At 42.5% G+C, this 71,842-nt stretch overlaps 4 protein-coding genes across 5 annotated transcripts; 2 read left to right on the forward strand and 2 right to left on the reverse strand.

The window, feature by feature from the left end:
- Positions 1–2,446: 2,446 nt before the first annotated feature.
- Positions 2,447–7,011, forward strand: LOC309577978 (histamine H3 receptor-like; the record flags this gene model as incomplete). Its single annotated transcript, XM_082290293.1, has 3 exons — positions 2,447–2,672; positions 2,741–2,907; positions 5,123–7,011. The coding sequence occupies 3 exons, from the start codon at positions 2,447–2,449 to the stop codon at positions 6,008–6,010; spliced, it is 1,281 nt and encodes a 426-aa protein (XP_082146419.1). The 3' UTR covers positions 6,011–7,011.
- Positions 7,012–8,453: 1,442 nt separating this feature from the next.
- Positions 8,454–33,759, reverse strand: VPS35 (VPS35 retromer complex component). 2 transcript variants are annotated; one of them, XM_082290254.1, is made up of 17 exons: positions 33,727–33,759; positions 26,754–26,852; positions 25,313–25,409; positions 24,701–24,824; positions 23,102–23,284; positions 22,571–22,784; positions 21,744–21,827; positions 21,194–21,303; positions 18,079–18,175; positions 17,839–17,987; positions 17,133–17,340; positions 16,347–16,502; positions 14,524–14,646; positions 12,850–13,029; positions 11,475–11,714; positions 10,634–10,777; positions 8,454–9,356 (listed from the first exon to the last, which is right to left on the reverse strand). In XM_082290254.1, exons 1-17 carry the CDS (start codon positions 33,727–33,729, stop codon positions 9,177–9,179), a joined length of 2,391 nt encoding a protein of 796 aa, XP_082146380.1. In that variant the 5' UTR covers positions 33,730–33,759; the 3' UTR covers positions 8,454–9,176. The 2 variants fall into 2 exon arrangements, with proteins under 2 accessions (XP_082146380.1, XP_082146381.1); XM_082290255.1 differs by lacking the exon at positions 33,727–33,759 and adding an exon at positions 29,386–29,549.
- Positions 33,760–33,929: 170 nt separating this feature from the next.
- ORC6 (origin recognition complex subunit 6) lies at positions 33,930–39,807 on the forward strand (the record flags this gene model as incomplete). Its single annotated transcript, XM_082289970.1, has 7 exons — positions 33,930–33,994; positions 34,424–34,553; positions 35,338–35,501; positions 36,595–36,684; positions 37,485–37,597; positions 38,865–38,936; positions 39,322–39,807. 7 exons carry the CDS (start codon positions 33,930–33,932, stop codon positions 39,486–39,488), a joined length of 801 nt encoding a protein of 266 aa, XP_082146096.1. The 3' UTR covers positions 39,489–39,807.
- Positions 39,808–41,062: 1,255 nt separating this feature from the next.
- On the reverse strand, positions 41,063–59,843 carry MYLK3 (myosin light chain kinase 3; the record flags this gene model as incomplete). The annotated part of the gene is made up of 14 exons (XM_082290023.1): positions 41,063–41,944; positions 42,892–43,024; positions 44,768–44,920; positions 45,966–46,094; positions 47,435–47,505; positions 48,239–48,380; positions 49,007–49,116; positions 49,402–49,495; positions 50,557–50,662; positions 51,879–52,438; positions 54,499–54,937; positions 56,136–56,226; positions 57,186–57,251; positions 59,331–59,843. The coding sequence occupies 14 exons, from the start codon at positions 59,841–59,843 to the stop codon at positions 41,873–41,875; spliced, it is 2,679 nt and encodes an 892-aa protein (XP_082146149.1). The 3' UTR covers positions 41,063–41,872.
- Positions 59,844–71,842: the final 11,999 nt, after the last annotated feature.

Consider the following 71,842-nt stretch of genomic DNA (forward strand, 5'->3'; position numbering starts at 1 on the left):
CTGTCATTACTCTGGATATATTCACCCACATATGCTCGAGTCATGGGAAATGGCATTATTCAGACAGCTCTCAGAAATTACTGAAGGATGTCTTTGGAAGTGAAAACACTTATCAAGAAATCACAGGAAACAAAAGTTAAAATTTCAGAACACATCAGTATTGATATGACTTGGAAAAGAACACTACATTTTTCATTATTTTCTTGGGCTATTGTCATTTCTCTTTACTGACTCTAATAATTTGTTTCTTGCTCTGAGGATTAGAGAAAGATAACAAAATATGTTTTCAGAAAAAGACAGTAGCTCAAAGGACATTAATAAAATGCTTTTTCAGAGTAAAAGAAAATGCTTGAAGTCTGGATTTTATAACCTGCTGTTCTGAGAGTGCTACCCACCTAATGCACACTTGGTCTCTGGACAGCACTAGCACAGTCTTCAGCAAGAAGTCTCCAAAATGCAGAGTTATGGACTGATGGTTCATGTTCTTAGGAACAGAGTTTTGTTAAGACATCACCCTTGCCAAAGCAGCAATAATAAATAAGCATTAAAAGGCAATAAAGGTAATTATGGGACTTACTGAGAATCTCAAAATCTGCAAGGAGGTAAAACATTACGAAAGCTACTTCACATAAAGAACACAAGTTTACATGCTGCAAACTCACTGAGCTACTGTAAAATTACTTTACATTAGAGGAGTTAAAGAGTATAGCAGTTATTCATGAAAGAATAAATTCTCCCATGTTTTCCTGGTGCTTGAGATATTTATTTTTTCTCTTTTGAGTCTCTTGGCTGACTCTTTATCTTTTATATACCACAACACAATCAGAGAGCAATAAATATCACAAACTTGATCTTGTCCAAACTGAAGTGAATGGAAAACTGCCCAACTGAGCTCAAACGGTAGAGAAAATGAGTCCCCAAACTAGAGGTTAATAAAAATAACTGTGGTAACAAGCTTCATTGCTCCTTTCACTTTTGTTTTGCATGGCTTTACTTATTTGTTTTAGGGAGATAATGATGTGGGGGCATGTAAAAAGAGTATTTTGCTCACACATGTTAGATATGCAGATGCCGTTTCTGTCTATGGACTGGCCGTATCATAAGCAGTGTAAATTGCAAAATATCCTCAGTGGAGTTCCTGATTTCCAGGGATTAACTGGCCTGGAATTTTACTTCTAGCATTGAAAAAGACTTGATCCACTGTTACCCTGAGAACACATGCTCCAACCCAGACAAATAATAGAGAAGTTATTCAGCTGCTCTTGTCTTACCTGATGCCCATTGGAATAGTTCTCTTCAGAAAGCTGCTGTAATTGCTTCTAAATTTATTTCAAACTGCTGATTTATGCAAATCTTTTATAAAAGAGGAGTTTACCACATGAGAAACACTGGCTGAATTAAGGGAAGATTATGCGTTGGTACTGAGCAAGTTCTGTTGTCTTTTAGTGATAAAGGGGCCCTACCGAAGGCAGCAAATCCCAAAGTGCTTACAGCCTCCACGGAACTCTCATGGAAAGGGAGGCAAAGCCCATCCCTCAATGGCCACGTATTTTAGGGCAGATGAAGATCCAGCGGGTCAAATCAGGAGAGTAGAGGTAAAGCTGTATTTCCTCTTCTGAATTACCCTTCAAGTAAACAAACCTCAGCAGTATGAGCAGCTCTTTCAAGGGTCACTGTGTCCCCCTCGTGCTCCCCAGGCCGCCTAAAGCCATCTTTCCAGCGGCTGAGGGAGGCCCTGGCCCTTTCCTGGCCGCTCCTGGGTTCAGTTTTTGGAACACACCTGCCTTCTGTAGTAAAACTGGCTGACATCACTGCTACAATGCACTTTAAACATTGTCCAAGTCCCTTTTTAAAAGAGACGTCTCAGAAATACCTCATTCCAGCAAATTTTGTGAAAACGAGTCGCCAGGCAGAGCACTGAGCCCTTGTTAGCGCTGCCACGGAGGGGAAGGCTGAGGCAGCCGGAGGCAGAGCTCAGCAGAGGCAGAGGATGGATCCCCTGAGGGCGAGAGGGCAGAGACCATCTGAGAGCCCCGCGGGCCATGGGGACGAGCTGAGGTACGGCGTAGGAAATGAGTCACAGGAAAAAGGCCGGCAACCGCGGCTTCCCCGGCAGCAGCTGCGAACGGACTGCGGAGAGACCGGGAGAGACGCTGGGAGCGTCACGGCCAGGCTGGGGAGGGGCGGGCGGCGGGCACGGCCCGAGCCCCAGAGCCCCGGGCTTCAGCCGCGGGCAAGAGTTCAGTGGCGCAGTCCCCTCCCCCAGCGGCGCCACCGGACTCCGGAAAGTTTTGCAGACCCGGCGCCGTCTCCAGCAGCAGCTGGCTCGGGCTGGGCTGGGCAGAACCGCCCGGCCCTCGCTCCGCCCGGTGGGCCTGAGCGGGGCGGGGCGGTGCTACAGCCGAGAGCCAGGTCCGGGTAGCAGCGCGGGCTCTCCGCCGGCACCATGGGCAGGGACGGGCTGTGGCTCAACCTGTCCGGCAGCGCCTGTGCGGCGGGCGGGCCCTTCCCCGCCGGCACCGCCGCGCTGCTGGCCGCGCTCATGGGGCTGCTGGTGCTGGCCACGGTGCTGGGCAATGCTCTGGTCATTCTGGCGTTCGTGGTGGACCGGAGTCTCCGCACGCAGGGAAACTTCTTCTTCCTGAACCTGGCCGTCGCCGACCTGCTAGTGGGTGAGTGCCGGGGCGCCGCGGGAAGGGGGCTGCGCTCCGCCCGTGTCACCGCCGAGCTCTGTCCGCAGGCGGCTTCTGCATCCCCCTCTACATCCCCTACGTGCTGACGGGCGAGTGGAGGCTCGGCAGGGGCTTGTGTAAGCTGTGGCTGGTGATGGACTACCTGGTGTGCACCGCCTCCGTCTTCAACATCGTCCTGATCAGCTTCGACAGGTTCATCTGCGTCACCAGAGCGGTAAGGGCTGAACAAGGGGTGCCAGCGGGGGCCGTAGAGGCTCCAGGGGATGCCCTTCCAGGCAGGGTGGTTTGCTTAGGTCGCCTGGCTTTCAACGGCCTTGACCCTCTCTCAAACAGCACAGGAGACAGGGGTGATCGAGGAGCTCCCCTCAGTCCTGAAAATAGTTCTGGGAGTGATCGGCTTTGCCAGAAAATGCATTTCCTTCTCACTTTTACACTAGGAAAGGTACTCTACTTTAGAAACAGGCAGAGGCTGTGTCTGCAGAGGGAACAAGGTGTACTTATTTCCTCCTCGAATAAGCTTTAAAAGTATTACCCAGCTGAACCAGATCTGCTCCCTCAGGACACGGCCGTGCCCCTGTTGGCAGCTGATACCCCACGGCAGCCGAGCCACAGCCCAGCCGTGGCACAAGGCGGAGACCTCCTTGCAGTGGGTATCAGACTGTCAGGGGAATTCCATGTGTACAGCCGTGTATGGGTCAAACGTGGCAGATTATAAATTAACATCTTTCACAGGATGCAAATGCTATTTCGATGTAAGAGACACAGAAATAGCTCAAGCCATGCCTGCAGCATGCCAGTTTTTAAGAAAGGAAGATTAGACTTTGCACTTCATTTTCACCTAGACCATAAGGCCTAAAAGTATTTTGGATGATGTCAAAATAACATATTTTACCTGTTAATAGGTTTCACACTTCTACACACACTTCCTGATTATGTTCCACCCACATTTTCTTAAAATGCACATTTAGTTTTCGTTGCTCATTGTATATCACAAACAGTACAAAGAGGCTGGAGAATCAATTCAGCAGTTTATATGCACCTTGGTGTTTTACCAACTTCTTTCCGAAGAGGGAGAAATGAACAGATTAATTCTTAAACAGTCAACACTCAGAATTCCTTTATTGTCTAGGTTCTGAATTAGCCATGAATTTTTCTTTCATAAACCAGTCTCTCATGACTATGCACATAGTATAAATATATAAACTAGATGGTTTCAGAAACAGAAATGGAAACTGGTCATAATAAATGAAAAAAATCATCCACTTTAAAATACTTCAAATTAATCCCTCATGTAAAAATCCCTCCCCAAGCAAGAGTACAGAAAATGACTGTTGGGTTAGGGCAATATGAGAACATATGAACAGGAATATCTGAAGTTCCAAATTATTCTCCATCTCAATGAATATGGTAACTTCCTCCAAGACTGCTCCTGAAATAACTTGTATTTTTGTTAAGGACTCCAAAATCAGACCCAATTCAGACACACTCAGGTTTCCTCAGCTTTGTGGCTCCTCTACCAGAACAGCACTGGCTGTGGAGATCAAGGCCCACAGATGGGGGCAGTAAACATGAATCCTGTACAGAATTTCAGGCTGAGGATTTCATATTCCAAACACTGTGTGACAACACTGTGGAGATGTGAAGGGTGAATTCCAAGCCACTGCTTGAGTCCAGTACCCCAGAACAGAGAAGCAGAAGATCATGACTAAGATTCTGATGAATGCTGTTGCTCATATGGCTTACTGACTCAGTATTACTGACACACTTACTGTTTTTGCACCTTAGCTTCTCTATTTTCCAAATAGTGGAAATCAGTTATTCTTCTGTAAAGTACTTTGCAGACCACAACTCCATCTATACACCTTAACTGCAAATAGCAATACTGCAAGTACTTCATGAAAGAATGAAATTAAGTATATCAAACAGAAAAAGATGTTGTATATTAAAATTTTTTGGTGTGATTTTCGCATTAAGAAAAAAAGTCTCTCTACAAAGTAGAAAGCAAAAAGCTTGCATGATGTTCTGTGAATTCAAACCGTTTTACGTATTTCAAATGATTTAAAAAGTCCAAATAAAGGGTCACTTTTCCAACCATCCTGTAAACAGGTATCACAGGTAATGCAATTAAATATGACGAAACTGGTGACAACCAATTCTAGGAAGAGCAGTGGTTATTTGCTTTGAAGGAGACTTGGTTTGCTAGCTTTTAAGATCTGAGCACCATTCTCAGAACTTACTCAGTCACCTTGATAAGGTTTCTTGGAAGGCATATTTCAGAAATAACTTTTCTGTGCTACCAGTAAGCTTGGTACAACCCTCATCCCAAAACCAGTCTCTCACCAACCCTCACAAGTGACTGAGGGCCATGTTCCAAAGCAGCCACATAACTTTTTGAGATGTGTGTAATGTATGTGACTTCTGTCCCTCAGGTCAGCTACAGGGCTCAGCAAGGGATGACCAGAAATGCAGGACTGAAGATGATGACTGTATGGATTGCTGCTTTTCTCCTCTATGGGCCAGCCATTCTCAGCTGGGAGTACATTGCACAAAAGAGCATCCTCCCTGAGAGAGAATGTCATGCAGAATTCTTCTACAACTGGTATTTCCTAATGATTGCCTCTACTATTGAATTCTTTACACCTTTCATCACTGTTACGTACTTTAACTTAAGCATTTACCTCAACATCAGGAAACGCACATTGCTCAGAAATGAAAACCTCTCACCTGCTCAAGAGGACTGTGAAATGCATTTCCAGGGGGGAAAAAGGGAACACCCTATATTTTTTGTAAAGCCAGCTAACAGAGACAAACACGAGAAGAGAGAAAGCAGCCTTCTTCCCCCAAGAAATGCTCCAAGGCTTCAGGCCACAGCTGAGCTTGGCAATCAGCCATCAAATCTGAATGTCAGTCATGACCTTCCACCCCTCCAGGTGGATGTAAATACCAGGCATCCCACGAAAAGCTTCTTCAAAGCAACAGAAAGCCTTTGCCACCCCAGCAGGAAAGTGGACACTGCTAACACTATGGCAAACAGATTTAGACTTTCCCGGGATAGAAGAGTAGCAAAGTCTTTAGCTGTTATTGTCTGTGTGTTTGGGTTGTGCTGGGCTCCATACACACTCCTGATGATCATCAGGGCAGCCTGCCATGGGCACTGTGTGCACTATTCCCTCTATGAGATCTCATTCTGGCTTCTGTGGGTGAACTCGGCCATTAACCCTATTCTCTACCCACTGTGTCACATGAGCTTTAGGAAAGCCTTCATAAAACTCCTGTGTCCACAAAAGGCCAAAATTCATCCTGACATTTTGATGTGAAGAGTAGGCAGGCTGAAAAGTAGTACATTTTGTATTTTGGTGGGAGCACCAAAAAGCAAGTATTGCAATACCTGCAAATGTTTATGGAATACTGGTAAGTAGGCACAAATGTAGATATTTATGAATATGTAAAAATGCAATCATCCACATAGCTGGAAAAGTCACAGCAATTAAAAGAAAGGTCATTTCTTAAAGCTCTTTGGGAAAAATAACACCAACAGTATATTTTCTGGTAATGGGGCACTAGTGTTGAAGTGCTAAAAACAAAACAACTTTCATTGCTAATAATTAGACTTCAGGCTCTGTCACTTTTAATAACTGTAAATATTACTGGGATTTCATAAAGCATTAATCTTGGATCTGCTACATCTTATCCCAAACCCACTCTAAGACACCAAGAGTCTCAGTTGTTAAGTCTAGGATGCTTTCCCCTCCCCACTTAGTGGCAAGCCAGACAAGACATGACCAATGAAAAAAAGTAAATACAGGAAAAGCATGAGACAGGAGGCAGCACAACAGTGATGTTACCAGAAAAGCTAAGCAGCTGTAGCAGGTAAGGGAGAACTGATTTGAGTGAAAAAGGTGATGGAGACAAAAGAGAGTGGAATATTTAGTTGAAAAAAAGTCCAGGAACAGAAGTATAAAAGGGTTTTGAGCTTTGTAATAGGAGATACAAGAACTGGTAACTTATCCACTGCAAGAGTTTCACTAGGCATTAGCACTGACTTCCTGCCCCCCACCAGGATCCTGCAAGGGCAGGAATCTACTGAAGTCAAAACTCTACTCCTTACAGGGCTGAAGGTATTACTCAGTGTTTTGCTGTACAGATAGAGTAAGCCTAAGTAGTGTATGAGACCCATGACAGAGCTTTAGGTAAACTTCCAGGAATTTTTAAAACATTTACAGTTGGACTTTTACTACTTCTGGCTAGATTTAAAAAAAAAAAAAAAAAAAAGTGTTGTTTTCCCCTGCCCCACCCATTGAATCTTTCCATCCAGAAAGTCGTTAGTGGTCAAGAAAGTATCACTTGAAGTGTTTAGCTATTTCCCAGGTTATGCATCATAACTGGCATGACTCAAAGTCTGTTACAATTTACAGCCTTGCTACTGCCCAGGAGTGTTTCTGCTATTGTGCTGTCCACAGGAGCAGCTCACACAAACTGATCCTGAGTTTGGAGTCTATTTGTCCCACAAGGTGTCACATTGAGCATCACTAATGATACAAGTTTGTTCCACCATCACTAGCACTAACTACATAACCTAACAGACGCTTTCCTTTGCTGACAAGTGATAGTTACTGTACAGCTCTACTTGTCTATTGCCACAGTCAAAATGCATGGTAATACAATTGATCTTAAAGTTTACAGGCAGTATTTTGAAATTGTTTACTTTGTAAACTTTCAATAAAAGTAATTAAGAGCTGTGGAAGAGTCTTAACTGTGTAGCCCTAACAAGTGGGAGAGGGGGAAAAAGCACCAGTCTACAACATTTGGGTGACTGCAGTTGAAACTGCAAAACTTATTTCAAAGACACTTCCTAAGTTACAAGGACTGACACTGAGGACTAAACAAACATGGTTAGCAAATACTGTAAACCAGGAAGGCAGATCCCTACACTATGAATGTATCCACATGAACATCATCATCACATTCTCCTATGGATGTGCTATAACAAAACAGCTTAACAGTTCTACAAGGAACAGCATCAACAGATACAGAGGAACGTTAAGATTTTTGAATTAGCATTAATTATATCCCTGGGGAAGTAAAGCCTTTAAATTATCTCCCCATTCATTCCTCCTCCCCTCCAAACCAGACTATTCATTAGTATATTCATGATCTAATTGTTGTCTGCTCTGCAATTGTTTCCTAGGATTGTATTTGCCTTTTTCAGAAAACAGGTAGCACTAAATTACTGAACAATCCCACCAAAGTCAAATTTACTATCCAATCAAGCCAGGACACATTTTCAGAAAACAGTGGTCACTCAAAGAGTAATGGAATTCAATCAGTTATCTTTAGAACACCACATTCAGTAAAGGCAAACCAGACAGGTCAAAACTTTCAGCAACTGGCATTAACCCATGGACTGGACCAGTTTCACAGGAGCTGCCACTGGCCATGCTCTACTGCTCAGTTTCCTACAGCATTGTCATTTCATTGGCACTCAACTCTCTGGCACACAATCCAGTAGGATTCTTCCTCACTCCAGGTACATCATAAAAGCATTCTGAAATGGGAGCACACATCACCTCAGCATCATGTGGAGAAGCACTGGGTTTGTATCACAAACTCCTACATTAGAAATGCCAGCAGCCACCCAGCTCGGCGGGGTTAACTATGCCTTGATTTTCTGTCCCTACAAAAGAAAAGTTCTTTCACTTTTATCAGAAGGTTCAACATTAGCTTTGGGTTCAACAGTGGGCTCTGAAGAGACATGAAACAACAGGTGTTAATAGCAACTTTATTGTTTCACTGGTGCAAAATCATGATACTGAATAAACTTGTGTAATGCATTTTCCCCTAAATTTACAGTAACGAAGGTTATACATATCTATATAGATTGCAATTTCTCTATTTTTTTTTATACTATTTGGAACAAAATTATCTTGATAAATATGCCCTGTGCACAGTACTGGCCCTCACTGAATGTCACAGAGCCTTAATATGCAAAATATAACTTCTGTTTTTGAACATGGTACTTTAAAACTCTCCAAACATGCATTAATATATTCTAGTTTTAGGGAAAAATATTACACTTAGTCTTAACTTGCATTAAAAGAAAAGCACAAGCAGAATTTGACATACAGTAATCCCAAAAATCTGATGCTCTGTAAGGATCAGACACAGTTTCAGCTGACAGTCACTGCCAGTTTAGAGCTCTAGTGCTACAGAAGCAACAGTGAACAGACAGGAGAGAAATCAGAACTGAAGAGCCCTACCATGTCACATGGATTTCAAAGAAAGTCTCAGCCATGCTAACTGATGAAACCTGTAGTTGCTGGTCCACCCTTTCAAATTTGTTAAGAGTACCCAACACAAGTGTTTGAAGTGCCAGACTGAACACATTGTTAACTTAACTTGACATTTCTGAAAGGCACAACCTAGGAACCTATCTTAAAAAAACCATATGGTATGTAAATGAAAACAGGTACAGTGAGTGTCTTTCTAAAGAACAAGACCTTCATAAATTGGCCCCTCAGATTCCGGTGATTCCCTCCTCAGACGCAAGTGCTCCAGTGTGTTGTGAAAGTGTTTGTTAATTTGTTCTGTTTCTTCAGTAGACTCAAGGTTTGGGAGATCTTCTCTGATCTTCTGTATAAGCTGATTCAAAACCTGAATTGTCACCTACGGAACATAAAACCAAAGTCATCAACACCACCTGTGTTGCACTAACAAGTGCATAGACGTTAGTTTTATCTGACTTGTCTTTGAGCTATTTGTATTTGGACAGTCCTTCAAAATGCTGATAAGACTGTATGCAGACAAACTGCTGGGAACTGCCTCCTCTGGTTCCTCACAGGACCCTTCCAATTTCAGAGTTCTGTGGAAATTCACCCTCCCCAGAAAATGTGAAAAACTTGTCATTAGCCTGATAGCTTTGTAACTCTTACAACAGCATTTCTCTCCAGTGTATTCAATACAAATTTTAAAAGCTTCAAACAAATGGCATACACAATCAGATTGTATCTGTATTATCACAATCAGTATATGCACTGTAAGATAACTGTTTCTTACAGAAGTCAGTCAGGATGGTAATATCAGATTTAAAGTTCCTCTTAGAGAACAAGTCATGGCTGCCTACAGGCTGAAATTCAGCACTACACAGAACACCATGGCACAAAATGCACTGCAGACCACCAGAGTATCCAGAGAGTATTTTTACATCTGCCAAGTGCTTTGAAATTCAAAGCTTTATTTTCATCTCCATCAGATACAGCATCTCCTATAGTGAGAAGCCAGTTGAGTTGTTGGAAAGTCAGAAAATCCCTCAAATTTCCTTAGGAATTCTCTCAGAACTACAGGGTATTCTTTCATGTCTGCTCTCAATCAATGACATCAAAGGAGACACTGATCTCTACTTGACTAAGCAGGTTTTTCAAACTGTGTAACTTTCCTAGTTACCTGCTAACAGAAAATGGATCAGGTAACTATCTCAGATTATACACATGCAATTTAAGCTGAATACATGTGGTGTCATACCTATTTTGTGAAATTAAAGCTTACACCAACCTGACATAGTCAGCAGTGACCATGAACACCTGTAAAGAATTTTCTTTCCCTTATGTACACATTAAGTTAGGTACCTCTAAAGTTAGATTCTTACTACTTTCTCATCTGAGTTCCAGTACATTTTAATCTAAAATTATTTCAGGTATACAAGTCTCACAATATTTAAGTTCATAACTAAACTGCAAGCATTTTTTCCCCGTGTAAGAAGAGCAAAATTTAATCCAACAGCTTTACTAGCACATCAAGACTTGACTCCTCTGTTATCACAAGAACTTGTCATCTCACGAGAGACTACAGGGCAAGTTGAAGAGAATTTGTGGCATAGGTGTGAATGAAGAGTTTAAAGAAATGGTCCTTAAAAAAGATGCAACAGAGAATGGATTTCCACTCACCGCCTCATTCTCTTTTTCATAAAAATAGATGTATCTATTCAGAATTTCTATGAAAAGCTGGACTTGCAGAGAAGGGTCCATGCACTGATTTGCTATCTTCAGAGCCTTCTTTAGGCATTCCATCACTCTTTTTCCTCCATGAAGCTAGAAGAAAAAACCCCAAAGTCACAAGAAATAAAAGAACCATAGGGAGCTCCAGTATCTCTTCCATTGGCACACACAGAGCATTTCCTGGGGTCTGCCACAGAAACACAAAACTACACAAACTGCAAAGAGCAAGCTGTCACTGAAAGCCCACCCTGCCTGACTGCCACCAATATTCGATTTTGTTAAATGACACAGTAACTCAAACAGTTGTTGAAAGCCTTCAATTATGAGATCAATCAACTCAATTTTGTAACGTACTATAATGCATACTTGTTTCAAGCACTGCTCTTTAAAATGACAACAGCTTATGTGACAAGCCCTGAAAAACACACAGGATTTTTTGACCTTTACTTCAACAACTTGTATATTTAATTTGGAAGTTTAGTAGTTCACATGCAAACTACACTAATGTAATAAATATAAGCAAAGTGCAGCCCAGTCAACTAGCCTTTAACTAGCTGACATCCAAAAGCTTGCCTGGTACTTCCATCCTTAAGTTAGAGTTTTCTCCACTTTTTTATTTATGCAGTTTACACTGCAGTGAGTTTTACAAGTTTCACAAGTTTTCAAGTTATTAGAATAAATTCCAAGCAAATCTACTTCACTGATGTATCTACTTTAGAAGTGTCTAAAGAAGAAAGGCAGAACTGTAACTGAGGCAGGATGTGTCCTACTGTTGTCACTTTGTTCTTACCTCCTCTCCATTCTTGTCAGTGTTTCGGCCAGACCAGAACAGATGGGCACAAGTGCTCACAGCTCTGCACTGGTCTGGCTTCTTCAGGAGTTTGGAGGCTGCCAGTGCACACTGAGTCCTCAAAGGCTCGTGGTTCTCCTCACTGAAGCACTTCATCCTCTCAAATGTCCCAATTATCAAGGTGATTGCAGCCAGCTGTGCTTTTGAGTCACTGATTTCATCTTCATACAGAGAGAAGGCCTAGATAATAGAGAGAGCAAGACTCAATCAGAACACATCAGAAAAACAAAAAAATCACACCTGCTACTGACACAGCAGAAAACCATCCCATTTTACATTTGTTAAAGGCTTCAGGCAGGAAAAAAGATCTTTCATTTAGAGTGTCAAAATCAAGTTAAACCCACAGACCAGAAATAAGTCTTAAAAGAAATAATATTCAAGTGGTCATAGCAAACAAGTGTGATCCCACATATAATCTGAAGATTGGATTCTTCCTCATTTCAAGCACCTGTTCAAACACAGAACTTCAGCAGCAGAAATAGTCCTTGAAGAAGATTTTGTTCTTTGAAACACAAAGCAGCAGAGCAGAAGTTGGTGAGTAGGCAAGAAAAGCACTTGCACTGCTGCTACATGGATGAAGAATCTTCAGAGAATAGAAAAATCTTGAACCATATCTCTAATGGAAAGTACATAATTGCCATGCTGCTCTCATCATCAGAACTGTGCTACAACAGGACCTGATACAACACAGTGAGAACACTGAGCTTATCAGCAACTCTGTTTAAAAACATGCATTTAGTAGCAGTACTAGAGGAAAGGTTAGGACAAAGCTTACAACATGGATAAAATGAAATACATTGGTTCTTTATCTGATGGGTAGGAGGAAAAGGTTGTTGCAACAAGTAAGGCTTAAGACCAAGTTACAAATTCAAGTAGATTTTCAGAGTGGTTTATAATAACAAGGATTCTAATTGGGAAAGCCCAGCATAGCAGTTGTGAACACTGCAAATTTTAAAAAACTTCTGAAGAGTGCTTGTGGTCAGGGCAATACCAGCTGGATATCAGGTGCTGGAGACAGAAGCAGTGAAAGAGCATTTTATGCTGAGAAAACTACACTCCTCCAGTGAGCCAACTACACGAGCAGGAGGCAGCATTGCAACATACCACATGTTGTCAGACTGAGTATTCAGATCAGTTGCAATGGAGCTTAATTCCACAGCAGCCTGGGAAGCAAGAATGAAATGAGGAGTTTCTACCTAGTGCTGTCCATCACTTCTGGTGTTTTAATCACACCAGATGGTTCAGTGTTCAGCAAACCTACCCAGGTCAACTTAAAGGCAGCACAGGACACCAACTCTAACAGCTGAACACTCACCTGGGACATGAACTCATAGGCCACAGTTTCATGATTCTCAAAGCCAATCTCTCCTGCAGCCAGTGCTCCCTGCAGGAAGAGTCGGAGAGGCAGCTCTGCCAGTTCTGCTTTGATCAGAGCACTGATGGTCTGATGAGCAAATGAAAAGATCTTCTGGCACTTCTTTTCCCATTTGTCATCCTAGACAAGAAAAACAAGTAAGAGCTTGAACAAAAGTATTGCTACAAGGAAAAGGGAATCTGAACTGTACTAAGATCTGTTAAGTGCTCCAGTCTGTTGCCCTCTGATGCCACTGCAGTACCCAGCAGCACAGTGTTGGCTTCAGTGGGTCTGCACAAAGTATTTATTTGACTTACAAAAATTTCACATCCATTTCTCCTACCAGCTCATAGGAGCCTTCCTCAGAAGCCTACACTGAATTGCAGTTAGGACAGCTGTGCTTAGCACATAACTAAGCAAAAGCCTAATGAGCCAAGGGGAGAAAAATTCTGTTCAGTTTAGAGCAATCAGAAGTGGAAGAGAATTTTAAAACCTTCATTTTGAAGAGTATTTTAACAAACAGCATTTAAACTTATTTCCCCACAATAATGGAAATATATATTTAAGGTAACTATCAGAAAGCATTAAAGAGCCAAAATGGATCAGTCATTATTTTAATATACACTTTTACTACTACTGTGTAAGTTCAAAGCAAGTGCTTTTCTTTTGTAGGTTTAGAAACATTAAAATAATGTAGCAACAATTTAGAAATCGATGAATTTCAATAGCCAGATTTAAATCACTTTCATGCCATCAGTTCTGGTCTCCAGTAAAGGCACATAATCAGTCACCTCAATGAATAAACAAAACTAGCTGATTTCTGCTTCATCACTTCTCAAGTGCTATAGTAATTGTCCTGGGGTGATGTTATGAAGCCGCTTTATTCCTTAACCGCCCGCTTAATGCCCAAGGATGCTGTGCCTTTAAGATGGACCCGGGGGGCGGGGCTGGAGCCACGGGGCAAGTGCGGGTCGGTTCAATGGCTCAGCCCAAGGCTCGGGGCTCCGGGGGCTCGGGAGGGAGTGTGCCGGGAGCGCTCTGCTGCTTTTTGGGTTTCTTCTGTGTTCCACTAGCTGGAAAAAGGTTCTGTTGGTTTTTTCCTTGGTCTTTTCCTTTCCCTCCCCCCTTGCCTCACTGCCTCCCTTCCTTCCTCGTGGGTCTGGGGGGGCCTGCGGGGTGGCCCAGCTGGTCCAAGCCCGTGTGTCTGTTCCCTCTCTGGCAATTTGTTGTATTTTGAGGTTTGATTTTTTTTTTTTCCCCCCTGTTCTACCCTGTTTCGTTTTGTGTTAATAAACAGTGTTTCTTCCACTTTCACTTGCTGTGACCCATTTGTCTCATTGGTGGAGGAGATGGGGAGGCCCTTCTCCCTTTGGAGGAGGTGCTCATTCCAAAGCACTTCCTCCTAAAATTTTGTCTCCAAAACCCGAGACAGTAATTTACTATGACTTGATAAAAACCTTCATTAAATTAGAAAGCATTCAAACCTCAAGCAAAAATCTGCCTTGAGAAAAAAAACCCAAAACCAAAACTTGCCTTCTGTATCAAGTCTGAGCATACTTATGTAGCCAGACAAAATGCATTTTTAAGAAAATAAAGCCAAGCAAGCATACAAAAGCAAGCTAGAGGGGAACTTACCACTTTGGAGTTCTCTTTGTAGCGAAAAGCGAGCTGGTAGGCAGCAAAAACCAAGGGTGGCAGTGTGAAACGAATGCGCTGGTTCCCCCCTGCCCCGAAGTGCTTCCGGGCAGTGTTGAGGATCTAGAACAGAAGCACTGTGAGCTCAGAGAGTTCTTCACAGAAACAAGCACTCAAGTGAACCTCAGTGCCCGACTCTACATGTATTTTTAGATTAGATGCAGAATTCATGTAAATAACCTGGATTTACAGAAGTCTGTAATCACCATTATACACTGCACTAGCCACACTGGCTAATATACTTGGACTAGGGTGTTTGAATTTACATCTCGTATCTCTTCCATATAGCATACATAATTTAAAGTGAGATACTGTAAAAATCCCATAGCCTTGGATTTTTTCCTGCTGCTGCTGTATTGTAGAAAAACTTGATGCGAGCATTTGTGATGCTGAGGGAGCTATTACACATTTTTACTAAGAGGTGTTAAGTAGCTCACAGAACTGTACCCAAAAGATAATGTGACAAGTCCTTTGATGGCATTTAAAGGTGGTCAATCTGATTAAAGCAAAGCACTGCTAGATGAGAAGGACAGACTGACATTCAAAATCTTTGCAGAAACAGCTTCAACATCTCTAGCTATGTAAAGTCTTTTGGGGTAGAAACATCAATTTCCTTGGTGCCAGCATTCCTTTGAGGGAAGCTTTGCTCTCTGTAAGAAAAAAAAAAGCCCACCAAAAAAACCTTCCTGCTTTACTCCAGCAATATTCAGGAACAATGCAGCCAGTGACCATAAGGTCCTGAAACACAACTGTCTCCAATCCTGTAAAGCTATGCTTCTCCCCATTCCACAAGTTTTATTACACTTCAAGCAAGACTTTTTTATACCAGACCTTAAAGCCAAGCTAAATCAGTGCTAGTTGTCTTATGCATAGCTTGCACTTTATTCTCTTGCTCTATTCTCACTGTTTATACAGTGTGATGCTGCTGCAACTTCAGGAAAGAGTCAGTCAATTTTATTTCAGGCACTAACTGTAACTTTACAGTAGTCCCTAAAGCAGGTCTGACTTGAGCTAACTGTGCCATCTGCAGCAGCATCCAACTTCAGCACAGCTCCTGCGAGCTTCTCCAGTGGACTTGGCACAGACAGAACCCAGCCTTCTACCCTAACACACTTCTCAAGATAGGGAGGTAATTTAAACTTGAAATAAACTACCAGATACAGCAGATTAACAACAGAGACCTACATAAAGCTGCCATAGGTCAACTCAAACCATTACAAGTACCATAATGCAGAAGTTTCAAGGACATGACAAATCTACTGTTAGAGATGGACCAAACAGAGAGGAAAAGCATTTGGAACCAAGCAGCAGGACACTACATGCTGTATGAAGACCCCATCCTTACAGAAATTTAAATCCCTGAGGCCAAACACACTAGGCTGTATTTTCTGAGGTTTTTGCATTCCCTTGGTATTAAAATACACAAATAGCAGAGTACGCCAAATAGCACTTGCTGTATTTTCAATAGAGGGTTATATGAAGTTGTCAGGACATTAAGAGTTCCACAAACTAATACAGATAATTGCCACCTCATGGGATGGAAACTTTAAATCAGCAAATCCTTAAATCCTCACCTGCTTTTTCTAAATAAACAACATATCATCCTACCATTAGAGGTGTCATACATAATGTTCTCTACCGAGTTTGTAGTGCCAGAGCAGCAACACCCCAGCTCCCAGTTTCACTCAAGTCTTGTATAGTCAATAATGCAAGAACTGTGACAGTTCAGAGAGCACAGACATTGAGAAGCAGCAGTCACCAACCAGGTACTGTTGGTCAGGGTCATCAGAACGCAGGAGATGAATAAATCTTCCCACAAGACTCTGCTCATCAGCAAAGTCCTCAGGGTCAGGATCTTCAGTAGGCTGATCTGGTTGATCCTGGATCAGGGTGGATACCAAATTCATGATGGCATCAACCTGTTAAAGGCAATATAAGTTCTGTTTAGACTACAGCAGTCCGTAAGCATAAACTGACAGCAGTTGGGAACATCTTTACAGCCACTTTACACTTTGTGTGCCTTACACCCTGAAGCAGGGTCCCCCTTAGCACAAGTGGGAAACGGCAGCACAGCAGTGCAGAGGAAATTCAGATTCCAAAGGCTGTGCAGCCTTCTTTAGGTAATAGATCCAGTTTTAAAGGGATTCAGGATCTTTGTTCACAACTAACAGATTACTGTCTAGGCTGAGGTGTGGTAAATCAGCAGTAATCTCCAGGATGAGGTTAGGTGCAAAGGCATTTAGGAACACAGGAGGAACAATCACCAAGTGGGATAAAGCCTGTGCCAGGGGAGGCAGGAGCATGCAGGGTAGGAAACAAAGCATGCACTGCATGAAGTCACTCAGTGTGCGTTTTCAGGTCTTTGAACAGTCATTTCAGTGAAGTGATATCAGAAATTAAACATATTCAAATGACAGAAGAATTATCATCTGCTTGTGAACAACACAAACTTAATTTTGAGCCAATTTCCACCCCCTTGGTCACTCACCTGTCAATTAAAGCAATAATTATATTTTTCACATTCACATATAAGTTAACTTATATCATACCTGTTCTTGGGACACAATTTCTGTGTTATAATCCAATACGTTGCTAAGCACATAACAACTCATGCTCTTCCTGGACTCATAATCAAAGTATTCAAAGAGCGGGTGAAAATGTTTTAGTTTCAGAACTGTCAGGATGTTGTTGTAAGTATCAACAGGGATTTTCAAAAGTCTAGTCAGCTCCTTTGAAACAGCACTGCTTGTTGCAATACTAAAAGAAAATATATGCAAAAACCCACAATTAATCAATAGTTCACACATGTAGACAGGTTTAAAGTCTGCTTCAGAATATCAATTCTGAGGTATACCACAACAACTAAGCAACCTGCTGCTAGGGAGAAAGGAAACGAGTATCAAAACAAGTCAGATCTTGCTCTTTGGGATATACAGTGACAAATGCATGTTTTAAGTTGCTGCCAGCAGAAGCAGAGACTGTGGCTGCAAATGCAGCAATAGCAAAACTCTAGTGTGCTAGAAGGGATGCCTACACAATGCACACACATTGTGTGGCTGTACAGCACAACTTATGCACAGGGAAACAAGTCTTGGTTAATCAGGAGTTTATCAGGACTGCTGCAGCTCAGTCCAAAAGCAGTGACCTTACACATCCAGAGCATGGCTCTGCTATCTTACCAAACATGGTGAAATGCAGAAGGCCTGATTTTAGGGTATTAATTGCCATGCCGAAGAAAATGCAAGAGACACTTACTGTTCCAGATTAAGTTTGTTGAATATTTCCACAGTAGTCTCCAACACCTTGTCAACATAATCCACTCGATCTGGGTAGCATTTCATAGCCAGGTTAATGAGAGAAACTTGCAAAGACACCACATCCTCTGAGGGCATATCCTGCCGAGACTGAAATTTAAAACAGCATGAAGTTGTTACTGAAGCACAGGACTTGGCAAAAAAACACCCTCAAAACTGCATGCAGGGATACCAAACATACCTGTATAACAGTAGCAACCTGCTGTGAAAAGATGTCAAACAGTTTGATATCTGCTGGGATACCAGGTCCATCTTCACGATGTGCAAATAAAGCTAACCTGGTGACAGAGCAAGGAAAGTAGCTTGGTGAGGATAGCTTTTCTATTCCTCAAATACAGACCAGAAAGAGGTACTGGCAGAAAAAGCAAGTCCTTTAGGTATATTTGGAAGCTCTATTACAAGCAAAAAGGAAATTAATGGAAGTCAGAAGCCTTATGAGCAACTGAGCCTGGTAACTATCGGTCCTGGAAAAGAGTGCTGACAGAAAAGCCAAGGTGAAGAAGGAACAGGAAAGACACTCCATAATTGATGTTCTTCAGCTAGAAGCAAGTGCTCTGTTTTTTCCAGCAGACAAAGAGGTATAGAGTAGGCTGACAGAAGAGCAAATATCCTGCATTTACTCATTCACTGATATCACTGAAATTAGATGCCCAATAGCATTCTCTACAAAACAGCCTCCAGAAAAAAAAAAAAACCCACACAGAAGAAATACGCTGACTTAACTATTCTTTGTCTCTAAAGACACACCAACACGTTTGGAACTTACACTATTCGCAGAGAACAAAATACAAAGAGAACTGAGAAGAACAGATAAGTGCAGAATACTTTTGGGGGGAAGGGGGGGGTGAGGAGCACAAAATTGCTATCCAGCAAGCATTCAGGAGATAACAGGTATTTCTATCTGTAAGAGGACAAAGTCATGCCAGCCATCATTTCTGCAAAAATGAGACAAAAGACAAAAAGCATCACTGTCAGAACACTAACACCTTACCTAAGTTGCAGCTTAAGAAGCTCAGCACTGCTACCTTGACTTTCTAATTATTGAGATTATTCTACTCTAAATTAGAGAAAGAACTACAAAAATATTTAGGAAAAGGCATCATATTAGAATTTTTAAAATTATTTCTACAGGGTTTCTAAATTTTGATTCTGAATGAACTCTGGGTCTAAAATAAAGAGATAGATAAGAAAAGCCCAAAAAACTTCAGTGCCAAGAAAAATAAGACATTGAACTACTCTTATATTTGAATAGGGTGGTAAGAAGCAGACTTTCTAAAGCCAGGAACAATCACTGCCTTTTCTCAGAGGCACACAGCAGATTTCCTTGGCAACAGCTGGGTGTAAAGCCAGCAACACTACAAGGTATGAACAAGCTGCAGGCAGATGGCAGCATAATTAAAAGCCATGAATAGTTTAGTAAGGCAACAAAGATCCCAAAGCAGCAAGACTACTCGCAGAGATTCCTCTAGCAGGAAAGCCCCACAGGAATAAGGATAAAATTTTCACAAGCTTCTTCAGCAGTCACTGATGTTCAGATTCAATTACTCAATGCCAGCTGAAACGAAGATGAGAAATGACAAGAGGCACAACCTTTACCAGGCTGCTTCACATCTGTACTACACAATGCTGAAACTCTTGGCCATTGCTGCTACCAGCTCCAACACAAACACAAGAGCAACATCCTCCCTATATGCATGGATTCCAAGGACAGAGCCACTCATATGCTCCAACACTTGCAGTAACATCACAGCCAAAATCTCAAGCTGCCATACTACAAAGATCATCATGCTGCCACCCTTCTGTCCTTGTACAGCCCAAAGAGAGGGCTCTGGAAGCCTTCAGTGGCCCAACAAACCACAGTGGTGGTACGTCTGGGAGGACAGAGGGTCACTACTGGTCAGTCACTTACTGGTGTTTGTAATAGTAAGAACACAAAAAACTTACTGTGGAGGTAATACCGAAGTTTAACACGATGGCAAAAGCTACACAAGGAAAGCCTTCTCACAAGAATGACACTGCCACACTCCAATGTAAGAGCCTAGCAAAAGATCCCACGACCTCTTTTAAAAGTAATCAAGAGAGTCTCAAAAATCAGTTACAGGCAACATTTCTTGGGATTTGGGGGTTTTGTGGTGTTTGGGATTTACAGTTTTGGGGTTTTTTTTTAAGCTAACAAAACTATGAAAAATCTGAGCCACAGCATGGAAGTATGGGAAACCAATCAACTCCTGTGAACATCTCCGTATGAAGGCAGCACAATGTCTCTGACAAATGCACAAATACTGAAAGATATTCCAATAAAAACCAAGTCTTGAACAAATCAATCTGACATAACCCGGAGAAAACAAACTACAGACTTGGTAAGTAAACAATTCAAGATCCTAAGTTATACCAGTCATGCCCAATACACACAAGTCCTCTCCAGGCATTAGAGATGATACAGTAATCCACCCAATGCCGAATGCCAGGGGACCCAAGATCCCTGGAGTAACTGAAGCCCATACACCAGTATATGGACCAGATACATGAAGGTACATGTTTGTGTGCAAAGGCAAAGGACAAGGCTTTTCTTGAGGCTGAGACAAGCCATGCAAGCACACTTCCTTTCTGCAGCAAGAAAGTGCAGGTACCCACTGAAAATCTGTATTTCCTTTCAGCATACAAATTAAAACTTCAGTTTGACCTTAACAGTCTTTTCCAACCTAAAGAATTCTATGATTTCTCCCCCAAATCTGACCTCAGTGCAAGCAGTTTTAAGCAGTTCCTTCACAGGAAAAACGTGCTTTTGGAAGAACAGTCAAGATGCTAGCGGCAAGCTAAGAATTAAGAAGGTAGTTCCATTTCCTACTAGCTCTTCTCTGAAGAAGCACTGTTATGGTCTCTGATCAAACCTGCAAAGTAAAGTATCCCTAATATATGATTTATCCATTAGGATCTTCAAGTTTTCAAGAGGTACCTATGAGTGATAGGGCTGTCAAAGCAGGGCACTGCTGTCACTTCAGTTTAGAAGCATGAAACTGCTCAATACCAAATGGGCTGTTTCCTGGTTTAATCTGTTTACGAGTTTTAATCAGTCCATAAAGCAGGTTTCATTGGAAGCTCTAAAAGCACAGTCCAGAGAGTAGAAGCTACAGAAATAATATTCTTCACAGCTTTAATTACAGCTGATAGAAAGACATTGAAACAGTGAAGTGATATCAGAAATTAAACATATTCAAATGACAGAAGAATTATCATCTGCTTGTGAACAACACAAACTTAATTTTGAGCCAATTGCCACCCCCTTGGTCACTCACCTGTCAATTAAAGCAATAATTATATTTTTCACATTCACATTTTGGTGCAGCTCAGCACAGGCTCTGAGAAATGGGTTCAGGGTTTGGAGGTGAAATTCATCTGGGAAAACCTGAAGTTTTAGATCAATAGTCATCAAGTTATAAACTGAATTTGCCCATTGTTACACAGAAGTAAAATGCAACAGAATAATTCTAAAGCAGATAGCCACGTAGTAAATACACTCTGGCCTATGAAGCTGACCTTGACTGGGTAAACGCATGAAGCAAGAGATGTAAGACAAATGGGTAACTTGAGGGCCCGCCTATCTATTAACTCACAACACAGGCACTGCTGCTCAGATGCTTACAAGCTACTGCAACAGAAGGAGCATAAAATGGACCCATCTCCACTCTGCCCATCTGGTAAAAAATACAGGACAAGCCACTGTGCACAAGTCCCAGTGATGAAGTTTTCCAGTCCATGAGGAAGATGTGAAAGCTGCCTGAATCTGCCTAAGCGTATAGAAGTGTCCCTGTGTCCCATCACTGCAATTGAATTTAAGCAGCTCACCTGTATGATGCACTCCATGAGGTACTCCTGAGCTAAAGCATCTCTACAGTTCACAACTTGCTCCAGTATTCCAGGCAGAACAATCTGGAATGGGGGGAAAGTCTTGCAGTGATCTTACAATTACCTTCTAGGTTTATATTCACACATGCATTTAATCCAAGCAGAGCAGAATTTCTAACAGTTCTCAGCTGATTCTCTACATAAAAGCTTTCTGATAAAAAGTCCCATTTTTCTGCAGTTCCATCCTTAGGAGAAAAAAAATCTACTGATGTCAGAAGTCTGTCCTTTTCATATATTATGCAAGCTCCGATTTCATAAGTCAGTGCTACTGACTTTGCTGGCACAAACTCAGGGTCTCAGCAGCACCACCCAAAGTTGTTTTCAGCAGCTGTACTGTAGAACTTACAAGGGACAGACTTAAATAATACATTTCCTTCACTGTCATTTCACACAATAACAGTTCTCTTGAATGCTTTGGGAAGGACAGCCTCACAACTTGTGAAGTCTACCTAAGAACACTGGATGTGTACACATCCCTTAGACCAACCCATTATTCTGCAAGGAAAATGGGAATTGGGAAGGAAACCTTTAGAGCTTCTTGTCACTGTTACAGACAGACTTACAGGAGAACGCGTGAATCATGTCCTTGGCCTGAGAACACACTGTACAGTATTCAGAACTTTTCCTCAGATGAAGAGTTTGAGGAGCACTTGGATTACTGAACTTTTAGCAAAGCTGTAACACTTCCAGCTGCTCATCTGGAAGTCCAAACTAGTTTAGTTGCAAAAACGTTGGCAGAAGTCAGAAAGAATGGACAGCCATCCCACCTGCTTGTATCGCTCCACATTAACCCCTTCCAGCTGACTGAGGCGAACCAGGTTTGTTCCCACGAGGATCCTCAGCTCCTGCCTCTCACGCTCCCTTTTCTCTCTGTCCCGACTGTGGCCCTGGTGCTGCATTCGCACCCAGAGTTTGTTCATCTCAGCAAAGTTCAGCAGCACAAAATCCATCGAGTCACTGATGTCTCCAGTGGTTTCTTCACTGCAATTGGTGAGAGATTAAGAACAGAAAAGCTTGTCAGAGGTATTTGTCCTTCCAGCCACTGGTGAACATACAAGTTTTAAGAAGATTAGAGGGTGGGGAAGTGTGGGGTGGGATTTCTGGGTTCATAAGAAAGGTTCATATCCTCACTTGTGAGAAGCTTTAGTGCTGGAAGGGAATTCTTAATGGACAAAACACCTGTCAAGTCTATGGAGCTCTAGCATATCTACTTCTCCCATATCTGAAGAAAGTCAACAGAAAGTTTAAATAAGCTCTATTAACAGTAATTTTATCAAGTTATAGCCCATTCTTCTTACTCTGCTTGCTCGCCTTCATCTGGTAAGATATTCCTGGTACACTGAAGGAGATAGTTTCTAAGAAAGAGGCCTCTAAGAGGATGCTGCACTCCACGGCACATCTCCACCAGGTCTTTCAAAATATCTTTCCTGGACTGTGGAAACGACTTGACATAGACAACACCTACTGTTATCAGCAGATACCTGCAAAAGGCACAGAGTCAAACAATAAATTATTAAGTAACAACATCACACTTAAAGGCAACAGTTCCTTTTGTCCATTATGGCAGGATTACCAAAGCACAAAAAAAAGCAATAAAATTATCGCCTGGGTCCCATAATTTTGCATATTTAGTCAGCTTTCAACTCCTATTCTCTGCTACAGAGCACAGCAAGTCTGAACAGCCACTAAACCTCATTACAATGCTTGATACACTGAATGTGTAAATGCTCACAAAGCTCTGAATGCTCTCAGACTAGCTCATTTATACTTCCAGCATCCCACCACGCTGGAAAACAGCTCTGGCACACACAGATTAGTAACCTATGATGGGGAAGTAGTTAAACCTCTTTCACACTGTACTCTAGCAGGATAGGAACTACTCGCTTTGTACTCATTCCCTCAGCACCTCTGCATCAGGTAACAGGCAGCAGGAATATGTGAGATGCAGAAGACTGGTGCTCCAGTACATTTGGACTCCCCTTCAGCTTAGAAGACAAAAACTACAATACTCAGAACCTACAGGTTTAGAGGCCTCACCCCCTCCCTGCATGCTCCTCAGCCTCATGCATAGGACCTCCAAGAAAGCACCACAAGTTTCACCAGAGAGAACCAGAGTCTACAAGTAGACAGGAAGATGACTCTGATGGTTACACACAGGGGGAAAGACATTGTGGTAGCCATCAGCCAACTCCAGAAATTGCATGAAGAAGATGCAGCCTAGTGTGTCCAGAGCCTCTTCCTGGCATGAACACAAGGTCAGGAATGAAAAACTTCAGCACCAAGCAAAATCTAAATCTGACTATGTCAAAGATGTACTGCAGCCCAACGGTCACATATTTAAAGATAAGCCTTACAGGCCTTCAGCATCATTTCTGGCGTGCTGTCACTTTGCAAAAAAAAAAAAAATTCAGAAACACAAAGACTCTAAGAGTGAAGTCACAAACTTTCAGCTTCTTCTTCCCATTTCTCATTCTCTAAAAAGGCAGAAGGCTATGAAGTAACTACTGTGTGGGAGACGCTAAGATCTAATCCTCAGGTAACACAAACAGTTAATAAATGCATAGTCAATCTCCCTGATCAGAGTGTGGTACTTGGTTAATCTTCCACTGACCAGTTTTTTACCCCAAATCCAACTTGACTCCAAGATTAAAGTGCTTTCATTTTGGTCATGTGCAAAATTAACACACTGACAGGAACAACTGCCCTTCTGCACCTGCACTCTTGGCCTAATCCCAGAAGTTTCACAGTAATCCACTCTTAAGACAAGCAGAAATACTATGGACCATTGTAAACTGATTGAGAAGTCAATCATTTTCTGAACCCAGAGTTGGGCAACTACTCACCAGTTTAAAAAAGAAAAAGCAAACAAAGCCAGACACCAACATATACACACTTACAGTCTTGGAATGATATTTCCAGCGTACTGTACTAGCTCATAAAGGTCTGCCACTTTCCTGCCTTTGGCAAATTCATCTGTCAGGTAGACTTCCAAGTAGTGCAGCTCATCAGAAATTGCCATGTCTTTTTTTCATAGTTAAGGATTTTAAGTAAGAATGTCTACAACATTTTCATAGTAATCTGCACACCCAGGAAGAAAGATGCTGTACCAAATACAAACATGCCCAAGCAGGCAGTACTCCTGAACCAGTAATCACTACTGGGGTAAGTGTGCAAGATTAACCCCAAGCCTTCAATCAATTTTTAGCATATTAGAAAAGGGAATAAAAGAGTTGTTTCACAGAGCTGATAATTTTTTTAGAACTAGACTCCTGAAATTTCCCAGAGGAAGATATTAAAGACAAAAAAGACTTGCTTTTACCAGATAGAAAAAATGAACTTACACAGTGAGCAAGGTGTATATTCTCCTGCGATATATACACGTAATTGAATACTGAGGAGAAAAGTGCTAATAAATATCTGACACAGGATACCATTATACCAAAAAAAGCAGATGAACATCCCATTCCAAATTCAACATTTCAACTATTAGTTTCCTCTTGAAAGGATACAGAGCTCATAATAGCTCTTTGGAGATAACATAGAAGTCCGCAGCTCCCCAAGCATGTTGGAAGCATGTTTCAGAGCATCCATGAGCTTGTTCTTGTCCTTCAGAGGAAGAAAGGGAAAAGTCTGTTAGAAATGAAACTAGGCAACTGCAGGATTTTTTACCTATTAAAAAAAAAAAATCAAGTGATTTAGTATCTAGTTTGTACTACACCACCCACGCTAACTAAGTGAACGTTTTACCTGAAGGCAGTAAGATGATGCATCTGAAGACAGAGCTACAGTAATAAACTGCAATACTAATGGTAGAAAAATCTAAAATCATTCTGCTTATGCAGCAATCTCCACCCAATACTCAGATTCTATCGAGTAAGCAAAAAGGAACAGGTTCCCTTCCCCCAAATCTGGTCTGTCATTTGCTCAGATCTCACAGATCTCCTAAAAACCTCTAGGAGACAGACAATACACACTCCCACCAATACCCTCCCCTACTTCTCACCACAAAAAACACTTCCCTGAAAGGCACCACTTACTAGTCTGCATCTAACTTACACTTCTGATGCATTTAGTCACCTGGCATCACAGGATACAACCACAGACCTCTACTCTACCACCTATACAGACCTGAGCAACCCATCACATGCAATAGCAGTAAGTTCTAAGGGAGAACAAAAAAGAATTGCTAGTGTGACCCACTTAGTGTATTTATACTGTCACTTAATGACAGATAGCAGTGAAAAGTTCAGCTGCAGCTACTTAAAGATTTCCAAAGCATTCCATTGAGTACAAAAGTGGAAGAGGTGTTAAATTTCTTCCTACTGTCATTTGGCTGCAAACAAAGTTCCCACATGAAAAGAGGAGTATTTTTCATTACAACTTTAAGCAGTTTCTCCTAATAAAAACAGAGGCTTCTCAAACACAAGAAAGCTATGTATGATTACATAATCTGCCTGAATTGGCTACAATTCCAAGATAAAAATCTCAACACACCACTAGCCAGTGGTGTTTTCCAGTCACAGAAGAATTCACACGTCCCTCTACAGTTAATCACTACAAAATTGATCCTATGCAGCACGTAATTCATCAGCAGCCTCTCAGTCTGACAGTCACACCAAGAAAAGGCTACGTGAAAAAAACAACAGAATGGTGGACATAAACAATCTCACAGTAAAGTTCATCTTAGGTTTATTTAAATGCAAGCACATAAATTATAAGGGTACATCTTTAAGTTATCTTGTCAAATACTGGAGCAAAATCAGGAAGACATATTCAAAGAATACCCAAGGCTCATTCTCAATGAGCAGCTGCCTCACTTATTGGAAAAGGGTCTGGCACAAAGATGCATAAAGGGTTAATTTTCCTCACAGCACTAGAGATTGGTATTGATTTACTGTTTTATTCCTAGCAGACAAGAAGCTTCATTGCATTTTTAAGTCACATTCTTACCAAGCATCTCTTCATCTGGAACGACTGCACCTTCACAGCCTGAATGGCTTCATCCAGGAGCTTTTCCTGTTCATCCTGAGGAGATTGCTGTGTTGTTGGCTGAAGGAAAAAAGAAACCAAACAAAACTGAATTCAATTATTTTTATTAAGCTGTTTATGACTTGACTAAAACTGGATTCCCACACTTTAGAATGCACTGCAAGTGACACTGCAGTGTGACCACTCAAGAGTTGTCAGAAATGGTTGTGTGACATGTAAGGGAGAAAGTTCAAGTGCTCTGCAAAAACCTGAGGGGAGGTTACAGGTAGCCTGTGAGCGCCCCTGCTTCCTGGAGAGCAAAGCCATGGGGACAGAGCAGGGCAAACTTTTCCTTTCCGACATTTAGAGGTCAAGAATCCAGTGCAAGTACATGGGAAGAAAAGCTCCAAGAGAATGCAGAGACACGACTATGCTGAGAGGAAGCACTGTTATTACTTCTGTCCACAGAGCTTCAAAGCAATGCCCCGACCACACACTGCAACTGCACAGATGCTTTCTGCGCTCACAAGTTCTCAACTGCTATCTGAGCCATGCCATTCCATTCAGGACAAGTTTCAGATAAGCAAAGGATAAAGTACAGTTAGTGCATTCCCGAAGGTAGAAACTACTTGCAGACAGGAACAGAAAGCTGAAGAGAAACAACAACTCTTCATGTCTCCTTGTCCCAGTCACTCTGTCACATTGTCAGAGTGACTCTCATTTCCCCTCAGAGAGGCACACTCTATGCCTTCAACTGAAATTTTCACCACCTTTTGACTTTCCAAGGTTCATACTGCATTTTCTTAAAATATTAAATAAATCCATTGCTTACATCCTTAGATTTCCTCTCAATCCAGCTACAACAGGCCTTCTCCTTCTGCAGCTGCTCCCTTCCCTCTACCAGAATAATGAGATCAGTTTCTACAAGCATCTTTAAGCTATTTGCTAAGATGTCCGAACTGACACAGATCAGAACCCCGACTTGCTGTCCCCACCTGCACCCAGCCTTCCTCCTAAGACTTTACAAGGAAACACTGCCATCCACCTCTTGTTCGGGATCAGCCTTCAACACCTCATTAGAGCATCTCCACTTCTCTCAATCTTACCGTTTGTTTTCAGATGAAATACTGTGGGAGATAAAAGCACTGATGTGGTATCTCAGCTACATCTTCTCTAGTCTTGACAAATACCAAGCATATAGTGATTTAGCACAGCAGGTTCTCTGAGCCTACAGCAAATTCTCAGCTATTTATACTTGTTCCCTTCATCCACTGTGCTCAGAAGGTCCCTGGTCTCCTCTTTTTAACTGCATTTCAGAAACAAGCTGGAAAGCCATGAATTACATCACCCTAATGTTTTTAAAAACTCTGTCTTTAGTACCAACTCCCACATGCCCCATGCGTGGAGTCCCCAGAAGTATCTGTTGAGGACTGAGATTAAAATCGAGGCCTTCATTAAAACACAGAAGTTATACTTTAACACCAATTTAATGGTTACGAAACATTTCATACCCGTTATTTCCCATATTTAATTGGGTTCTTGTTCTGCAGTTGAAACCTCCCCACTATCCTCTTCCACATACAGAAAACAGAGAGTGCTCTGCAATCCTGTTCTTGCCTTGACCATGCCCTAACAGGCAGTGAAACTCCGCTCTTGAAGCTCTGCAATCACCCAGGTGGACAAAACCAAGGCTGATCTGATCCAACACTGGTGACAAACCTGCTTCAAGGAGGTTATATGAGATAAAGATTGCTTCCAACCAACACTTCTGTGACTGTGCCTCAGTAATATTCCAACTATGGACAACAACCAACTAAGAAGTGTACTTCGTCCACAGAAAAAGCCATCTCTGCTAGTTAGAGGTGCTAACTGCACCTCTTACAAAGCCCTCTCTACATATAATTAATCTATGTGCAGGTCTTCTGAAAATGATTTAAGCATAAGGAAAAAGCAGTAACCATGGCTAGATGATCCTATTTCCCGGGCAATTCAACAGCTACAAATCCTCAGACAACCTCAAACTGTGAAACAAGTATGTTCTGCCAGCAGAAGTTTGCTCTAATTGCTAAGCTTTAATTATTCAATGGAAGATCAGACTTTTAAGGAACGTCAAATGACAGTGCTGGGACTCGCGTGCAGTAATCAATACCAGAACATCACATAACAGACTTGCTGAATTATGTCTATACCAGAATGTTGGCTACACTCTACAGCCCCCTGAACCCATAGCAGTGCTTTAGAGAAAATGAATCACTACTGAGCTGAATGCCCTATGTTCCGACCACATCAAATTTCTATGAAAGCACAGCTAGAAACAATGCAGCAATGCTAACACTGACCACAACTTCCTAAGCCCTCTTCTGATGGGCATTAAGTTTACATAGCTACCAGCCCTGCTCTTCCATCCCCAGCTGTTCACGGGGCCAGGTAGTGCTTGGAGAGCAGTTAAGGCTATAAACCATCAAATAAGCTGTAAGACAAGCCCAGCTGATTAATAGATTACCATTCACCTAGTTCAGCCTAAAACCACACCAAACACTGCAAGCGGGGCTGTGAAAAGAGGGCTTTTTAACAGCAACACCGAGCCAAAGCATTTATTGAAACATACACTTACTTGCTACAACCCCAAGAAGTATTTGGTTGAGTCCATGTGCATTGGTTTCCTTATTTTTGGTGTGCAAACATGCTGGTTATGGAATCATGGCTACAAGTTTGGGATTACTGCTTTCATGATACCAGCTATGAGCGCAGCAGATACATCTGTATCTTCTTACAGAACTTTAACCGCTGTAGTTTAGCAGCAGCTGGGGAAAAATTGGGAGTTTCGTTCATTTATAGTGTCAGCTTTACATCAAACTCTGTCTGCATTAACAGAAGACAGAGAATACTTCCATTTCTGCTCTGAATTTGAACAGTCGGGTCCCACACTCTATTCAACACCAAGTACTGAATTCATCAACAGAAGCATTTTCATGGTAACAGGAGATATTAACTTATTTCTTCAGTATCTCTTCAAGATATAGAGAATTAAGAAAGAGGGAAGTTCATTTTGTATCAGTGCTCATTTGAAGACTGAGAAGGCCATCGGTCTAAACAAAGATGTCTTTACTACAACGACACTACATTTCATGTCTGAAGTGGCACCCGTAGCAAAATAACCTACACTACTGTCAAAAGCATACAACGGGAGCAGTCGTGTTATTTGAAGGGTTGTTTGTATCAGCTTTACTTCTGTAGGAATAGAAAACATCTTAACAGCAGCACTACTGAACAAGTTCCAACTCTTTCTTACTTTTCAAAGTCTGAATATTCATCAGCTTACCCCTTTCTTCCAACTTCAGAAGGCGAACTCTTTCAGCTTTAGAACTGTAGGGGTTCCCAAAAATAATCTGGTTATTATCAAGTGATACACAAGACCACATCAAGACACGTATATCCTGCTAACACATGCCTGAAGTTTGAGGATGTGGTGACAAAAGGCAAGTGAAGGAAAGAGAACATACAGCAAAAGCCTACCAGTGACATCCAGCCGGGCACACACTGAATCAGAACACAGTTCTGTCAGATTCCATGTTGAATAAAGCTGTTTATGTTCTGTATTTTCCACTTAAATTACCAACCTAGTAACACAAGATGGTATTTCCAAGTATCATTTTATAAAAAAAGCAACCATGGAGTCCTAGGCACATCTACAAAATAATCTTGAACACAAGCTTTTGAAGTGGAAGATGCTTTGACACTGGGCAAAAGCAGCAGTACTCTGTAACTGAGGCACAAAATATCCTGCCTTGTCAACTACATGCACAACAGGGTATAAACCCCTGCATGAACACAAGAGAAGCAATTTACGACGATTACACAAAATGTCTGAGCTATACCCACACCACATACACGGCAAATGTTGAAGAAAAAAAATACAGTTGATGAGAAGAGTTTTGCTTTACTCATTTTTTCCTCTGAAGCAACAAGGATGCAAGTGAGCAATGCAGAAGGGACAGAGGACTGCCTCTCCCAGCTGCACCAGCAGTTTCTGCACAAGAGACAAAAGCCTTTTGCTAACTTTGAAGATAAGGCTAGCATAAGTTACCACATAAAAGTTATGGAAGTCAAAACTCACAGCGGACGAATCTGGAGGAGGGGGGAAATCTGGCTTTTGGGTTTTTCAGTTTTTTGGTGTGCTTTTTTTGTTCCTTTCAGGTTTTGTTTCTTTGGTGCTTTTTTTTTTTAATAAAAAGGTAAATTGTTAAGTAAACTGTAAGCTACTAAACTGTAAGTTGCCTTGGAAAACAATTTTTTTAAACCCAAGACAGCTTCAAACCAGCTGACCAGAGTACTTAATACAAGTTATCCTGCAGATAACTATTAGGGAAATGTATTATTGCAGCAGCAAACATTATTCTGGATCATGCCTATCCTCATAGCAGCAATTACTCCTGAACATACAAAGCAAACATTGCACCTACTGTGTAAGATTTACTCATTTTCTAACACTCAGTTCCATGAGACTCATTTTTAGCTCTGTATTTGACACTGAGCTGCACTCTAGAGATGGCCCAAAATAATAACCAATGTGCTGACGTATTTCACTTGAAAATCTGGTACCTTGCAGTACTCAAGAATGACACAGTACTGAGAGCAGAGTTCAAGGGAGCTTGTTCAAGCCTAAAAGCTCATGTTCTAACACACAGGTACCTTAAGCTACATGCAGAGTATAAATAATAATGAGTAAAAGGTTTTGCTTCCATTCCATTCTAAAGTGCATTTTCATCTAATCTCCAGAAGTCCTTTTCTTTAGCTAACTGATGTGCTTACAGCCTATTCCACATGGCACTTCCTTGTATTTGCTCCCATGCCTGTACTGAATACCACAACAAATGACATTTACCCAAGGAGGTTTTCCTGCCTCCTCCCAGCTGGATACTATTAAGACCACCTACCAAAACATCACTGTTGAGACATTTCAAATTACTGCTACCCAAAAGAGAGGATGGGTGAGCTACAGCAGCGGGTCAGGACACTGCCAGCCTACAGCTGAAGCCTAGGTGCACACAGTGCACTGCTGGGTAACATATTGAGGGAATTACCCAAAAAAAAGGCATAAGCATTTGATACCATTCAGGAAGCTTTTCTCTGCAACACTGTGGGCTTCAGAACTTCTGTTATATCTCACAGTATAGGAGCTCAGAGATAAACCAGAGAGATAAAAGCATTTTTCACATGTTGAAACTGGTACTTACTACACCAGGAAGCCACAAGACACTATTAAGTATTAAAGAGATGGACTTTTTATTCAGGGTATGATCAAAACCAGCCAGAGCCCTCTTAAAACAAGTCATGTTAAAGGTACTTAAGCATTCAGCTTCAGGGTTTAAACCACGCTCAGCCACAGGAAATCACAGGGGAGCTTAATCTGGTAGAGGGAATTATCCCATGTTCAACTCCTGTGATTATCCCATGTTCAACATCTGTAACTTTAATTTTTCTGAATCACCTGACAACAGCTACTCTTAGAAAGAAGCCACAGGACCAGACAAGTCTCCAGCCAGCTCCCATGGAAATGACAGGCAGAGAAAAGCAGTTTCATTTCTGAATTAATGACTATCACACAATATTTGTGTGGGGAACAGAGACTGAGGGCTATATAGATTTAGAATTTTTCATCACCCAATTCAGTATTTACCAGTCTTTCAAGTAACACTACAGGTTTTACCCACTCCCAAAGATACAGATATCAACATACATATAACTTTAAAAAGAAAGTCTCTTCTAAAAGCCTAAGAACTGTGCAATCCCTTCTTTATAAAGCATTCAGCTATTTTCTGCCTCACTATATACTATTAGTACTGTTTACACTCCACACTTAGGCTAATTACACATTATGGTGGTTACAGCAAGTGCTACTTAAAATTTTGTTGAATATTACACACCGCTGAAGGCACATTAAAGATATTTGTGTTTTACTAGGAAACCTGACTGTCCCCTTATTTTCATTTGATTGAAAAGCATTTCTCAGTACACATTATTTCCATGTGGAAATTTCAGGTTTCACAGAATGAATGAGGTTGGAAAGGACATCTGAGATCGAGTCCAACCTACGGCCGAACACCACCCTGTCAACCAGACCATGGCACTGAGTGCCATGCCCAGAGTCCAGTCTTTCCTTAAGCACCTCCAGGGACCGCGACTCCACCACCTCCCTGGGCAGTCCATTCCAATGTCCAATCACCCCTTCTGTGAATAAATTCCTCCAAATGTCCAACTTGAACCTCCCTTGGCACATCTTAAGACCCTACCCTCTTGACCTATTGCTAACTGCCTGGGAGAAGAGGCTGACCCTCACCTCGCTGCCTCCCTGCCTAACAAACACCAACATTTGCGGCAAAGAGCGCTAATGAGCTACGCTTACCGATGCGAAACCACCTCTTCTGCCGGAAAAGAAAGGAAGTTTACTCGGGAAGCCTACGACAGCAGTCTTGGAAGGTCAGGAGGGACTGGAGCACAGGCTGCAAGGCGGACAGCCACGGCACACGTGCACAGCACCAGCAATGACACAAGCCCGGGTTTAGCATAGGGGCAGCACAGCAAAACAGACCGAAACTGACCGCTGGTACGGCCGCGTTTCCCCAGTAAAAACACCACTTTCCTCTGCGCCCTACGAGCAAATGGGCTAAACGCAGCGAGGCGGTGACCCGGCCCAGGCCGCGGGCAGCGTTACCACCGACACGACGGGCCCAGCCCGCACCTCAGCCCCGCCCGGGCCGGACGGTGAGGCCTCCGCGCCCGCTGCAGCCCCGCACCCGGCCGGGCCCGCCGCGCCGCCAGCCCAGAGCGGCCGCTCAGGGCGCTGCCCCGGGCCCAGGCCGGGCCTGTCCCTCGGCCACCGGGACCCCTCCATCCCGCCGCACCCCTGCCCGCGGCAGCGGCTCCCCGCGGCCCCTCGGCCGGTGCCCCTCACCATGGTCGCGCTGCCGCCGCCCCCGCCAGCGCCGCCCCGTCATGTGACTGCGCCGCGCGCGCCGCCCCACCCCGCCGCCGCGCCGCGCACCGCCCATTGGCCCGCTCCGAGGAAGAGCCGCGCTGCGCGCCCATTGGCGGAGCGGGCGGTGATTGGCGGCGCGGGCGGCCAATGGGCTGCGTGCGCGCCAGGCGCGGCGGGCGATGGAGTGCGGGGCCGTGCGGGCCATGGCGGCTCGGCTGGGCCTGGCCGAGCCCGCCGTGCTCAGGTACCGCCGGCCCCGCCGCGAGGCGCTCCGCGCTCCCGTGCCCACAGCCGGCCCTGCGCTATTCCCGCCCGGGTCAGCGGGTCCGCCCGGCCGCGCCCCCCCCCCGGCCCGCTCTCCCCCGCGCTGACTGTGCCCGGCACCGCAGCAGCGCCGCCGCACCCCGGGACAGCCGTGCCCGCCTTGGGTCTGGTGGATGTGGTAGAAGTCCCAGAGCCGTGGGCTCGATGAAACAGCCATCGCCAGCCCTGCAGTGCTGAGCTGCTGCTGCTGCACATCATCAGAGAAGGGGCGGCGTTGCCCCTCCAGCACCCCGGGCCCTCAGGCCGTGCTGCAGCCGGACTGCGACACCTTGGCTCGAGTCCTGTCGGGCATTCTGTCTTGTAGCTGTCGTTTTGCTGACGAGGGCTTTGTGTTCTGGGTGTTTTGCAGAAAAGCTGAGGAGTATCTGCGGCTTTCCCAGGTGAAATGCACGGGGTTAATGGCTCAAATGACGGCGACAAGCAGTGCTGTGATGTGCCTGGACCTGGCGGCGAGTTTCATGAAACAACCGGTTGACAAAGTAAGATAAGAGTGTGTGGCTTGGCTGGTTGGTGCATTCTGCCTGACTCCACAAAACCATTGTTCTGTAGTGTGTGTTGGGAGCAGGAATGGGATATAACAACTAACTTTCCCCTAGATCCCGCAGTTTGCTGTGTTAGACCTTTCACTGTTCAGAGTTTGAAACAGCACAGATTGAGATCAGTGTCATAGTCCCTTCACAAATTGAGCTTGCTTTGGTATAATTTCAGCTTAATTTCTACTCTTGTAGTAACAAATAAATTACCAGCAAGGATGTTAAATTTAAGATCTGTCCTTTTACTGTGGGAAGAAAGCAGTTGCTCCAAGGAATCTGTCACTGTGGGGGTACCTGTAAACCTCCATCTGCAAATCTGTCAGGTGAATAGCAGTGAGCTGTCAAAATAATGCCTGATACGACATATTCATGATTGTCCATTTACAGCAGAGGAGAATTTAATTGGACCTAACCCCATGAAGATGTTGCTTATGTCTTCAACTTGCCCAGATTTTGGTAATTTTGTCGCTACCTACCTTGTGATAAAGGGGCCATATATGGAAATGTCAAACCTCACTTCCAGTGAAACAGTCTAAAAATACCACTGCATTAAAAGGTGTGGCATTCCTAGGTGGTTAATCTTTTTGTGTGCAGTCAAAATATACATTATTCATTGCACAAACTTGTTTAATGTAGCAACTGAACTTTACGGTGTTGTGTTGGTTGCCTTATTAAGATGTCAGGAAGGAATCTTGCTAATTCTTGGGGTTTGTCTTTGACTTCTTGACAGAGCTATTGTGTTAAACTCTCTGGTTTGAACAAGACCACCTACCAGAGCTCCATGAAGTCTTTGGAATGTTTGCTAGAGGTGAACCAAAGGCTGGGGATGCGAGACTTGGCTGTGCAGTTTTGCTGCTTAGAGGCAGTGAACATGGCTTCAGAAATCCTGCAGAGGTGAGGAAGCTCTCATGAATACACTGGGAACCACAAGTAAGGTTCTCTGTTCTTTAGATGTATAAAGAGCTTGATGTTTGGAAGGGTCAGATATCTCCTACTGATTGGAGCAATGAGGTGAGTTCTCAGCATTGATGATCCAGCCATGAGCTGGGCCACTTTTTAGAAGACCTGTTAAAAAGATTTAGTCTGTGAATCTCAGCAAGTCACTGTCCAACCGTGAATTCTTCATCTAGGAATAGCGTAAAAAAATAGGACTCCTAATCCCTGTATTTGCCCATAGCATCACACTGTCATTCATTTAACTGCTGATCATGGCACAGTTCAGAAGTAATGCTCAGTGGAAATAAATCCTCCCTTTTGGGGACACAGATCTCTTAAAATGCACATCACTTTATCTGTAAAACCAATAGGTAGAACACTTCAGTGGAGATTCAACAGAGTTAACTATAATTTTCCATTCTGTATCATCTGCTTTAACCAGAGCAGTCCCTGAAGAGCTCTGTTCTGCAGTGCTGTCACCCTGATAGCACATGTTTAAATGCTGTTAGGTCAGAGCACAAAGGCTGTGCTTGCTTGGTGGTGCTTAATACAAACTGGAAAAAAATAGCCTGGGGCAGGTGGACAACAAAAAATGACATTCTTCAGTGCTGCACATCCACTGTGTCATTTTCCATATTTAAGCCTTCCTCTGTGTAACATACATACTGCAGGAATCAAAGAAACGGTAATGCTACCTTCTATTGTAGGGATGGATTTATGCAAAGCATCTCATTGTAAATTTTAGATCTTAGGAAGAGCTAAAAGTGGTGTGTGGATCAGGAGCACAAGAAGCAGATTTTCTGACATGCCTTGATCCACATCCCCAGTTTAAAATACCTCTAATTCCAGAAGAGGAGATCATCTCAACTGCCTTCTTTTCCCTCATCTCTTTTGCTCCTCTGAGCCAATAGCAGCTTCTCTGTTTGACTGGCTTACAAAGGCCCAGGTGCTCCAATAGACCTGTTCAGCTGCCAAGTGCCATGGAACAGATGGATTTCAGCAGCTTCAGTGAGGCAAATACACTGTCCAATTCTCACTTGCTGTTCCTCAGGTATGAATGCAGCCTCTCCGAAGCACAGCGAGTGGACCTGGATTTCTCCAAACCCCTGTTTATAACAGCTGCGCTGTGCACTGCATGCAGGTGAGTGTAGCCTGGGAGACCTTTGACAGGCTGAAATGCCTGCTGAGACTCCAACCAGTGCCAGCATTCAGGGTCTTGCTTAGCATATCCCGCTGCCCTGCTTCTGAAAATGGAGACAGCTGGAGCAAACCAAGCCTTTACTCATAGCAAAGTCTGGAACGTGCACTGCACAAAGCAAAAACTTCTATGGCTTTTGGTGAAATACTGCTCAAGATGCAAGAAGGGCTTCTGAGCACCAAGAAGCAGCCATTTTGAAGAAGGAAAAACTCCAAGCCCTACTCCATCATGTCCTGGTGCTCTAGCCTTTGGGAGATGGCTCTGATAACTGTAGGCCCATGTCAGCTAAGAGAGGTGTGTGACTCAGCCAGCACTTGGAAAGAATTTGCTTATATGCAAAGATCTTCCTCCCTCAGCATTACACCTTGTGACAGTCTTATTCAGCAGCACAGGTGCTGTGTAGTTGCACAGCTCCTGACAAGGGCTCTCTTGACAGAGTGACATTCAGCTTTTTGCTGTAATGGCATTTTATCCTGGTTCCCTGAAAATCTGAAAAGTTACCTCTTCCTTATACAATTCCTTATGTAAGTTGAACCCACCCTGAGTTTCAGTTGAGCTCTATTGACTGAGTAGTGTAGGGGTCTGGTTTTTAAGCAGATTTGTTTCTGTGGGAGACAAGGATAGGTAGGACAAAAAGGCCTGCCTTGCTCATGTCACAGGCAGTGTTGGTACAGTAATTATCACCTCACCTAAGTGACAGTTGCTGGAATGTTGCTTTGTACAGAGATAACTTTCTCTTGTAGGTGTTTGAAGCAAAAAGTGGACAGAACTAAAATGTTGGCTACATCTGGAGTGAAAAAAGCAATATTTGACCGGTTGTGCAATCAGCTGGAGAAGATAAGCCAGCAACTCAGCAGTAAGTTTTTGGCTTTATCCCTGTAAGACAGCACACCCATCCCATGGCCTCACAGTGCCCCATCCTGTTCCACTGGTGATTTCAGTCTGATCACTTTCAGCTGTCCCCTTTTAGCCAAATCTGCCCTCCATTCCAATATGTTTCCTGCAGCCCAGTTCCCACTCACAGTCCTTGCTTCTGGAGAAGTTGCAGTCCTTAGCAAGGATGAAAATAGGAAAAAAGTGGCAAGGACAAAAATATTTTCCTCTCTTCTTGAATGCTCACTGCTCTTTACAGTCTCTGCTGCTGCAATTTATTCCTTGCTTCTCCCATACTACCTGACCTATCTTGGATTCCTCCTGCTTGCTTGGTTTCTGCATCCTGTTAACATGGCAACCTGACACACGAATTATCACAAACATCTTCCTCAGACTGACTCACTCCTGTGCTTTCCTTTTCCCCCACTGCAAGATTAACAAGCATAAGCCTTGCTGTTCTGGTACCAACTCAGCCATTTCCTGACACCACCTCTCCTCATACATTGGGCAGATGTCAGGAATATTTCTTGCCCACTGTTGAGCCTGCAGCTCTCTCTGCTCCACTTTATGGGGGAGAAAGCCTGAAAAACAATACATGCACTAATGTCCTTGTATTTCTGTTGCTTCCTCTTTCTCCTTTTTCCTTTCTCAGGCTTTCATTCTCACTTTCCCACTGAAAGTTACCCCGCCTCACTGTGTCTTCATCCCCTGATGTTTTCTGCAACATGCTGCCTGAATCTAACCCAAAAGCTGCTACTTTCTCCTAGGTGCGTGCCCTCTAAAAACCCGAACAATACCCCAGCACTAAAGCAACTAAAGGCAACTGGGAATTGCCATATGAATTCAGGGAAGAGTGTGCATCTGCATACCTGGACAGCTCCCTGCATGTTGTGGGTATCTATAAAAATTGTGAGAATGGAATCAAAGGGAAAGAAATAATTGATAATCCTGCCTGAGTTACCTAGAAGGGTAGCAGTGTGGTTTTGGGCAATGAACATGGTGGATCATTGTGGTTACCAATGCAGCAGCAGCTAATTAGCAGCCTGCTAATTAAAGCAGCCAGTTAGTCCGTGCCATACTTGAAGTGCTAGCACCTCTTGTAGAGCTCAAGTATCAGTCTGGACCAGGGAACTGCTCTGACTGGACAGCACTACTTGTGGAAGGTGGCACTGCTGTCAAAGAATTACATGTGGCCACCCTTGGAGCCCCAAATACCATTCAAAAGTAAAGCAACTTACTTGTTTTTTTAGAAGATGTTCCACTGGCTGCAGAGACACCTGACAGCTTGCAGACTGCCCTGGAGCAGTGTGAGCAGGAAGAGGGTAAGTTGTATTTATCTATGAATGAAAATCACCTCACTGGAGTAGTTCTGAGCTTTCTTGCTGCTCCGTGTTTTGTGTGATGGGCCATGATGCTGCAGTTCACAGCAGCTCTCTACATCCTGCAAACCATGGGCTGTGGAAGCACAGAGAGAACCTAGCAGGACAGTGGAGTTTATACTGAGTAGTCCTAGAATTAAGGACAGCTGTTGTGTTCAGACACAGAGGTGAGGAGGTGACTGTCCCAGCAGGTGAGGGGAGCAGTGACCACAGGATTAGGTAACAGGGACAGGCCCCTGCTGGTGTCTGAACATTTGCTCACTGCCTGTTATCCCCAGCAGCATGTTGCCCATGGTGGCCTCTCATGGGCTTGCTTGTTTCCTCACAGGCTCTGAAGAGGATGAGGAGATGCCATGTAAACGACCAAAGACTGAAACAAAGCAGGACTATGAAGAATGGAAAAAGAAAATCCTGGAAAACGCTGCTAAGGCACGAGGGACAAGGAGTACTGACTCTGTAATGCCACCCAGTAATGCAACTGCTGCTTGCTCTTAATTTTAACTCTCCCTCTGCTCTAACAAGAGATCCAGTAGCATATCAGTGATGGCTGCCTGGCAGACAGCTGATTTTATTTAGGTTTTAAGTATTTAAGAACGTTATTTGTAATAAATGACACCACGGATTGATAGGAGTTTACAGGAAGCCTGTCTGACTATTCAGCAGGCTGTGGCATTAGGGGTAGAATAGCTTCATTCTCTTGCTGCAAGAAGCAGGTAACATTCTAATGCTACTTTAAGTGTAAATAAGTTATAAGTTACAGGCCATTGGGCCCCTGGCTGGAACCAGTCAGTGAAATAAGAGGGAGGGGACTAACAGTGCCTTGTTAAACTGCAATGCTAGCAGAGAAATGAAGCCTTATTTTTAAAAGGTTTTTTTTAATAAATATTGTTTAGTCATTGAATTTGACTTATTTTCATGTGTATAGGAACAAAGTCTCTTGTGCTTTTGTAAGAGGTCCTAAATATTCCAAGAAACAATTAAAGTACTGGAAGGAAAAGCTTTGTATTATGATATCATGTTCTTGGCACACATAGTTGGAATGCAAAATAGAAAACACGAAGGAGATGCCTGTGCCTTAAGAAGGAAGATCTCCAGGGGAAAAGAACTGGGTAACAGGTTTTTTTGTGCCTTGCAGTCATAAGCTTAGAGAAGAGGTCTGTGTTCCTTTCTCTTGCATATTTTCTGCCTGGGCTGTATCTCTGGACCTACCCAGAAATACTTTCAGGTGTGTTTGGCAGCGGGGCTTAAACCAAAGTTGATGAATAGGCTTGTTCCACTTTGATGAAATTTATTAGTATTAATTCAGAAATATACAGACCAATGAATACAATGACATTCAGCATGCAGAAACACTGTGGAAGGAAAACATGAACAAAAATGGGCCTTCATAGAAGGTGATAAATTATCAAGATTCTTCTCTGTCCCAGTTCTGGAAATGCTGCAGAAGTCGGGACTATGCAAAGTGAGAAGCACTTGAGTGGAAAAGATAGCTAGACTGGGGTAAGCCAGTCTTACAAACCTCATCATTAGCAACCAACACTTCTGTAAATTCAAGGGATGTGAAAGTCCGTAAAGTTCAAAGGAGCTTTACAGGTGCCTTTGATGGAAAGCTACTTCTAGTAGTAGTAGTTTCCATTTTTCCTAGAAGCCATCCAGTTCACACTAAGTTTTGCAGAATCCAGAACAGGAAACCACAGGTTTAATAAATAATGTTATACTTTTATCTGAGAGATGGTAAGTGGCTCCCACTCTACACGAAAGAGTTTAAAATCCAGAATAAGTTAATATTGTGAAGGAAAGGTTCAATGTTCAAGAGCAAGGTGAGGGGGGAAAAAAGGGCTTCAACCTCCTAACAGGACTCAAGGCAGAGTCTGGCAACACTGTTTCCCTGTCACTGAACCTATTGGAAATGACACCTGTTTTGCATGTCACACCATACCAGCTTCTCAGACTTCACTAAAATTTCCAGAGAGGAGAAACAAATCCTCAAACTAAAACTTAGCAACTTAAGTGCTGCAGTCACAGACAATGAAAAGCACTTACAAGTTTTAAAAACATAAATTCTCTGGAAATCTCCTTTTCTCTACAACATGAGATCTTTCTGCATAGACCCAACAGTTATTAGGTGATTTGTATTCATGGCAGTTCACATTGAACTTCCAGAAGTTCAATCAGTTTATCTCAATTCAACTTGCCATAACAAACAGCAGCAAAGGACCAACTTAATTTGCTTCAAACCAGGGTTCCTCATAGTTCCTAACTATGCAGTGACTATTTTTTAAAGGAGAGAGTAGAACAGTAGCAAAACAAAACCAAAACCATCCAAGCTGGAGTTGCACTGAAGCATCTTCATGTTGTGGGGAAATTACCTTTTTGAAAGAAACAGATAGGATAACAATGCTTGTATCTTTTGTTTTAAGTAACAAACACCTGAGGGACAAGTTGTGCCACTCTTGTGGCAGTTCTCTAAAGCTGGTAACATACATACATCAGTCAGGAAGAAAGTCTTTAGAGATCCCATGCTTGCTGTGAGAGACCAGAAAACTGCCAGGGGTTTTCTGCTATAAACACACCAACAATACTCTGCAGAATCAAAGCCTTCAGCAAGAAGTCAGCCCCTGTAACAGCCACGATTTTCCTCCGCTATATAGAACAACTAAAAACTTGTAAAAACAAACAAAGTAGCTTCTGCTTTTAGAAATCTTGTGCCTCTTCCTTAAGGCACTTCTGGAACCGTAGCACTAACACACCAGATAATTGAGGAAGACAGTCCCAAAACTTTATGTTATAAAAGAGGGATAGAAATCACTGGAGACACTTGAGTCCTCCCTCCACAGCTTCATGTCCATCTCCAAGAGCGGTGGAGCTGTCACACAAGCTCACACGAGCTTGACAGACATACTCTGAAATCTCTTCAGCCTGTTAGCAGCAGCCACCACATAGAAGTGTTTCTGTGAACAGAACAGAACAGTCCAAGTGTGAGCACAACCGAGGCAAAGGAACTTTGCTGCAGCTGACAGGGATTTTTCTTCCAGGTAAATCCATTTCCTTCTAGTGACCCCCAGCTTGTGTGGGTTGCAGTGGTTCCTGCACAGCAGCTGGGGCTGTGAGGTTCTTCAGTGTTATTAGGAATTGTATAGTGATAGGTCTTTAGATTATGTCATCTTTAAAATGCAAGTGCAGAACTTTGCCACCAAGCAGTTGCAGTGCAGGACTGAATGAAGTGTAAGCCTCTGGTTTAACTCCTTGGCAAGGAATTGCAACTCCCCAATGACAGAAGAGAAGGAAATGGTCCTCACTGAGTTTGCCTTACAATTCTTTCTAACAAGATCACTGTGTTCACCTTTTAGGATCAATTATCTACAATCAAATAGAGGCTCAAACACAAATTACTATCTATCACTTCATAAAAACTTAGTTCAGAAGGAGCCTGGGGTCATCAGAAACATCCTGAAGAGTTCTCTCAATGGGTGTAAGCCTAATTTTTTTTTTCTCTCTTCCACACTTCTATTCTGCAGCGGGAGGCACAAACTGCCTAAAGTTGTATCCCTACTCCACAGTGACAACAGATCAATGCAACTGTTACCAATGGAAAGAGTATAAAGAGAATGAACATTTAATATAAGGCAGCATCAGAAACCTCTGAACATGTAGAAAGTATATCTTTCTAAACACCAATCAGAAAGAGTGAAAATTGAAACCAAACTTGCTAGAAACAGAAGCAATATCCTTCTGCAGGATGAAACAATTTACAGGTAAAAATAGACTTCACAACTGATATTTACAATCAAGAAGCCTGTGGGCATAGTGAGCCCACACACAAGGGGAGGGAATGGCTCTGCCTGTGTTGTGCTGATGTTCCCTGTGGAAGCAGATTTGCCAGCCTTTGTGTATTTACCTTCCATTTCCTGTGGGCCATGTAACTCTGCAGCAGCAGCTGGGACTTCAGGCGGAGCTTGGACTTCTGTGCCTTGGCAGGGAGGTTGTTGAGCCACTCGTGCTTCAGACACTGCGTTGCGCTCATCCGGCAGCTGCAGGGGAGGGATCTGCCGTGAAAACCCAGCCCCCTTTGCTCATTTCCTCACTGCCCTGAGCCCCTCTTTATTAGTGATAAGGAAACTGCCTCAAATGAATGAACACAGTGAAAATGCTGTTCATGCCCGTGCATGGGATCCTAATGGCATCCTGCACTGTCCAGCAGGAGGGGCGAGTGGGATGCTGGTGGCTCTGCAGTGGCTTGGTTGAGCTGTGGTTAAGTTCATGAGGTAATGTATCATTTTATGATGCAAATTCAGAACTTTGCTAACAGAAGAATAACGTTTGTGGTGTTACCTGTCTGCCCTGACAGCACAAGCCCATTCTGTGCCTCATATTTAAAAAGCACAATTGTCTATTCACCCTAAACTTGGATGAAGCTAAGCATACTTTATATCCTGACATCCAAAAATGGGCCAAAATGCCAGAGCCTATCCTAAAAGCTTTGAGAAATATATGGTAATAGAAGAAATCTTGAGGTACAGATGTTGAGAAAAAAGTTTAATTTGCCTTTTTTCAAATCAAAAGCCTATGCCCAACTCCTGAGCTCTGTCTGAGCTGTCACTGAGATGATGAGAAGACAGCTCCTGCCTGCTCACCCCGATTTCAGCAGTCAGGGGAGGGGGCTGCAGATCTTGCACAAGGCCAGACCCACTGTCCCAGTGGGGCAAAGGTGCCTGGTCTGCAGGAGAGCAGGGGCTGCCACACTTTGTGAAAAACTGGGCCAACTAATCACTGCTCTCTGCAACTCACTGATAACACTCTTCTCTCACATGCTTGTTTCATTCACAGCTTCTAACCAGACCTTGCAGAGTGTCCCTCTGGAGACCCTAATCCCATTGCACAGAAAAATTGAAGACTCCAAAGCAAAGTTTACAGTATCACAGCAAATCATCATCACAGTCTGAGAAGAAATCCTTAGATTTCTCCTGCTGGCAATATGCTAAATTTCAGTTAATTCTTTGCTTTTCATAGGAACCTATTGTTTAAAATGTAATTAGTACTGAACTGATTTGTCTGATTTAGGCAATGATCAGAAAGTTGTTAATATTCTAAGCACTCCTTTGAATTCCCCTCAAACACACAATCTGTTTTACTGTATGCATCATTTCCTGGTTTGATTAGTTTTGTGTCAGTACTCAGCAAGAGAAAAATTTCTCCACCCAGCCAACCCCCCAGTCGTGGTCTGACATCAATATCATCCTCATTCTCTTCTTTGTTTCATATGTGCAATCACTTTTTCTATCAGTGGAGCCAAGAATGAGAAGCCACATGCAGAGTTAAGTCCCAAACACTCCCTAATATCTCCCAAAAGCCTGTAGACCACTTAAGAAGAGAACAATGCACATTCTCACAGCTGCAGCTTCCATTTATCCTCCATGGCATTCAAGCGGCATTTTTGCAATTTGTGACAGTCCAAGCTAACAATAGAAATAGTTTTTGCTCAGAGAAGCAAGAGCTTTAGAGACCGATTCCTATACTGCAAATTCTTCCAGATTCCCAGTGTTCTGCCTGTATTGATGCTACTGTGAAAAGCGGCTTTCCTCAGTCAGGGTACATGGACACTTTCCTTTAAAACAAGGGCTTCTGAATCACTGAGGAACTGCCCAGCAAGCCCAGAGACAGCACACAAAAATGTCACATAGTAAGTTGTCATTGTTGGCTACAATCCAAACAGCTGCTTGGTAAGAATTTAGTATCATTGGTGCTACTGTCCCCACAATCAGACACAGAGGTACCTTTTCTCCTTCACAAGTAGTCTGGAAATAAAGTCTTTGGCTTCCTCCGAGAGCTGTTCAAATGCTTCTGCATCAAAATCCCAGCTGCAATTGACTACATAATTCATTGTCTCTGCATCAGTCTCTCCCAGGAATGGGGACAGGCCACTAAGCCTTAAAAAAAGAAAGAAGGGGAGGGGAGAAGAGCAGTTATCATATGCAAGATGTGTTTTTTCCTTCTATGAATCCTCTGCTTTATTACTGTTGTTATCTTATGGGGGGGAAAGGCTCCTCTCAGCTATGGAGGATTCCACTCCTCAGTTCCTGCCATGATAAGGCAACAGTTTGGGGCAATAAATTCAGCATTACCCCCTAGCAGTTCACTCAGGTCAGGGAGCAACATTAATAGAACCCCAAGGAATGGATTCAGTGAGGATGTAGGTACGTCCTTCAGTGTCTTCCCAGCTAGGAAAGCTAGAGGGACTCAAGAGCTTTCCCAAATCAGGGCCCGTACCCATATGTGGGTTGAATTAAACAGAATTCTGAACAATAGATTACTTTTTACAATTAGCCTCTAAGCCCAGATTTATTGCTTCCATCATCTATTACTTCATTCAGTTGGGTTTTGGCTAACATACAAATTTAAACCAGAAATTTATCCAGTTCACAGAAAACATATGTGAAAGATTCTGAGATGCAAAACAAGCTTATCAAAAGGTGGAGACTTTGGACAGACAAGCTGTCCATGGTTGCCATCCAGATATCAGAGAAAAGTTTTAGCCCTGTTCATGACAGGTCATTTCTTAGACCCATGGCCTAACACAGACAATATTAATTCTCCTGTGCAGATGCACACCAAGTCTAAGATCATAAAATTATCAGATTACAAATTTAAAAATTAATTCAAGTCCTCAAAAACACAATCAAAATTTAAATTCTCACATATTTTGGGCAACTTTTCAGGGTTAAAAAAAAAGACCTGACCCATTTTACTTTGCTGAATAAGATGATAAGGGAGAAGAACATTTACATATTTATCAAAAGGATCATTTGCTGTTTAGACACTCTGGACACACAGCGAGGTGCCTCTGTATGAAAAGCTGGGGGGTTGAACAGAATTAATTAGGAGGAGTCACAGCCAGATGGGCTCAGTGGCTGCTGCATTCCTGCCCTGCAGGGCCCTCAGAGCCACCACACGACCCCTGGCAGGGCCACTCACAGCATGTACGTGATGACACCCACGCTCCACATGTCCGTGGGGAAGGAAACAAAGTCGTAGTTCACCACTTCGGGAGCCAGGAACTCCGGTGTCCCGAAATTCACCTTCAGCTTCTCACAGGGTTTGTACCTGTACCAGGAAAAGAGCCACAAGTGAGGAGCTGGGGAGTTCATCTCATCAAGGGAAGAGCAAGGTTTTTGGGAGTGTGGCAGCGGAGCAGGGCCAGGAGGAAGACCAAGGACACTAAACCTTGCGAAGGGCTCTCCCAAAGAGTGGTAGCAGCTTTATCTCTGCCAGGCACCACAGGATACCTTCCAGCAGATGTTGTCCAAAATCCATAAAACATAAAACAAAGCATCTTTGTTTATACAGGATTTGGAGAGCATTTGATTAGTGGGATGTAGTCAACTACAGCTCAGGATAGACATCTGCATCACAGATATGAACACAATACAGCTACTAAGGTGGAACTGGAGAGGATTAGAGTGACCCCATACAGGGGAAATGACTCTGTTCTATTGCTTAACGGGGAAAGGTTATGAAGCTGAACCAGTAACAATTGACACTGATGGCAGTTGGAGTAACATCTGTGTTCAGGCAGAACAAGCCACTAAAGCACTGCTTTTAAATCTCTCCTGGAGGATCTTGTTTGCAAAACTGCTTCAGCAGAAGTTTGTATCTTTACTCTCCCAATTTAAAAAAACAAACAAACAAAACCCCAAACTCAACGCACATTTTTTTTTTCTTTCTGAAGTATTTTATGGAAACAAAGTCCTTGAACAGATACTTATATACAAACACATAAATATATATATATATAGGCATGAATGTACCAGCTTTTAGCTTAAGAAAAACCTCAAAGGGTTTAAAAATAAATAGAGAAATGTTATTGTCTTACTGTCATAGTAACAGAAATAATTTCTTTTTATTCTAGGGCAATGGACTCATGCTCTCACAGCTTTTCTTTAACAAACTCATGCAAAAAAAATAAAAGAATGGAGAAAAGTTCCTATTTCTCTGAGGGTTTCCTGTCTCACATGGGATGGCTCAAACATGGGGATTTTTTTTCTTTTTTTTTTCTTTCAATCAACTTAGCTACTTAAAGAGTTTAGCAGATAATTTCTACAATTAGAACCTGCACCATGAAACCCTGCAGTCAAGAAGTCTCTGGGAGCCTTCACAGTGTCCCTAGAGTAAAAGCTCTACATGGGGAATAATTTTGAGATAATTAGAACAGTAGTATAGCCTTATCCAAGAGAAATGTTATTTGAAAAAGTAATTAGATAATTAATGCACACAGCAGAAGACTCATGTCTGCAAAAGCATAATGCTCAGCTCCCTCACACAGAATTATTACAAAGCCATCAAAACACAACCCCCCACCAAAGAACTACCAGAAACATGTCAGAGGTTTGTGGGTTTGATTTGGTTTTGTTTTTTAAAATAAATTCACAACTGAACTTTCTTACCTCCTTGCTAATCCAAAGTCAATGATTTTAATCTGGTTTCCTGTGTGATTTACACATAGTATGTTTTCAGGCTACAAAAAGAGAAGATGGTATTTTGAGTTAAATGTTTGAGACAGAGATCTAGCAAAAGATGGATAGTATAGATGTCCCTCCATAAAAAGCCACACAAAACAGATCAAATGCACCCAAGTTTTTTTTCCCAATGAGAATATTTTTCAAGGTGGGGATGAGGGGTTGATGGGGTCCAAATGTATTACAACTGCAGAACTGTCTACGAGTCAACCTGGTCTAATATCATTTGTGTAAGGTGCTGTGTAAACAAACAGGGAAAACCAGTTTGTATTTCTGTTTAAAAATTATCAGTTATTAAGGGACCATTAGGAAAACATTGCAATTTTGCTGCAGGTTGGTTCCAGGCAGTAAAAAGCACAAACTATGGAAGATGATTGAACAGGTATTTGAACACCGTTACAAAGGGGTAGGGGAAATGGAGGGAAGACTGTGGGCACTTCTAGCCAAGGAGGTTTTGGGTGGGGTTTTTTGTCACTGATGACAAAAGGGGATTGCTTAATCTTACAGAGAATGAAAAGCTTCTGATTTAAGAAAGGCAAAAGCCCAGAATCCTGATCATTTTACTATTCCAAGCAAGCTACTGAACAGACATTGGAAAAAAGTAATGAATCTCTAGAGCTCCATTCATTGTAGCTATTAAGTCTATTCCTTTATGACGTGAGTCCATGAAATGAGAAATTACTCCTCAGTAATTAGAGATTGTAAACCAGCACTAAAGCACGAACAACTGACCTTCAGATCTAAGTGGAGTATATAATGCTGGTGCAAGTAGTGGACTCCTTCACAAATCTGTTTGGTGAACAGGATGGCATCCAGCTCAGTCAGATGGTAGTTTTCATCTGTGATCCGGTCAAATAATTCCCCACCATCAAGACTAAAATTTTGACATAGAAAAGCATTAAAAACCCTAAAATCTTGCATTAGCCCAATTTATTTCCAAATTGGGAATTAGGCTCTGTAATCGAGGGTCCTAATGAAACATCCAATATTAAGTGTATCAGTAGCCTCAACGACTTCAAGAGACTTATTTCTCTTGAAATTAAGTATCAATCTAAATTCGAAAATGGAAAAGTTGTCACTAATATTTGAGGGGATACATGTCAAACCCAAAGCCACATGACCTGGTGATCCTATGGGACTGGGAGAATCTACAGGGAGTATTAAACTATATGTTATTCACTCATCTTATGAGTCAAGGCAAAAAAAGTCTTCAACCTACAAAATTTCCTAAATGGAACTTCTCAAACTGAAAGCTGTTTTACACGAGCTGACAACTGAACTTAATTCTGCACGGAACTTAAGAGAAAATTAGTCAGAGATAGAGCTCTGACAAGAAATTACCTTTAAAACATTGTTATTTCCTTCTGAAAGTGAGATCAACTCTCTCTCAGGCTGGGAAACTACTCACCTCTTCACAGCTCAGAATTATCACTCCCTATTTCCTTTAGTGACCTGAGAAAACCCAAACATCTGACAATTCCCGAGATCATTTAAACTTACTATTCCATGATCAAAGTGATATTATTTTTGGCTTCAAAAGCATCATAAAGCTGGATCAGATTCACGTGATTTAACTGGTTCATGATGTTAATTTCATTTTTTACTTCCTCCTGAAAAAAATAACGAAGGGACAAAAAATGAACAAAATGCACTCCTTAAATTTCAACATACCAAAACAGAATTATTTGTAAAGTCCAACAACAGCTACATCACAGATCTCACGGGGATTGGACGTTTCATCATGAATACAGGAGATGATGAAGATTGACACCAAGCCCAAGATTTTGCAGTATTTGATGGTACTCAAGGATGAGCTGCCCCTCCAGGGCAGCTTGGGGCAGAGGCGTTGGGTCTGGCAGGGAGGGCAGGGTCAGGGCTCCCAGCAGTGTGGTTACCTTCTCCTTGGCTCCTTTCACTTTTATGATTTTGGCTGCCAGGTTGAGCCCTGTCGATATTTCCGTGCACTTGTGGACTTGCCCAAAACGCCCCCTGTGGATGCCAAGGAAAAGATGGGAAACCAGCTCAGCAGAGCTCAGCACAGAAACCTCTCCTACGACTATTCTTATCATGAGCAAAAATAGCCTGGTACAAAGTGAACGGAGTCGGGTGGCCAGCAGCATGGAGCTCCTCTTTCTCTCAGCTTATGAAGGATTAGTTTTATCTTTCCAGCCAGTTGTTCAGTGCTTACATTAAAATATTAAGCCCCCTTGGTCCTGCTGAGGTATGATGGCCTGGCCGTGCTCTGGCTCCCTTCTGTAACTGGACCCCCTCGCTGTCCTTCAGGGATGTGGTAGTGGGTATATTAACAAGGATATTTCTGTCCTGATCTCAGAACTTTTTAAATGAGCATAAGACCAGTAACTGTAGCCACTCCGCAGACTGCATTTCTGGCGTGCTGTAAATTCTGCCCCATGTCATGCAGATACATTAATGCCCCTTGGGATGATTTCTAAACACCATCTTCCCTGCTGTTGCATCACATTGGTTACACTTATTAAGCCATATTTGTATGTGGATCAATGTGTAAATCAAGCCTTCTTGTCAGATAAGTAAGGATACAAGAATACAAAAGCTGAAGCAGCTGCAGACTTCCTATGAGTGAAAACTAAACATAAGGTCAAAATAATTATAACTCTTCCTCAGTTTTCTTTAATATGCAGCTCAGCATAGCAAAAAAAAAAAAAAAGATTTTGGAAGTTGCCTGACTTAATGGGCTTTGTTGATATCAGATGCTCTGAATCTGCCTTAAGGGTACAGGTTTTTCTCACAACACTGAGACCAGGATTATTGTAACAAATGAAAAAACCAGTCATCCAAGATGGCAGTCAGGCATCTGAAAATGGAGCTGGGGCAGAAACCAGCCATCTAGGGCATACCCTTGATGTAGGAGCAGCTGTGATGGCCCGAAGGGCTCCAGGATGAACCCCCTCCCTCTGGCTGCAGGGAGCTCCTCTGCGCCGCTCACACGCACACCCTGGGGCCAGCTGTGGAGCTCTGCAGCTCCCTGCATTTCCCCAGCAGCAGCACAGCATGGGGACAGCAACACTTACCCCCCCAGGACCTCGTGACGACACACGGAGTAGCACGCGGTCACCTCTGCTTGCTTGACGCTCACGATGCGGTGCTCGAAAGGAGCCGGAGGAGAGGGGCTGTCATCTGCACAGGGGACAGGCTGGTCACTGACATCCCTGCACACATCACTGCCCTGTGTCAGCTCCTCACACCACGGATTTCACCCCACTGGATGTGAGGGGCTTTCACTGCTAACTCCCTTTCACAGATGAGGAATGAAGTCCCAGAACTGAGATCAGGATCCCACCTCCTGAATCTCCTCTCTGTTTTTAACACAGTAAACCCACTGGATGCCCTTAGGAGACCAGCATCTCAGTTTATGCATTAACAGAAAGGATCACTTGAAAAAATTATCTGAAAGCTTGAAAAAATTATACTCGATCATCTTTTAATTGTTACATGACAGCCAGAAAAAACCAGCAAAAATACACAGCACTGAGGAATGAGGACAGTGACTGATAAAATCATGAGGTTCCTCTTAGCAGCAAGAATTTTGGAGACAATTTCCAAATTAAAGCTGCAATTATTAGCATTACAACTATTAAGTTTAGTCTGTTTGTGGTAAGCTAAATTAGTTAACTGCGATTACTTAATGTCCAAGATTTTCTAGGATAAATCTTCATTAAACCAATTTTTGATGTCCCCCATTGAAAGCAATTTTATAATTAATCTCCAGGTATGTCAGGCTACAAGTTAACATGTTTTCAACTCATCTGCAGCCACTGTTCAGAACGCCAGAGCAGTCAGGTCATCTGCCCATGTCTGTACATTCTGGAACATACACATGTATATGCTGCCAGGAGAGAGCACTCCCTGAGACACTGCAACCAAGTGTCCCTCAGGAACCAAGAGATCCATGGCCAATAACACAATAGGCCATGGCAAGAAACATTTCCTGCAGTACTTTTCAGTGCTCTGGATCTCCAGTCCAGAGTTGCTAACGCGTGCCTGGTTTGCACACTCTGTCTGAAGGAAAAAATGCTTCATCTAAAGAAAACGGATTTTTTCAAAATTCAAAATTTCAAAATTCTCATCTTCTGATCAGACATACACTTCACCCTATTTTATTTTAAATTTTTTTTTCCCCAAAACACACTTTAAAAGGAAAGTTACTATTTAAAGAATCTGTGAATTGTTATTTACGTAGTCAAAGGTACCCAAGGGAAAATGCTCTTGAAGTGTAAGACATGGGGGCTCTACTGAGCAATACTCCTGCTCTTATTGTCTATACAACAGGCACAACATATATAGCACAAAATCCTCAATGTATAAGTTTCAAGAGTAACTGTGAACAACTCACCAATGATTTCTCCCTGAGTGGGAAGAGCTCTGCCAGCTTCCAGAGCTTTGGTCTTCCCCGGTGCCTCTCCTGTACACTGCTGAGCATCGTGCCCACTTCCCCCTGGAGATGCAGACTCAGATTCTCTCCTCTCAGGCTTGGTATCTGTTGAAGATTTTTCTGTTTTTGCTGTTTCTTGATGGATTTTCACTTCTACCCCTGCACCTTTCACAGGCTCCTTTGCAGAGGTATTCTGTGAGGTTATGGGCTTGCATTTTAATTCCGATTTCTCTTCAGCCTTTTTACCTGGTTTGGGCTTGCTCAGGAATGGCTGTTGCTTCCCTGTTTGAGGTGCAAGTTCATTTTGCTTATTGTCCCCTTTAACTTCTGAATTTGGCTCGGAGCTGATGTTTTTAGGGCTCTGTTGAAGTTTTAATTTGTCAGGCAGCTGTTTGACTCCTTTCAAGTCTGCTGGTGTGGATTTCACTTTGGGACTTTTACCTCTGTTGTCACTTATGTTTCCCTCCTTGGCCATCTCAATCTTTTCTTTCATGTCAGTCATATGTACACTGATGGATATCCTGCAGAACAAACAGGAGAAATTTGATATTGATGCAGGTGGCCAGCCTGGTTTTTGTAACTTTGTGGAGGAAGAAAAATCTGTAAGTTTCCAAACCCACAAATTTCTACAGCATTGATAAAACCTAACTGTACCAGTCTTGCTGGGAAAGACTCACAAACACTAAGGGGAGAGCACCAAAAAGCATACTGATTCTTCTTCTGTGTCCTCATCTCTCTACATGTCTGCCCTTCTGCTGAACAAAATGTCTCACCCTGCAAAGGGTTAATCCCACATTTGAAAGCTTAGCACTTTTTGCAATTATTACAGTTGGTCTAATAAAACACCACTCATCTGGGCAGAGAGAGGATAGTGATTGCCTTCCCAAATTACAGGCTGATTATCTAAATAGCTGGCTGTTCATATGGCTCTACAAATCTGATGGTTTGCATCCTCTTCCAGCTGGCTGACCTGCACACTCAGCCAGCTGGGTTTGGGTCTTCTGATGTGATAGCATTCTTTCCACAGCTTTCTCTTAAAAATCTAACTTTGATAAACTTTCTCACTCTATCAATACAATTTTCCTTGGCATTTTAACTATTGGAAAAGTTTAATGATTTTTTTCCCTCTTGTGTTAGAACCAATTCTCTGTGCTCCTAAACTCCATCAAAGGTATTTGTGTGATAATGTTTGAGTCAACTGCTACTGCTCCAACCGTCATGAACAGTCTGATTTTACCGAGGCTGAATTGAAACTTTTGAAGTTGTAAAGTAGATTTTATACAATGGCAAATGAAGACAGTTTCTGATGTCTGGGAGAGAATGTATCTCATTTTCACAGAGGTTGTTATTGCCTCTTTCAGTGGAGCAACCTCACTACAAAAGATGTTATAAAAGAAAATGTTTCTGCTTTCGTAAAACAAGAGTCTGAAATGTCTCATTTTCTGCACCTTTAACACCCTTGTGCTGTGGATCTAAGCTGCTCTGGTGTGAGCTATGAGAGCAGCTGAACCCAGCTCTGAGCAAACACTTCCTCTGCTATCTAGACAAGCCTGAACTCAGTGGGACTCTCGGGCATTTCTCCAAGCTGGGGAACACAATGTTCCTTTGACACCTCTGTGTGGGCTTACAAACTTCATTAGAAGTTGCATCCATTTTAGAGAGGCGTTTACCACTCTCATGTGACTTCACACTCCAAACCGTGACAGTACCCTGGGCAGGATGGCTGCAGCTGCCCCTGGGGTTTACTCCAGCTTCTGCCTTCCAGTTACCTGCTGACCTCCCTCATCCCCCAGCCAAAATCTGGGGCTCAGACACCAAATTTGTACACATGAAACACAGAGAAATTCCCCACCCAACATCATACACACACACGTAGGTGTGCATGGATGAGTGTGTCTATCAGCCACACACACACATATAAACCACTTTATAGCCACCCACCCAGACAGAGAAGGCATTGGCAGTTACAATCTGCTACAGAAGTTCCATTTATTGGAGTTTAGTTGGCAGGAGTCTTTTGGTTGAGGGGTTTTGTTGTTTTATGTTGTATGGGTTTTTTAAAATTTAAATAAATGGGATTAAAATAAAATCCTAGATAAAGAATTCCAAGGAAAATGGACTATGAAACACCTATATGAAGAAAATATTAGCCTGATAGAGATGAAAAAATGAACAATCTTTAGATGACCAAGACACTGAAAACACTGAGGACAACAAACACAAGTTCTTTGGTTTTGTCATATACTAATAAATATCTCAAATTCCTTTCACCCCCATGGTTATAGCAATAAAGGAAGGACTAAGTGGTTTATAACTACTTGAGCTCCTCTGTTGTGGTCACCTTTCTATGTCAGTACACAGAATGCTGATACGTCAAACCCCTCCCTCCCATCTGACTCCTGGGTTGCACAGAACTTTACACAGGGCCCCTTGAGCCTTCTGCCTTAATCCTCGTAAAGTCTCCCCACTCCTATCCCCTCATGCAGGAGCTGCCTCCTTTAATGGCCTCGCTTTCCTTCTTTCCCTTCTAACACATGAAAAGGTTTCAGGTCACACAGAAAGCTACCAACAAGGCCATTACCTGGTATGTGTCACTTCACACCCCGTGTCAGATATGGCCCGGGATGTGGAGGGCACAGCTTCCCGGGATGCCGCACTCGGTGCTGGAGGTTTGTTTTCATTCTTCCCCGGTTTCTGATGAACAAGCTGCCTGTGGCACTCATCAAGGCGTGGGGCTCTATCCACGTTCTGTGCTTTAGCAGGAGCATTTTGGCTGCCTGCATGATCTTGATGTACGAAGGGAAGACCATTGCGTTGATTCAAAGCTTTGACACCGACGTCCTTTTGCTGTGGAGAGCTCTTAGAGCTCTGTATGTTGCCAGCACTTTCTACTCCTTGCTGCTGTGCTGTCCTCTCTTTAAGCTGTGGTTTGGAATCAGCTTTGTGGGCTATAGCACTAGAGGAGTTCACCTTCTCACATGCTCCCTTGTTTTCATCCAGCTTTTTCACGCTTTTTGTCTCTGAATAAAATAATCCATTACTAAACTATCCTTGGCAAATGTGATGGTAAAACATAGAAAGAATAAAGCAACACACCTCTCAAAATAACCTACAGAGTTACACCTGAAAAGATAGCAAGAAACCCTCCAAAAGGTTTAAAATCCTTGCACCCTCAAGCTCGAGATACTACTAATGCTCATGGCTTAAAACCAGAGATTTACCTGCTCTGGTGGCTTTCCAGCAGTGTCACAGATTGAACTTGGATTCCTTAAAGCAAACGAAAACCTGCAAGGCTCAAGCTCCTTGTATCTAAAATCTGAAATCACTCCATGGGCAAATATAACGGGTAGTTAAGGCACTGCAGATCCTGCAGGACCCCCCCTGATTCCAATACGCCCTCTACCCTTTTAGAGGGGTAGAGACACACTCAGCATTCATCACCTTCCCATGACAATGGCTGTGATTATTAACATTCAGCATGCCCAGACCACCAGAAACCAAGGTTTGCTCACAACTCTGTGTAGCTTTTGAGTCAGAATTGTGACCATTTGCTTTGTTATTGTCACTTCCAAAGCGATGAAGCTAAAAAGGAGATTGCCCATAATGCAAAGGATTCACTGACAATTTGTGAAGACAACGGCATGACAGGGCCTGCTCAACATCACATTCACCCATGTTGCAACTCCACAGGCATTAATAATGGATGCAACAGGGCAATGCCCTGAGAGATGCACCCTAAATAGGAACCTGGCCCTGACATGCCAATGAAACTTGCTGATCGAAAAAAGATATTCCCAGCGTCAACACGTCCCTTTTACAGAGAGGGTGAAGAGGGGAGCTGCTTCAGATATATTAATGGAAAAGAACTTACTAGGTTTGCTATGTGATATGGCCACTATCTTCACAGTATCTCCAAACAAGCTCTGCTCTCTGAATTCAGCTCACCAAAACCCAACTCAAAAAACCCCACCTCTTCAGCTAAACAAAGGTGCTCCTTTTAATTTCTGTGTCTTCTAGCTTTTTGTGGTACCTGATCCTGGGGATAAATCATCGTGTGAAGGTGGTGAGAACAATTCTATTTTCCCAGTACTGAGGGGCAAAGTTACTCAGTAACATTTGAGTAATTCAGGTAGTGGGAAATAGTAGGCTATTAATTTCCAGTTTGTCTGCTGTACATTCTAGAGTCAAAGCTTGTAGCATGCCTGGAGGGATACATACCTTCCAGAGGCTTCTTGCTTTCAGTCTGGGTTCCTCTGTTACTAAGCACATGCTTAGGTTTTGCACCACTCTCCTCAGACTTATCTTTGGCCTAAAAATGACAGGGGAACACAGAAACAACAGTTACAGCCGAGAGTGTCTATTTCCCACCAGGTTCCTCCAACTATGTAGGCATTCAGACTCTGTAACATGGAAAGTAACATCTGTTAACTTATGAATTATTAGTCACTGCTGTGTTCACTTCCTTCTTCCAATCTCCCCCTGCCCTTGCAGGCAGGCATCCTTTTAAAACAACATAACACAGATTAATACATTAGCTCACTGCCTTCCAAAATTTTCACTGTCGTAGTTTTTGCCTCCTGTCATCTTTATTCCTATTGATTAACAAGTATGACATGTGAAACATGACACAGTAGAAAAAGAAATGACACTGTATTTCTGTAGTTTTTTAGCTAGAGACAGAATGAAAAGTAATGTTTCTGAATGTATTTGTCAAAACATATTTGTCTCAAGGTATCTAAAAATTTATTATTTGACCTGATAGAGGTGATACCAAAAAAGAGCCTCTAGCTTTATGGTAACTCTTGTGTATGTACTTGACATTTCACATGTCACCTTTAGAATGATTAAAAACAGATTAAAAACGGAAGCAGATTTTTATTTTTAAGCAGTGTTTTTCCCCCAATTAGTTTGAGAGGTATTTTGTTATAGGACCACTAAAGACTTCACATAGCAATACATGTGAAATCAAATTACAACCGAACACTATTTAGCAAAAAGCATTACACAAAATTAGGAAAAGGCATAGTATTTCCTGTGGTTGGCATATAGTTAAAAAATCTAGTGATGAGCAGCCTCCTATCCTGATTTGTACAAGTATTTCTGCAGGTAACTGATTACAAGACAGCTGCACATCAGCCCTTCACCTGTTAGTAAAAGCAGTTAAGGATTTCATGCACCAACCCTACAGATTGCACAGAGCCTCCCCATCTCCCCCTTCCCAAAACAACTCAAAACACCCAAAGAGTAAAAGTAGGAAAAAATCATTACCCTTTTTATTACAGCTCTAAGCAAACCTGCAACAATGACCAGGGTGAACATTATTCTTGCACAATCCTACATGCAAAGAAAGCCTTGGGTAAGTGACAGTTTAATGCCAGTGTGTTTTTCTCTGGTTTTTAAGTAAGAAGTTAGAGGTTTGGAACGTAAGAAGCTCAATTCATAGTCTTTTGTTGACTCCAACCCCATAAAACTTTTCCATAAGCATTCCCACGGCATCCCTGGAATGCTGTCAACAAACAGCTTCACCCAGAAATGCAAACACAGCCTCCCCACTCCCAGCCCATCCCAAGGCAGCCTGTGATAAGCAGTGCCCTGTTACAAACAGCAAAGGCTGGAAAGCAGGAACAAGCAGGCAGCAAGTTCTTTTTCTGTGCTCCCCCTGCAACTGTGGAGCTCTTTGGCCATGTCTGTGCTGCTATCACACAGCAGGCTGCAAAAACCAGACCCAAGTTAGCACATGGCTCAGCACAAGGTAATTTGTTTTTAAGTTCACCTGTGCTTTGCTCCACATTTTCCAGCCAGGTCACGTACACACACACAGAGCCTCACTAATTCGAGCCTAGTTCAGATATCACTCAGCAGTCTGTGATCAAAGCACAGACTTATCTTAAGGTCTTATAACTGACCTTACGCTCCAATTTCAAAAAGTGTTCATGACCAGAAACCAAAAAGGAGGACAATGATGGTCATATTGCAGTTTGCCATAAAACTGCTCACCCAGTACACCCTGACTGTTCTCCAACCAAGGCACAGGTTAGAGCCTGGGACACAGACCTCCACCCCATCCCAGCCCACCAGGTTGTCACCAGCAGGTCATCTCACCTCTCAATTTCTATCTGCCCATGCACAAAATCAAGCAAAGGACAGTATCTGTCTCCAGGCATTTTGTAGTGACTGCAGACAGTGACTGTAACAACACAGCTTTACCCAAAACATATGAGACTTTTCCATTTCTCCAAAAACCTGTAGAACTGAAGTTGGAACTGGAAGTATGAGCTTTATCCAGATTTAAGGTTGATAACTAATGCATGATTTATTGCTCTCAACACTCATTGAAGCACTTTATAAGTTCTTCTGTCTCCTAACAGCCAGCTCACTTTAGCCGCTGGCACTTAAAAAAGGGAGAGCACTGAAAGCCTGAAAAGTTACACTGGCATCAAGCACTGCCCCGTTCTTCTAAAGGGTTAGATGTACCTTCCCATCCAAACATTTTAGTTTTGGTAAAAAATATTTGGATTAAGATACAAATGGACATTTTCATTTGAGCTAAATTCTCCTTACTGTAATCACATCTCTACATACAACCAGATTCTTGGAATCAATAAACATATTCCAGCTCTTGCAGTTTTCCTCCCTTTCGTCCCCATGGTGGGATAGAAGCCATAGTGAAAAATGGAAACTCCCATTATAAAGAACTAATTCCAGCTGCCTGTAACTTTTAAAAAACAAGGCTAATCTATTTCAAAATACCATATCAGTTAAGTATTGGCCTTGCTGTTTCTCCCTCCCTGTCCTCAATAATTAAGAAATGCTTAGGAACGGATGTCTGGGAACTTGCAAACACAAGAACTACTTGTTTTCAGGAGTGAACGATGTCAATGGAGTTGATGAAGTCACAGCTGCATCAAAAAAATGTAGCTAAGGACAACTAAGATGTCTAAGGACAACATAAATTTCTCAGTAACATGACCATAAGTCAGCACAGGTTTCAGGAACTGGTGTGGATTCAGAATTTGTGAATGAACAAAGAAATAGAAGCTTCTCTCAAAAAAAAAAACAAACCGCAAACTTCTAGTATGTTACTCATTCTTTTCTCTGGGGCCTCAATTCAGTCACTAATTTGGGTGACATTGCTGAGCTCTGAGCACCGGTAGAAGCTGAATTTTCCTTTACAGTAGCAATCTCCTTCTCACACTCATTACAGGACTGCCCAGCACCCTTCAGGAACCTCAGACACTGTTTTGAGCTTGCTCCCTGCCTTAAGAGCCTTGCAATTTGAAGGTCCCAGCAGTAACATGTAGCAGCAACACAGAAAGGAAATCTTGAATTAAACATCATGCAAGAGATTGACAGGAGAGCCTAAAGCCCTGCTATGTCATAAAGTGAAATGAAGAACAGTAAAACTAAACCAACCTCAACAGGGATTTCCAGCAGACTCCCCTTCTTCCAGGGCACAATGCCTTTGAGAATGAAATCCACTACTTTAGAATTTTTTAATACTTCTCCCACAAATGTAATAACTTTATCCAGGGTATCAACCCTTTTCTCTATCTTTGCCAGCCTCTCCTTATGCTTGGAGGCATCTAGCTGGGCAGCTTTCATCAAATTCAACACTTCTGAGCATATGCTCTGGATGTCAGCTTGGGCAGCACTGTCCGGTACCTTCAGGCCCTTTTGCATTGCATCTGTGTCATCAGGAGCTGCTCGGGATACTGTGAGCTTGTTACTGCCATTTCCTACATCAGCAATGCTTCTGTCAACTTGCTGCAGTTTCCCTGTCAGGTCTTCTTGGAAATGCAACAGTTTGTCCATCTTTTCATTCAAGAGATACAGTTTTTTGTCCACCGTACTTAAACTGCTCACTTTTGTAGGCTGAAACTTTGTCAGGGCGTTTCCCTCTGCGAGGTCCAAGCTCCCCGCAGACATTGTGTCCAGACAGCAGGAAGTCAAACGGATTAGGCTGGCTTTTCATTAAGCATAAATTAGAAAATGAGGCTCTGAAAGTTCATCTTCTTCAGCTATTCCTAAACCAGACAAGCTCACTTACTGGAGTCACTAGAACGTATCATGAGATAGCTACTGCACAAAAGATTTATTTCTGTGTTATCTATTTCTTACTGTGGGCTTTCAATGATGGAGGCAACTTGGCACCAGACTATGTTTTCTTGTGCCTCCTTGACGTCACAAAACCATTTAAAATTCTTTCTCGAGTGGCTGTTGATAGGCAAGCATCTTAACAATGGCCAATGCCTGCACAGGCCTCTGGAGGGAGGGGAATTGTTTTCATGACCGATTTTAGTTCTGTGATAATGAAAAGGTGCTAGAACATTTCCCTTCATTAAACAGGAAAAACATAAAAGTAAATTGACTGGCCTTGTGCTTCAGCTTGGAAGAATTCAGCTTTGTAGCATGGATGCAGAACACCCAGCATCAACACAGGGTGCTCTTTCAGTTGGCTGGCAGTTGAATTTAAAAATAGAGTACAATGACAATGATCTGAAATACGTATCTAGCACCAGCATGTCTTTGTCAACTGAAACTTCTAAAATTAAATCTTTCTCCCCGGTTATAAAAATGAACCAAGTTAAAAAAAAAAAATCATTATGAAGGCACAGCAGAATTAGTCAAACTATTAGCAATGAAATCATTAAATCATAAATCTTAAACGATTTGTTACTGACTTGCTTTTCACTTCTGAATCACAACGTATCTGCTACACAAATTACATTCCCTAGAGAACAGAAAGAGTCACTTCACACTGCACAGGCTCGACTGCCACAGCTCTGAATGCTTTAGAAACATTAATGAATGCACCCTTACAATACCACACAGAAGGGGAGTCAGTTCTCTGCCACAGAGGATGAACTGTGGCATCAAGAGAGAGCAGTTTGTCCCATGCCAGATGTGACACTGTAACACGACAGTGTCTGGTTTTCCCGGGTCCGTTTGTAGAGCAGGGAGGAGAACAGTGGGGAAACCCTGCTGCCACAGGAGTCCTGACACAAACAACAGCAAAGCCCCAGCCTTTGGGATACTGAGCATCCCTCTGTCTCCAGTCCCTTCCTCATTTTTTGTAAGGGGCATATGGAAAGAAAATGTCACTCTTAAAGTGAATTTCCTGTATGAGACAGGACATCCTAGACATTAAAATCCTTCCCACAGAGTAGTAGCAGCATTAAAATTACCCTCTCAAGACAATGTTGAGTCCTTGCCACTTCCATAAGACAAGAATTTTTACCTTTACAGTAAAAAAAAGTGTTACATCTACCAAGGCCATCATATAATTATAGCCAACCTGGTGGTTCTGTGACATTTAGAGGCCAATAACCAGCTTTACCAAACACAGCAAAAGCTGTGAGACTTGGACTATTCATCACCTTCACGGGAGAGTTTGAATACCAAGCAATGACTTTAGAAGAAAAATTGGCATTTCATGCCATGTCACTTCTACTGACCAAAAAGGTATTTTAAAGTCACTGGTGGTGGGGATAGAATGGTGTAAGTTTTGTGATATCCCATACAACACAGTAAAATATACAGCTCTATCTTGAAGGTTTAGGACACTGGCAATGAATGCTTTGCAACTCTACTACTGCATTTAAATAATCACAGTTTTTAGCCAAATACCTCCAAGTAATTAATTCTTTCAAGCCTATAAACATGCTTGATGACAAAAGATAGAAACAACCAATATAATTCACTAAATCTAGAGTACCTGTTGAATGTTGTCCTCTTAGGAACAAAAAGAAAGTGGTAGAGTCATTAGAGTGCTGTATTTAAAGTCAGACAATGCAGAGCAAATACTTCAACAAGGAAACAGCCACAGAAAGTCATCCCCAACTGCACACTCAGAACTCAACTTGCCACCACCAATGTGCTATTCCAGGCACAGCACAGGGCCAGGAAACAATGCAAGTACAACCAGCGAGCACAACTGGCCTCTGGGCATGCTTGGGGGCAAACAGGACTCCTTCAAAACCTGGAACTGCCTTCTTAGTTATTTAACAATTGAGAGCAAAAAGCATGAATGCTGCCCAATTGTTATTAACTAGTGTTATTATTCATGTAACTGCTGATTTAATCCTCCTCACATGCAATGGACTAGTGGTAAATGTTGTGTAAAGCAAAACGTGGGGCTTCAAAAAAACATCCCATCCCTTTCTCCTCTGGATTCAGCCACACGCACTGTGTATTCCAGCTACACGGAACAGATGTCACCACCCAATAACTGCTCACACAGCGCACTTAGAGATGTTTGAGATAATGCTCTACAGAGAATTCTTGCTAAAAATATGCAGCAAATATTCCTTGCCAGTGTTGTCTGAGGAACAGGGAATATCCTGCCACAACTGCCTCCTACTCAGATATATCTGTTTGACTTATTACACTACTTACATCAAACTGTGCATCCATAAACAACTGCAAAATTACAGATGGGTGAAGGACAGAGCAAGAAACCTCATTTGGATCAAAGTGAAAAGTTTTAAGCATCTATCACAAAGTTAAGGTCAGCTTTTCTTTTTTGTTTTCATTTTCTCCTCCACACTCTCCCCTTTTGCACTGCTGGCAAACACAAACAGAAAAAAAGGCTCTGGCAGGTCTAACAGTTTGTCTTGCCTTCAGGATGATAATATGTTGGGGTCTCCCCCCCTGCCATGTGGTCCTGGGAGAGGGGCCCTGGGGGGGTTTCCCTGTCCCTGCTCAGCCTCGTTCCCCATTGGTTTTTTGTGTTCCCCTGCGTGGGCAAGGACCCTCAGTCCTGGGATTGCAGCAGTTCCTCAGCAGATCCTCAGCCATGCGGCTGGGGAAATAAACATCTCTGAAACATCTATCGAGAATCAGTCCATAGATATTTCTTTTCCACGGGCCTCGTTGTCTGATACACGTGTTGCAGTTTCCCCACTGTAACAATAATATGCTCAAATACTGGCAAAAACCCTTTTATTCCTTTTGCTTTGAATTACAATAGCAGGCAATTGTTGTTCAGAACATTGATTTAGTGCCCAGTGTCCAGATCTTGCTTGAGCAGCCTGGAGAGAGTATTTATTTCCATTGCCAGTCCCAAGCCTTTCAACAGTTACCAAAAAATAAGGGAAAAATCCTAAAATGCCCGACATCACAAAAAAGCACAGCTGTTGTGACAAGCGCCACAGCCTATTAAACTCACTTTTTCTTTGTGAGGAGCTACTGCTTATAATGACATTTTGCACTTAGATACCACAACACACAGTGCTTCATCTTCAACCCCCAAATTTCACAGTGTGTTGTATGAACAACAAATACCAGGGAATGCTGCAGGACTTCTGCAGAGAGCAGAGCTATGCTCAGTCACCCCAGCTGGCATTGCCAAAACTGGTTGGTGACCCACAAGACTCCATCCCAGTCTGGATGTAACTTGAACAAAGTTTCTGATGACCATTGGTCTCCTGAGGCTTCCTGCTCATTTCTTCCAGGTAACAAAAAACGAGCTCTGGGATCTGGAGTGCGCAGGCAACTGCCTTGATTCCATTGTCTGCTGAACTGAACTTCTCTGATCCCTTTAGAACACCTCCAAGGTATCAGGTATCTCAGGAATGCAGAGAAAAGGAACACACATGCTGGAGAAACAGAACTACAAGTGACCTTGAACCAATGATGCCGAAGAGACTTCTATTCTCAAGGGGGAGAAGAGTTTATTCCTCTTTGGCTCTCACCTCACACCCCAGTTGTGAGAGAGAGATGTCAGAAAACAAGAGAAAAATTCACATTTAACCATAGAAAATCTATCATATAGCAGTTTAGTTACAGTTCCTCCCTGCTAAGTCTGACCCAAAGGAAGGAAAAAATCCTCAGACATGGATTGAATAGAAAACAAGAAGTAAAAAAAAAAAAAAAAAATCTACACCATGTACTGAAGTGACAGCAGAGACTTATACCCCAAACAAGAAATGTCACAGAGGTTAAAACCAGCTGCTCAAACAGATCATCTCATTAGATTGTTGCATTGCTTCCAACAACATTGTAAAACTGGAGATGGCTGACAATACATAGGAAAATGAAAAAATAACTTTTTATATGGCCTATAAAAAGCCAAAACTTAATAGAGAACTTAAAGGCTTTGGGGAAAGTTTGCAGTACAACAGAGTTCTAAGAAGATGGAGAACTCAATGTGGCAAAACATCAGGAGCTCACAAAAGGAATAGCCAAAGCAAATAAGCTCAGAGCAATCTGGCTACATCTGATAAACACTGCTCAGGCAGAAAAAAAAAAAAAAACAACAAAAAACCTAGCAAATATCTTTTACATATTTAGAAACCAGATTTCAGCTTTTTCAAGTTATAATGAAAATCTACTTAATCTACATCTAATTGCTGCAGCTCATTAACATAAATTTCCTACTTTTCCCCCCAGCAGATGAAAGGGTAACTGAACCTTTCTAGGGTACCTAAATTTCTCATGAACAGCACGGAAGGTAAACTTTTTATATCCACAGGGTAATGGCGCAGCAACAGACCAATTCTCACAATGGCAAATACAAAAGAGGCATTGGCTCTAACTCAGAGGAATAACTTCCAAAGGCAGGATATGCCATACAGCCTGGATAAATCCATCTAGTCCAATGGTTGGCTTTCCTGCTGGGACCAGATCACCCCGGGAACTGGGCCATACCGGCTTTAGAAGGCCAAGAAACCCACATTTAATGTACCATTCATGTCACTGTTGGTTGAAATCCACCTGCCCAGTAAAAGGATCTGTGGAACACTATTGGTATCCCCAAGTGACCCTGGCATGATACAACTCAATATTATCTCTGTCACAACATGACTGTGGTGCCAGGTACACTCAATCTTAGCCACCACTGTAGAAACTTGGGGTTTCTATGTATTTAATGACAGAAAGCTGATAACACAGTAGATTAGGAAATACCCTTGCAAGTCCTGACTTCCTCCCCCACTTCCATTTCATTATTTTTCAGACAACTGAATCTAAGGAAAAATCTCCAGGCAGCAGCACAGCTAAGGATAGGTTACTGAACCCCAGATCATGTGCACTACTGTAATGCATCTCAGTCAGGCAGCTGACAGCAGAGAGCTGAACAGATCAATTATGACATTTCATTTACATCAAAGTGATGAGATTTCTAGATAACACTGTTTACCATTTGCCTGCAGTCCTTCCACCAGGTTACTCGACCTCTCAGGAGGCCAAAAGTGCACCTGTTGTCCATCCACATTCACTCACCTGACCCCAGAGCTTATTCTCACCACCAAGTCTGTTACTCACAGAAACTACATTAAGAAGCTCATTACTTTGAATTTTCATCCTTTCAATTTATTTTCTTTTTAAGCAGCTATTAAACTATTTAACTAACTTGGGGCAGAAGAGTGGCAACTGAGAATGTTTCCCTGGAATAGTGGTAAGGATTCATGCTCCCACTCCTCCACACCCTCCAACAACGACCTCTCCTCTGAAAACTGAACAAAAAAGTCATGCTGTTCCTGCTTTCTCTGAATTTCAGCAGTTTTATATCTAATGCAGTCAGTTCCTCATAAAGCCTGCTGATTTAAAGCCACAAAAGCTCCCCTAGGATTCAAGAAGCATCTTATTTACAAGATGCTTTCTCAGTACTACTGGGAGCTCAGCAGAGAGCCCTGAGGCTCACTTGACACCTGCCAAATGCTCTCGTGTCAATGGCAGTTTGCTCAGGTACAAGTAATTCTAAGTCAGTAGGGATCTGCCACAACACAGAACAGTAGCCCTGGCTGTGCAGTAATGCCAACAGGAATAAAATCAGTAAAAGGAAATTCTTGTCACTGAAGCGATGGGATAGGGCTCTCATGATAGACATATAGGGAACATACCTGTTGCATAAGAAGGGGTTATTACTAGACTATCAACTTTTCTGGAAAACAAACTTACATAATCCAGAGTTTGCTCCAAAACATATTAAAAGCAGTACAATTGTTCTTGCTGACTTGAAATTTGACTGGCTTCAAATCAAATCTCTCAGAAAAGCCTCTGCTTTGCCAGCAACATGCTTTTGTTTGAGAAGATGAAAATCCCCTAACTGCACTGTGCTTTCTGCACTTCTGCTCCCTTCCTACTTCAGGAGATCTTTTTAGCTTCAAATCTGAAAAAAACCAACAAGAATACACACTCAGAGCTGTACTAACTTGTTAATCTGTAACCATCATTTCCAACTTCACCTTTCCCAGCACCATGACTGACAATTGTTGCAAGAATATATTACACTACTTTATTTGCTTCTCCACTAAAATTCCCATGGTTAAAAGGCAAGAACTCTGTCCTCCAGCCCCCCCCCCCCACCCTTCATGGATACTGACTGAGGTATCATCACCTCGAGCACAATTTTACACTGCAGTGGTTTAGGTCTTTGACAGGTAAAACACAAGCACTTCAAGTCATGCTGGATTGCACTGGAATTAAGTGATGGAAGTGTTCACAGGCAGCCTTGCAATAGGCAGCCTCCAGCCTCCCAAACCATCCAACTGGACTCCAGCATGCCTTGGCTACTGCCCCACACCCTTGGAAACTCCTCCCAGGTGGAGTTTACAAAAGCAGTTGCTGCCATCATGTCGGGCCTTGTGTAAGCTGGAGCCTCAGTCACTGAATTTTTTCTCTCACTTACATTCCCAACTGTGGTACAACAAGCACCAAGCACTGTGGTCACTGCTCCTTGCTAATAATGGTCTTTACAGGACCTTGACAGCACAGGGATATTTTTAAGTAAGAACACTCTTTGACATTTCTACTCCCCACTAAAAACCAAAACACGATGTTAAGGAAATTCTAGATCAAGTAAATGCTTATCTGCCCTATAATGAAGTCTGTTATGTGCTGTATTCACCTGCTGATTTAGATCTGGCTGATATTCTGCTTTGACATCATTCACAAAGACAGGAATAACCATCAGTTCAGGCTTAGTCTAGACACAAACTGCTTTGAAAAAGATTCAGAATAAAAGAGTTTGTGTACAAAAAGCAGTGGTTTTGCAAACTCTTCTCAGTAATCAAAAGCTCAGATAGAAGCCACTTGCTCTCCTTTAGGTGAATGTTTCAATGTCTGGCAAAAAGCAGAGAAATTGCTGCATCCATCTGTGAAAAACATCTCCAGCTAAACTTAACAGTAGTTTTCACCAGGTTGGAAGAAGTATACAGGAAACAAACAAAAGAATGTGATCTACAGAAAAGCTTGCCTATAAGAGCATTATATCGCATGCCAGTGGAATTGCAGAAAGCAACTAAGAACAGGAATCAAGCTTCTCAGAGCAAGGAATGAGAAAGCAATTTTTAAAGTTTATCTCTGTAAAGCAGATAGCTTAAGAACAGCTGGGTGTGAATGAGAAGCCTTGAATTAGAGCTCCAGGGGTATGATTAGCACAGTGATCTATTTTTACATCTGAGGTTAGTATCTCAGTACAAATATCCAGTAAAAACAGAAATCCAGAGCACATTTGGTACAGCCATTTCCACTCCCAAAACACTAAGTACCCCCCCCCCCCCCAGTGCCTCTCTGCAAGGCTTCTATCAGGACTCAGGAAGTTTTGCTTCTGAATCACCTTATTACCTTAAATCAGCCGTCTACAGACTCCAGAGTATGAATTTTCCTCAGCCACACAGACATTTCTCTGCACTCACAGGAGGCTCCTGAATTAAAACTAATAAATCATCGATTTTGGAATTCTGCTATTAGATCAGTGACAAATTAATCTCCAGCTGCATTGCAGAGACAGCTGTAGTATAAACGCAGACACACTGATTATCAGTGCTAGACTACAAAAACAGCCCCAAGTCCTGGCACCATAAAGCCAAAAATCACTCAGAGGAAAGCAAGCAAATAACAGTGCTGATAAAAGATCCAGGATATAAATTGTTTGGATTTCATATTAGTTGATACCGTGAGTATTTGTCACTAACGGGTAGTAAGGCAGTGCCAGCCAGAAATCCAGTTACAGCACAACAAGATCCTCTCAGCGCAAGAAATTAGGAGAGGAGTTAAAACACGGGGCTGGATGCTGGAAAATACTGCAGTAATATTCCACAGAGAGGTAAGCAAGTTACAGCTGGCAAGAGTCTCTTCATACAGTCCCTGAAAACAGTGAAATACAGGGGCCTCTTGCTCTTGTTCCACCACAAAAGAAGAAAAGGGAAAATTCTGACAAAGTTTATCTAAACTGAATCCAGTGAAAAGTGGATTGTGTGCTGACCATAACACAGATAAAAGTGCCCACAAAAACAAGCTCCGAGGCCCACAGTAATGACTGGCAGCTTTCTACCTGCCTTACCAAGACAAGCCATCCCTGCTGGCCATGGTGACAACTGCCTCATGCGGTGGGATGACCCACAACCATTTGGTAGCTTGTGCCAATGTTTTCTGGCCCTAAACCTGATAATTCTGTATAAAGCAAACCCAGAAACAACAAAGTCCATCAGTCATCAAATCTGTAGCAAACTGTTTTCTTTTTATAGCAAGACAGGTCAAGGAAGATGTGATTCAAGCTGTGCTGATTCCTAAAGAGGTGCTGAGAATTAACCAGAACCCTGAAGCTTCCTACACTGGGCTCCTGGGGACTTCAGCTGAAACTGGGAACAGGAACCCACCAAGAAAACTTCCAGAACAGAGTCATTTATAGAAAAAGGGCAGTTCTTTTCAACTCCACCCAGCCCCATACAATACCAGTGAACATGCAATGACAGTGCTGGCAGGAATCGGGTCTCTGAAGGGAAGCATTGGGGACCTGAAATCAGAAGTATGCCTAAGATGGGTCAGTCAGAAAGCATATGGACTGCTCAAGCCTGAACAACAAAACAAGGACACAAATGAGAGAGTGAAAGGTGAGCCACAAATATAGAAGACAACAGCAGGAGGACCTGTTAGCTCCTGCTGTCTCAATTCAGCCATGGAGAAGGTGAAAACAAACCTGGATTGTAATGTCAGAGACTATATATAGTTTACTACTTTAGTTTCTGGGATATGAACTGTCTGAAAGGATACTCAATACAGTATATTTAGACTGCAGACCACTATGGTGCAAAATTTAAATTGGAGCACGTGACATCTTCCTCTTGAGTTCCCACAAAGCTTGGGGAAACAGCGTTAACAACTGAGATGGTCAGAAATTTTTCAATCATGTATTTTTCTAAAAGTCCCAAACCTTCAGAATGGCTTCCTTCTTCCATTCATTTCTTTCAGTCTGTCTGCCTGTCTGTGAGCTCTCCACAGCAGTGTGCACACAGCCTGCCAAGAATCTGGACCCTGGGAGGGCCATTTGGGCCCTGCAGTACATGGACTGTCCAGAGCCTGGATCCCAGAGCTGTTCTGCTGAGGAGAGAGGAGTGACTTCCCAGGTAAACAGGAGCCTGAACTGCAGGTACCAAGGCCTGGTCTCCATCAGCAGCTCTGCTGTCCAAGCATCCACAAAATGGGAGACAACTGTTTAAAGAGATTAAAGCAATGGTAATTGTTGCACAGTGCAAGACATTTGAAAACAATCACACGAAGTTCAAGACGTGAACCAACACTACCTGAGGAGTTCCAAATAATTCTACACATGACTCAGAAAAAATAACTCTGAGTATGAAAAGCAGCAAGATATTAGCCCCTCCAAAAAACCCCCACAGAGTGGGATGCATACCCCCCACCATAAACATGAATGAGGAAAGGAGCATCAAGATTAACTTATGTGAATGACTAGGTAACTTCAAATATCTCATTAAGTGTCTGTGTCCTAAAAGAAGAGTTAGGTCCAGCAAGTCAGCAGAAGAAAGACAGCATTGCCACCAAGGCTAAAAGGATTGATGTAGGTGAACATCAAAGCTGTTCAGTTCTGAAAGGAAAAGCCTGAAGGAAGTACAGGCGACTTGATCTTCAGGCACATGTTAGAACACTCCTATCACTGCCTCTCCTAAGAGCCCAATTAATTTCAGAGACAAAAAATGCCTCATCTTATTGCTTGAGCACCGATTTCCCCCTCCACTGCACCTCTGAGCAATAACAGAGTTGCAATCAATCTGTAAAAACATGCAGGGCACTGTTACAGAGCTGCCTGGGGTTGTGATCCTTCCACAACAGCCCAGTCAGCTGAGCCAGCCACTTGTTGGAGCAGCAGCAGGCAGATCCCCAGGTACTGCACCAGGAGGCTCCAGCCCACAAACATGCAAACAACAGGTTCCCCCCTGCAACTACTGACATCAAAACTGTACACACACCCAGCAGATCCTGCTGGGACAGTCTCAAACCTGACCTGTAGGCTGGCACTGGGAGAAGAGAGCTCTCACTAGGGTTAATATTAAACTTACACATTACAGCAGTTCTCACCAGCTTTACTGAGAATTGCACATGTGGTCCAAGACTATTCATCCTTATATGTTCACTGCTGGTCACATCCTCCAAAAGCATCCTTCCCTTTGCAATGTTCCATGAATTTGAGTACTAGCTTTGTGAACAAAACAAAGAATGATTTTCCAAGAGATAAACATAATGAGTTTGGTAAATTTGCCAGAGCGATGTAATCCAATGTGAGACATCCAAAACAAAGTTGGTTTTGATTGTTAGTGCACTGAGAACAAGGAAAACCAATGAATCAAACTAAATCTAAGACAACTTTTACCCGTGGATAACTTTTACCTTAATGTGCTTCCAGAAGACAAGCACCATTATCACTAATTTTACGGAAAAGGAAATTGAAGTAATGAGTATCAAAGAATTACTCAGTCACCCAATAGATCAATTACAGAGAAACAAGACATTCTGAATCTCATTATAGTCTTCACTGCAAAACACTAACTCTGATCTGCACAGAGCCAAGCCAGAGAATGCTATGGAGACAGATAACTGCAGTACTGACTTATTTTCCCCCAAGACACAACTAGTCCAAAAAACCCTGGCTCATTTGTTTTTATGGTTCTAGGGCCACCTTCTGTAGTCCTTCTGAAAATATCTTCCATTTGCAAGAGAAAATTGCATGTATTTCAGGCTGTTTATTAACTTTAACAAAAAGCTGAACACAATTTAAACACATCATTATCTCTTCAACATGAGGAACAGATGAGTAGTATATTCAAATTAATAAACCAAAATGTTTTTCTGCTATGTTGCCATAAATAGACAACAAAACATGCAGTCACTGGGATATGAAAGGTGTCTGGTCTTCTGAGCCATTCTGTTTCTTATGTAATATATGATAAAAAAAAATCATATTATACTCTTGGCTATTAAATCCACTACATGTCATTACATTAGAGGAATTTAAGACTTTGAAACAATATCTTACTTTTTGAAATTAGTAGAAATTTTGTCCTTTCTTCAACTGAGCCAGAATTTGGTTTATTGCTGTTGATTTAGTTCATTTACTCCACTGGCTCTTTAAAACGCAAAGATAATTACAAATACAAGCTCTTTAAGAAAACCCATTACAGCTGTTATTGAACAAAATACATGAGGAAATCCTTTCTTCAAAATTTTGAAAGAGAACAGTTTTAAAAACCCCACAACAATTTGATCTATTCTAATTTAAAATGCAACTACTACAATTATTTTTTTTTAACTTCTTGAAAATTATTATATGTACATGGAATTCTTTTTAAAGTTGCTTAAGTACATTTTCTGCTACTGGTCTTTTCAGCAGCTCAAAAAGTAGGTAAATGCAAACAAGCTGCTGAAACCTAGACTTCCTACCATGGTAGCAACTAAAACTGAACTTCACAGGTAGCTTGAAAATACAGTGGGTTTTAACGAGTAGCTTACAAAGGTAGAAAAGCAGATTCCCATTCTCTCTTCCACCAGTGGCGTCTGCACGTCTCTCTGCGCTTACAGGGTCTGTGCTCTGCCCATCGGCTGAAAGCTTTGGACACAGCTCTCTTTTGCTTTGTTCCCTCAGACCTTTGCACAGTGGGGTTCTGATCTCACAGCTTTCCAGGATTACC

The sequence above is a fragment of the Coloeus monedula genome (genome assembly GCF_965178545.1).
Source record: "Coloeus monedula genome assembly, chromosome: 13".
Classification (NCBI taxonomy): domain Eukaryota; kingdom Metazoa; phylum Chordata; class Aves; order Passeriformes; family Corvidae; genus Coloeus; species Coloeus monedula.

What these genes read in the sequence shown, in the direction of transcription:
- VPS35 (XM_082290254.1), bottom strand. An exon ending in AAAGAGCTATTATGAGCTCT is followed by an intron (nt 24,825 to 25,312) that starts GTATCCTTTCAA and finishes TATGAAAAAAAG; the next exon opens with ACATGGCAATTTCTGATGAG. An exon ending in ATTATTGCTTTAATTGACAG is followed by an intron (nt 18,176 to 21,193) that starts GTGAGTGACCAA and finishes CTCTGTCACCAG; the next exon opens with GTTAGCTTTATTTGCACATC.